Source organism: Tetrao urogallus (assembly GCF_951394365.1).
Source record: "Tetrao urogallus genome assembly, chromosome: 1".
NCBI lineage: Eukaryota > Metazoa > Chordata > Aves > Galliformes > Phasianidae > Tetrao > Tetrao urogallus.
The window spans coordinates 76,559,505-76,620,452 of record NC_136813.1 but is presented as its reverse complement, the minus strand read 5'-3'; the positions used below and the strand labels follow the sequence as shown (position 1 = coordinate 76,620,452).

Sequence of the window (60,948 nt, the reverse complement as noted above, 5' to 3'; positions counted from 1 at the left end):
CAAAGTTGGATGGGGCCCTGGGCAGCTGAGCTGGTGGGGGGGCAGCACTGCCCATGGCAGGGGTTAGAGCTTAATAATCCTTAAGGCCCCTTCCAACCCAAACCATTCTATCATTTATTAAAAAAAGATAGTAAAATGACCACACTGTCCCTTTATATTTGTTAGGTGACAAATGAAAAAGGTACAATGGTAAGCACCATACCCATTAATTCTGCCACTTTAGCCCTGAATCCACAATGCATTTAAAAATACACACACAAGCAGTAATAGCGTACCTTTATTTCAACACGTGCACTGCACTGATGCAGTAGATACAAAGCCAGAAGTCTGTTCTTTGCACAAATTATCATCAAGTTTTTAAGTATCTAAGTCACATTTCTAGGTGGAAGCAGCATTTTGTGCAAAGAATAATTCAGAAAGCCCTAATATTAACTGTATGTTGGGAAGTGTTTGCATACATAATGCAGCAATGATAGCTATTCCTAACTGGCCTTAAACATGGAAAACCAAACAGCTGTTGAAGTTTGCTTTTGAAAATTCTAACAAAAAGCAGTTTATTTTCCTTCTCTTAAAGAACAACACAAACAAACAAAAAAAAAAAACCAACCCTATACTACAGCAACAAATAAATAAAAACTGACAGTGTATATATACTTGCTCAGAATCAATTCAGCAACTTAAAAATAAAAGGTAATATTCAGTGTTCGCCGAATTGCTTCACACTACATCTACCACTTTAAAAATCCTACATTAGAAAGTTAAAAAAAAAATCCCCCAAATTTCTTTGCTGTTATCAGTTGAAAGCACTGCTGACTCTTACCTATGAACACCTAATTCAAGTCCCCTGGTCATGACAAGGGATTACAGAACACCCCTGCACACACAGCAGTTCTGTGTTCAGGAAACATCTCTGCTAGCCTTGATACAGCGAGCATACTAAGTCATCTTCCTGTTCGCAAGTGTCTTCACTAAAAAAACAAAAACAAAAACAACAACCCAGCCCTACTTGTTGTGACTGACTTCTAGATCTACCAAGCTCACTCTGGAAAACATGCTGTAATCCCTGTCTTAGTGTGCTTAATACCACCTACATCACTAAGGATCACTGGGAATATTCATGTGTGTCATGTTATGGGTACATGCGACTGCTTATAAGACATCTGCATTTGTATCTGCACAATAAACTGACTGTGGTCCTGTATCATAAATGAAGAGTTACTACTAGGTCATAGGCACTAACAGGGGATGGCTAAAATAGAGCTAAAACATTCAGCACTTTTCTCTCTTCCTGTTCCAAAGGAGGATCCACTCTCTTTGGGGGTCCTTTGGGATACACAGGTTGTAGGCCAGCTGTGACCCACATTTATCTAAGAATCAGCATCAGCTAGAATTGCTTGAAACAATAAGACTAGTAGAGCACTTCTCCTTGGCTCTCCAAACTGAAAGCAGTGTAACAGTACAACTGTACATATGAAATAAAAGGCAAATTTTTACCAGCTTTTCCAGTATTCCTCTGAAATTCCACATGGATCACCCCAATTTCATCAATTCAGTTTATGCATATGGAATGCAGCAAAACTCTTCCTTATTTATGGTTTATAAGTACAGATCCTAAGAGTGTATTTTTTTTTTCCATGAACAGTATCATTTTGGTTATGCGGGGGGGGGGAAAATCAACTCCCTCCAACAAAAATAAGAAAATATGAATACCAGGTGTTGAAGGAAAACATAATTATGTGTTTTGGGATAGTGTATTTTATATTCTGTCTTGGCAATGTACAGAAATGTACAGGATGTTTACGTCCTTCCTATCTCCTCTGATGTGGAATCTTTTAAACATTGAAAGCAAACTTTTAGTACATAAGAACATTCTTATAAAAATATAACTTTTATGACAACATGATAAACAATTCAAGAAAAATGTTTTCTCTTTCAGAACAAAACTACAATGCAACCTAACTTCCAGATTTTTAAATTGCAAGTGAATAATTCAGCAAGAGCCCCACACAGTGTGGTCAGGCTAGAGAAATACAAGCTGGACTTACCCTACTGAAGTATATCTATTTGCTCCAAAACTTTTAAGAAATACTGGTGCACATGAATCTAGATCACACCCCCATTTCTTTTTTAAGTGAGCTTTCCTTCTTCAAGAAGCTGGTGTTTCCCATAAGGCTGAGGAACGTACGATCACAAGAACCTTAATAACTTAATTTCTTGCACTGTAGTGAGATATCAGCCTTAATTTTCACGCTGACAGTGTACCTCTATAAACTACTTTCACATCCATATCAAAATCTAAATAATCAGTAGGGCAGCAGCTAAAGATGTCCATGAGGTGAAAGGTCAAGGACTCTTCTCCTGCAGAAGAGATGACAGCAATATGATGAATGAATGAAACTACAGGAAATAAAGTTTAAAATCAGCTTTCTAGCTTTATTCCCTTTCCAATGAAGAATGTGGGGGTATTCTTTCAGGAGGTCTCATTCCACTCTCCCACCCCTTTTTTTTGTTATGCCTGTCTTCTCTAAGCAGAAACACTGCAGTATCAAATTTGAACTACCAAAAAAAATCCCTCCGTCATCAAAAGCACTACAGATTAAAAAAATAATCTGGTCGAAAATAAACAAAAAAAAGCAAGCTCCATGGACCACCCTCAGGGATGAAATGCTCAAGATGTCTTTTTTAATCAATAAGTTTGTGAAGATCTACAAAAACTAAAGAGGATCACATTCTAAAGGTTCAGTGCATTCAGCAGCTACACAGTTTTGCTGCTTACTCATCTTTAAGTTGACTTTCAAAAATAACACCCTAGCTCATCAAAATATACATTTTTCATTTGCTTTTAAATTAAAATAACAATTAAAAAAAAAAAAAACATTTAAAAGAATTCACAATCAATAGCATGACTAAGTTTCAGGATCATCTACAGCATATAATTTAAAGGTTCCAGATGCCAATATGCACCATGTGGCAGGCCTATGCGCTTCATGTAGCATGTACATTTAGAATAATCTTGATGTTCAGATTTCAGTTTGTTTCTTCCAAATAGTGTAGAACACCCACCTGGAGAAAATAAGCAGTCAAGGAAAAAAGAAAAAAAACACAACAAAATGATGTAGTATAAAGTTAAAATGAAAGTAGCTCTTTTCACTTATCTTTCAATTATGAAAACTCACAGTTCACAGAAAGGAGGTAGATAACTCTGAAAGTGAAATCTCTCTGGATTCTCTCTCTCTTTTTTTTTTTTTTTTTTTTTTTTTTGGCTCAGCAGTTGATACCCCAGTCCCCCTGACAGTAAAATCCTCTGCAAACCATTTTCTAATCCTTGCTGCAGATTTTCAGGCTGTGCACTATGCACTGCAACTGCTGAACAAACTACAGAAGTACATCAGGAAGTGCAACTAAAGCTTCAGATCTCTGATCACCAAATTGGGATCCCTATCACTCACCTTGATAGCTAAGTAAGAAGCTCCAATAAGAAGGTAACATCCAGCTAACTAATTTGTGAATTCCTATCGCGGACATGACCAGACACAATAACAAAATGCTCAGGAGCTGAACACTAAGTGTCCAAATATCTTACTGGGCAAACATTTAACTGCAGCTTGAATGCCCCAACTAGGGCTCTGCTGAATGCTCACTTGAATAGATACATCTAGATTTTGCCTAGGCTTTTCTCTATAGACTTCTGTGATGTTGGCCTCATACTTTTTAAAAAGCAGAACTTTCTATCACCTAGACTGAGCTTGTAGCAACTACAATCTGTGTCAGTAATCTCTGCTGCTCCTCTGGTGGGAGAAGGACCCAGCTTCAACATAGACATTCAGTAGGTATGCTCAAGCCATGATTCTCTGAAGATGCTCCTGTCAACAAGGAAAACTGATCCTCAGGAACCTTCTTGCCATGCTAAGAACATGAGAAATCAGAGTTACGTAATTCCACCAGCTTCCAAATGAGCAGATGAAAGCATGAGACATGGACATCACCCTCTTTTAAAACTACAGCAACAGCAGCCGAGTTAAGTCACAGATTTGTAGAATTTAAAACAGCCAAAGTAAACTCATATGAAGACATATGTTCTCCTGTTCACACAGCGAGGTCACACACTCTCCAGATGGGAGCCTGCATGTTCATTACAGGGTCATGGTAGAGACCTCATGGACACATATGCTTTCCTTAAAATAAAACCTGTTTTTATGTCAATAGCTACTTCATTTTCAGATGAGCTGCACAGCAACAATGGTAAGTACCAGAATTTGAAGCAGCAATTACACACAACTATTCTGGAAGTAGACAAAGAAAATGTAACTGTAAAATGTGATAAACTTGCTCAGCATTTTGGCTGCATTCAGGTAATATTAGCATACAGCTAATTTTCGGTCAGATTACAAAAATAAGCATTTGTATTAAGTCAAAAGATTCATTCAATTGCTCAACAGGTTTCATGACTCTAAATGAACATCACGTGGTCATTTTCTGAAGAAAGATACAAAATCTGTATTTTTTAATTACTATCACAAGTGTAATGTAAATCTCTACATCTCAGTCATCTGTGAAAATGCACGTAAATATAATGTTCTATCTGGACAAATGCCACCTTCTGCACGGAAATTTAAGTTTCAAGAAAGGTGATAAAAGTACAGACAAAAGGATACCAAAGGTCCAAAATCAAATCAAAAGTCAGAATTGAAAATAATTATAATACATATCTTACTTTGGGCTAATCTGAAGTCATCAAGATAACTATTTTAGTATTCTTGTACCTATACTGCCATAAAATCAGGTTCTTAATTTAGTCAGAAAAAGTAAAAAAAAAACACCTTAAAGAAAAAAAGAAGCACCTTTCATACTTACATACTTTAGGTGTGACATTCTACACTGTATAAATAATACATCTGACAATACTTGAAAACATGAAGAAAAACATAGCCTGATATTGAAAGAAGCTGATCATTTCACTACCTGTGAATTTATAGCACATTAGAAAATAATTCCTACAATTATATTCAAAATAAAAATCGCAGGTTTTTTTCATAGTGAATGAATTATATTCGTATTTTTGAAGGTAGAAATGCCTTTTTGCATTCAAGTTCATTACCTCCAAGCCATCTAGGCTTGCTTGATTAATACACATTCTCTACACTTCCTCAGTCTTAAAGGATACAATTCCATGTAGGAGGGAACGCACACAATTTCTTTTGAAAACTCCACAGGACAGTAAAGCCTACTAAGTTGTTCTTCATACAGAGTCAAGGCATCGGTCAGATTGATACAGTTTCCCTGAAGAAGAAAAGAAAAAAGTCCTGGTTATAATCAAGCAAAGAAGCAAAACCGCAGATGAGTATACATACACTAATGAAAGGCTTCCATATACTTTAAAACCAGACAGAAGCAATCCTTAACATTTAATATTTACAAGGCAAATATTGAACAGCTTGCCTTCATCCTGCCTACAGCAAAAACAATTTGTGTATTTTCAAGAAAGAATAAGTACGGGGGAATTATCTATCTTCTCATTAACAGAAGTAACTATTACAGTACTGCTTCCAGTTAGAACAGATCACCGTGTGTTATTTATCTGTAACATTTACTCAATAACCATTTGCTTTATGATTGCTTGAACGTATCAGTAAACAGCATTACAATATCCAGATTTTCTCTATTATTTAACATTGCCTAGGTCTTCAAACATTAAAATGCGGTATAAAAAAAACCATAATCTGTTCATTTTAAATCAATTCTTCCATAAAACAATGTGATAAAACAAATCACACAAGTTCCATAGCTGTAGGCCACAGTCTTAAAGTGTTGTGCATTCTTCTGGAAAAGTAGTGATTCCTTTGATTTTAGTTTTTCTTGGTTCTATGTATTACCTAAGAATAGTAATCTATAATAACATATATAATCACACATATATATGATGTCTTTGTCTTCTCAGTTCAGTGAAGTGCTAGCTTTTTTCTTAACAAAACCACCACCTATGAAAAGTTAGCATATTAATTGACAAAGTGAGCTGGGCATCAATAACAAAAAGACCAAAGTCTACACTGACCACTTAGCCTAAGACAATGTTCTCCATGTACCAATAAAAAGCCTAGCAAGAAAATGTTTAACTCTGTCTTCCTCGTACTCGCACACATTGCTTTCTGTTTTTATTTTAAAAAGTAATAACAAAAACATGCACACAAAAATCCACGTAATAGTTGGCATACTGTACTAAAATGACATTTTGCATTTGTCATTTGGCTACGAACTCTCCCCTGATGAGGCACTTACTACAAGTTTCAAACTGAAACAAAGCACATATCTAAATCATTTGACTGGTTAAATGAATCTCCAGGAGGATCTAAATCATTCAGCAAGAAAGTCAACAATAAGATTTCACCGTAGGATTTTCTCTTCAGTTACAACACTTCAGCTGTGAATTTCTGCTATCCTCCTTCCTCCTCCTACCTTCATTCTTTTCTACACTTTCTAATTTTCCTTGTTCTAGGACTGAAGTTCGGCTCATACAGGAAGTATTTCTTCCTTCTCTTTAGAGGATCAAGGCACATTTTCCACCTGGCTCTGCACATCTATTCTTCTGGGCTTCTATCTCCTTTGCTGAATCTGCTACTTCAGTCACTCAGGCCCACTGAAAAGTAACAGAACTACCACCTGCCCCCAAAAACAGTGCAGTTACTTGCCTCTTTTTCTTCTATGCAAATGAGTGGACATGATATTTTAACCAGTGACTTTAGAGGTACATAGCAAACACAAGTTATTTGAACAATAATTCAAAAAGAAATTAAATATAGTCAGCACAGTCTACAGATGACTCAGTGTCTCAGGTATGAAGTGCTGAATACAGACCTGTCCAATGTGAACCTACTACTGCTGCAGCACAGCACAGAGATGAAAATCTCCAATTCTGGTCAAGGGGAAGAAAACGTCAGTGGTACTTAGCCTGCTGACAGTCAGCTTATTCGTGGTCTTCTCCCTCCAACCTCCTCATAAGGAATGTGCAGCTTAACAGCAGGCTCCTAATATGCAGTCTAACTGTGCTGCATGCTACAGACATACAGCCACACAAACCATGAAATCTACCCATATGTGAACACTTATATCGGTCAGAATGAGACACCTTCAGGAGACATGTATCCCCACCCTTCCCAAATGGTTGGGTTTACCAGCTTATGGTATGAATGCCTGTTACCTAGTTACAAAGTCTTTCTTCTTCAGATTTCTGATCAGTCAAAACAGAAGCACTAAGTAGGATTTCTTCAGGAGTACTTTCAGTGTAAAAAAACCCTCAGCTTTGCATACATTTTATCACTTCTACTGGAAGAAGTAGTCCTACTACTACAGAAGACACAAAAAGACAAAAAAAAAAAAAAACAAACAAACTTGCATATCATGTTAGCACATACATAGTTCCTAGTAACCTAGCATACGAGCCACAGTACCACAAAATGATGACAGGAGACCCATGGCACAGAAGACTACTGTTTATCTCAGGTCAGAATACTAATTTCAATGACAGAAATACGTAGCTTGCTCTGAAAATAACGCCTCCTCTAAATATTTCCATGGAAATTAATCAGATACAAAGAGCACAAGAAAGCTACTTGATAGAGCAAATTCTCAGTCACAAAACATTTTTTTCCAAACAATCACCACCATTAGCTATACATTTTCCACCAGCAATGAACAACAGCCTGCATGCTCATAACAATCTGCACCAGTCAAGTTGATCCAGTCACCACTGCTGAAATGTGCCACTTGCTGCCTCACTGTGCTTACATACACTGGTTGGATGTATCAGAAAATAACACTACAACACCTAGACAAATGCTCAGCAAGCATCAATGAATGTCAGTGGGTGCCATTTTTTCTGCATGAAGGAATTCAATTCCATACAGTGCTTCATCTGCACTTCCATGTGAAACGCCATTTTGTCAGACTGCCTCTTCACTGCCATTTGTTACATGGAAACAAAATTTGATGGAATATTGGTGGGAAGGTTCATCCTCTTCTGCCACACCACCACCATCTGCCTCTGTCCTTCTGAGCCAACATAATGAAACAGGAGGCATTTTTCCAGAGAAACCCTTGTACATGCATTAGAAAGAAAATCTTACAAAAAAAAAAAAAAAGAAAAGAAAATTACTAATACCAACATCTGCTTATTTCCAGAATGACCCTTCTTCTTCATGACTGGACAGGCCAAAAGGCTTCCAGCAAAAGCACTCTGTACAGAGTTCTGCTTTTGATTTCTTTTTCTTGTGAAGTTCAGAGCATGTACAGAACAAGAAGGCTCAAGGCAACAGATTCTGCCTATAGCATAGCACAACTGCTCTGAACAACTTCTGGTAACGTTTGCACATTTTTTTCCATTATAGAACAAGATATCTTGCCCCCTCCTGCCCTCAGATAACACAAGTAACTTGTATCTGACTGAGAGAATGCAGATAGTTCAACTAAGAAGGAACTAGATTTAATTCAATACTACAGGTCTCTCTTAGGCATATCAAATTCAATACTTCTAATTCAAAATTAGGAATTTTGAAAAAAAATTAGGAAGGACAAGTTCCATTAGAACTCCAGGAACAAAGGGCTCATTCTGAATACCCACTTTACCTGTACTTCTCATTTGTAAGTCCCTCTGCTAAAATGTTGCAAAACGTAACTCCCAGAGATCAGTTTTTATTCAACAAATGTGCACTTCACTGTTTAACTTGTTTCGTAGAGCTCCCAGATGCTTAAAAATGGCTTTAAAATAATTAAGTGCACACAAAAGCAACTGAAAGTTAATTCTCACACAGTGAGGAACTCATATGAGTTCAATGAATAGATGCACAGATGCTCTTACAAATAGGGCAGAGGCTGAAACAACCTGAGCTCTTATGAAAACCAATATGCCTACAGTGCATCTCCCATCAACATCATTTTTTACATATAGCATCAGGCAATAAACAGAAAGCTTTAATGCAAAGTAAAGATATGAGTACTAACTCAGCACAACTGCACAAAGCACAACAGACTACTGTAGCACTTGTTTAGTAACCTATTATTATCTAGGGCACTGCAGCAGTTACTTGGTTCAGCCGTCCTTTACCAAGCATATAATTTTGTTTCGACATCAGACTGAATGCAAAAGAAAGAAGCCACATACCTAAAAAACAACCTGTGTGTGTAATTTGAGTCATAAATAGAAAATACTGCTAGGTAATTTACAAAGTATGCCAGTACTATGGAGGAAATTTAATAGGATACACAATGAGATCTAAAGTTCTTATAGACAGTTTCCCAGCCTGCTGTTTCAGTATTTATACTTCCTCCCTTTTTCATCAACTGAAATCATTGCAAACAGCATGACAAACAAATTACTGGAACAATGAAATGTGGCAATACACAATTTTACTTTTCAAATCCATGGCTTTGCAGTCTACACACTGAGATCTTACTTAATGGCTATATACTTCAACCTCACCTTCAGGACACACGCGGCAGGTTTTATAGCACCACAGAATTACGATTTTTTTGGTAATTATTCCGCTTCACTCAAGAAACAGTTGAAAATTAAGCCGACAAAACTTGTATGGACTCATATCAGTAATAAGAAAAGGTATTAAAAAAAAAATCACTATTATTCACACCTTTCTTTAACATATGAATAGCTGTATTGACTAAGACTACTGTGCTAATAATAATCCCAACTGCACTTAGATGGCCTGGCATCATTAAAATATGATGAAGGGAACTATGCCCAGAATACAATACAGGGATCAATCAGATAACATGTAGTCTTCCACATAACGAAAATAGTTAAATGGTAGAGCAACACACTTGGTCTTCTAAATAGCCACTAATTACTCAGCTAGTACTGACCAGAGTGTTTAATAAAGTTTAAAATTATGACTTAGCATTTTTTATAAAGGAAATAGCAAAAGCAGCCATTTTCCCCTCATGTGGTTAATCGTCAGTATCTCACAGAAATCTCACCACATTCCTCTCCCTGAAGCCCTGATTCCAAACAATTTGACAACCAAGAAATGGAAGAATGCCAGTTTTTCACCCTTAACAAGCATCCCTTTGACACAGAAGGCAGTTTAAAACTTAGCGATTACTCAATCTCGTTACCTTGCTTATGACTGACAATTCCTGAATGGCTTCACTCTTTTTGCATTCAGAGCCTGCTTGGACACATCTTGACAGCCCATGCCCATCTCCAAACACCAATTATTCTTAGCATTCTGAAGACAAATTCTGTAGAAGAATCATAGAATATGCTGAGTTTGAAGGGACCCACATGGATCACTGAGTCCAGCTCTTAAAATTGCCCACCTGTTTTGCTGGCTTTGTTTATGCCATTTTTTCCACACAGTCCTGTGTTGAGCCTGGAACTGCACTCAATGATCCCATGGGTCCCTTCTGTCTCAGGATGAAAGTCTATGATTCTTGTGTATGATGCAAGTGACACCCCATGAGATGTGACAGGCAAAGAATGTCAGTTTCTAGGCTTTTACAAAGTATTGCACAATTATTTAAATAACAAATACAGTGCTGGGCAGACGATAAAAAAAAACAACCCCCTAAAATAAAGTTGCAAAAAAATATGAAAACTGTTTAAATTAGCACTGGTATTTCCAGTCAACTTTACCTCACCTATAAAGCAGATGAGTTCATCAACTAGTTTGGCTAAATTTAAGTCACTATGCTTCCTCTGACTTCAGAGAGTAAACTAATGGTTTGGAAGGATATGGAATACCTGCCCATTTCCTACATATCATTTTTACACAACTTACTCTAAATGTCATTGCTTCTGGATATCTTGTCTGTCACAATATACTAGAGAAGTTTAATTTCTGCTTTTAACAGTTTTCTATTTTATTTTGTAATAACAAAAGGAGAAGTTGAACGCAGCCTGGGTTTCCTTCCTTCCTCACTTCAGAGTGACTAACAAGCAAGGAGATACACAGAGCATCAAAGTCATCACACAGCATCAACCAAGGTTCGAGTCTTCAATGACATGGACAGCTTTTGAGAAACTAACAGAGGCAAATCCAACTGCAGGCATCTCCAATGTTCAAATGATCAATTAATTTAAAGCTAAACTCTTAGTAACTCAAGGAAATGCCTTCTCCTGAAAAACTTCCAAACAGCCTAGAAATCACAGAGATGCACAGACATTGTTCTAGCCTCCTTCTAGACAAGGAGAACACTGGTCCTTCTTTGGAAGTGATAATTAGAAAGCCCACTCAATGGCCAAAAAAAGGATTTCAACTTTGGAGCAACATCGTGATGGTCTGGACACTTAGAGGGTATGGCCACATTGTATGAGTAGGCGGCCAGGATGGGATGGCCTCATGAATGGCCACGTGTGTAGGAGAAATCTGATCTTCACACTGGTGGTTACTGCTGTTTACTGGAATGAAACCTGTGTGAGTGGTCTGAAAAAGTCTCCATCTCGCCTGGGTTAGGCTAGGAACTACATTCCTGCAGGGAGGTATTTTTAAAGGTTCCACTTCTTCAACAGGCTGAAAATTACGGCCTGTTCAACCTCAAAGGATTAAATCAGCAGAGCAAAAGCTTAGCGTTGAAAAAGGCATTTTCATGCCCCCTCAATGAGAAGAGAAAGAGAATTGGAAAAAAAAAAAAATAGGACTTGTGGGCTGAGATTAAAAAATATATATATTTACTAAGACAGAAAAGGAAAAAGAGAAACAAAACATGCAATGATAAAAATACTGAGCCCAAAACAAATGCCTCCTGTTTTATGTTGGCCCATGATGACAGAAGCAGACGTTGGTGGTATGGCAGTAGAGGTTGAACCTTCCCACCAATATTCCATTACATTTCGTTGCAATGCAACAGATGACAGCAAATGGACAGTCAGACAAAATGATGTCTGACATGGAAGCATGGATGAAGCAAAGGGGCATCACTAAATCCTCCATGCAGAAAAAATGGCACCTACTGACTTCACAGACATTTGCTTATGGAGACCAAACAGTGGATGTGAGCACAGTGAGGTGATGAGTGGTGTGTTTCAACAGAGGCAACAGCAAAGTGAAAGATAAGCCACGTTCTAGACAGTCATGGACAGCTGTCACACCATTAAATGAAAAGCATCTCAATCAGTCCATCTGCATAAATCAGTGGATTATGATCGGGGAAAGTCAGCTTCAGTGTGTTATAAATGATGTGGCAATATTAGAATATCATAAAGCTTACTCCAGGTGGGTCCAGCAAATACTCACATAGGAACACAGAGAACATCGTATACAATTTTATCAGGACCTACTCAACTAATATAAAGCTAAAGGTGATAGTCTATTGCAGCACAATAATGCCTGACTCCATACCTGTTTGAAAACTGTGGAGTGCACTGCCAGTCTTGGCTGGACTGCCCCACCACATCCACCATATAGTCTGGATTTAGCACCTTCTGATTTCCATCTGTCCAGGCCAATAAAAGATGGGGAACATTTTCCTAGCAACAGTGCCATCGTAGCAGTTGTGGAACAGTGGGTCACTCCCACTGGTACAGATTTTAACACAGATTTGTACGTGAGGCTTGTAGACTCTTGTTAATTGCTAGTGAAAATACACAGCTAATGGTAGTGACTGCTGAAAACTGGTGTTTTGTAGCTAAGAATTTGCTTTATCAAATAGTGTTATCGCACTCTTTGTACTGCTGTTACTTCCATGTAAATAAGAGGCATTACTTACAGAGCAACCTACATACACATCTGCAGTGCAATCACTCATCAACCTCTGACCAACACACAGCAAGGCAATGTCTCACCACCTGCCAACCAATACCCAGCAACCCCTGAGCAGTGGCCTTCCGTCAGACAACTCCCTGTAGCTTCATACAGTGCCGAATTCAGGCCAGCTGCCCTCTGCCCTCTGCTGCCTCCTCATGAAGGCTGTGGCTCTTCCCCACTGAGTGGCCCAGCCTGGCCCAAGGTACACTCCCATCACTCAGCAACAACCAAACATCCAGACTCTATTAACACTGTCTCAGCTGAAACCAGGACATGGGATTACGCTTGTATGCAGACACAAGGATGTGAAACCTGAAGGTAAAGGTCCTTGAAACTCACTTCTCTTCATACACTGGAAACCCAGGTCCTATGAAGGTTGCAAGACTCTGAAGATAAATGATGTGGTTAAAAATATCAAGGACATGAATTGCAAGGTTACTATTTGTGCAAATAAGTTTTTGCTCTTAACAATTATTAAGATTGGTGGATATATAGAGCGATTGCAGAGGCTTTATTTTTTTTTTCAACATACTTAAGTACAGACTTACAGCAACAGAGAATGAGATCCATAAATTGTCCTTTCTATCTCACCAGAGCTGAAAGAACCAAAAATGTCATTCCTTCATCCTAAAATTGGGCACATCTGTTCTTGCATCCCCTAGGAATACAAATAGTCTGAAAAGCCTTTCACCGACAGGCTCTCTAATGTTAATGAATGTTAATGCACAATTTTAGTTGCCAGTCTCCACCTTGTGGCGAAAAGATCATCTGCATAAGCATTTGGAGATAGCTTTGAGGATCACAGTGGTACCCCAAGGGAACAATCATGGTATGTGTTAGAACAGCACATGAAAGAAAGCTACAATTAAAGATTTTTAGTAACGTGTGCATATTATACTTCTACGGTTCACTGCCAATAATAAAAAAGCAACATCTCAACTTCCTCAACTCTCCCATTTCTCCTCCGTACAGTTGTTAAGATCAACTTTTGCCAGTTTAAAAAAAAAAGTGAAATCTCACATAATCCTGAAGCTATTAGAGCATCTCTCAGAATGTTTAGTGTCAGGGTCAGTGTTCCATTGTTATTGCAGTTAGATTTACTCAACTTTTGTTGATGGTGGTAATGCAAATAACCTAAAAGTACAGTATCTGCATTAAGACCTGCAAGGTTTAGTAAAAAAAAAAAAAAAAAAAAAAAATCAAATTGGCCTGCCAAATTTTTTATCAAATCAATTCTGCAGAAGCAGACAAACTCTCAGCCAGCTACAGCAATGGCTCCATCCATTTTGTCATCCACAGATGAAGAGGAGCCATCACATCACTTACACAATGCAATTATGTAAAAAACAGATATTTCTGTGCACTGAAACTTTGGGTTTTAAGTTAATCAAAAATACAATATGTAACTAGGTGGATACTAGGACTTTATCCTAGTTAATGCACATGAAATTATCAAACATCTAAAAAATTCTCAAAGTTCAGAGCTACATCACAGTGCTACAAGACACTTAATTCTCAGTTACACTGCAAACAGTATGCAGAACTCTACATGGAAGTATAACTGAATGGGAACAGGAGGTTATGCCTATTTTCTTTTAGTACTGCACTGACTGCCAGTATTAGCGGCATTGTTTCCATGTTTCCAAACTACTAGCAAATTGCTTTCATTTTCAGAACATCCTTAGCTTTTTCAAAGACTGTTTTTCACCAGTGTTTTTGGACTCTACAGCACTGCAGTGAGACAAAACCCGACTCTGCTTGCTGATGGTGCTCCTGAGCAATATCTGCAGTAGTTTGCTCCTTCTGATAGCATAATACACTTTTCTGTTAGAAGACAAGTTTCAAATGCCAGTACAACACAATGCCAACACAGAGAAAGCAACTACAGCTACTGGCCTGTAGCCAACAGGGTGACACTTCTGCAGCATCTTCCCTCTGATGCATTCCTTCATCATAGTGAGGCTCAGGCTATAGCAATTAAATGGAAATTCCCCCAGTCAGTTGTCTTGAGATTATTTAATATGTCTATATTTTAGAGAACAAAAAAAGCACCTCAAGAAAGTTGGAATGAAAGAGGCCAGGGGGAACAACACACAAAGTATTGCTTTTTTTGTTTAAAAAAAAAAAAACAAAAAACTTCCTTCAGCAGGTAAAATACAGCCTATTACCTAAGATTTGCATCTTAGAAGTTGACAGCTGGAACAAAAGTAATTTAAATAGACAACATTACTACACAGAGCTAAAATACTCTGTCATTTAACAATCAATATACATCAGAGCATTCAAAATCTTGCATGTCCTCAGTGTGTGACTAAGATCAGTTACTCAAGTCAGCAGTAGTTCACACCTGAATTTCAGTCCACAGTCTACCTGTAAAGCTGAACCAGGGCTGCACCAGCCCCAACATGCACTGACTGCAGCTTGATGTACAACCACTTCTCCATGCACACTGGCTGCAGCATGACCATCAAACCAGCTTTATGCTTGTCTTCTTCCCAGAGTCCTTCCAGAAAATCTGACAGATTGCACACACATTTACATATCCACTATTAAAGTCCACTAGACTCATTGTGTATGTTAACAGGTAGGAAAATTGCAACATGGATGCTTGCTCTGTCCAAGAGACATAGCCTCCCTTTCAATACCAAAACCTGTAAGGAATATTTCCACTGTTAACAAAATAAAAAGCCAGAAAGATTTAGTGCAGTGTGACTGCGTTAGTTGTATCCTGCATTTCAACCACAGGATAATGTATTTATCTTGTTCATACAACTGCTGCATTTCAAAGAAAAGCAGCACATTAAGGTTGTTACAAAAAAAAAAGTCATTCTGGGAATTTTGCTTTTCTTTAAAAGCTTGTCCAATTTAAGAGCAAATTCATTCCTTTGCGCACCTCAGAAAGCTAGTTCTGATGGGAATAGTGTTCAAATGCATAATTTTAGCAGAGTTACTAAGGAGTTCAGTGAAGTACTTCAAAATGCTGTACTTCGATGCTACACACATTAGAAAGCTAGTTGAAGTATGGGCACAGCACAAAATACAACTTCAGAGACACTTCACTCATCTGTCTGCTCGCTCTCATCAGGTTTTTTCTTGTTACAATTGCATAGAGCTTCGTGGTATTCTAAGTTCAGAATAAAGAAGTATCTTCAGATGAAAGCTTTACCACAGTTGCATTTTACCTGAAGTAGCCATACTGTAGCAAGCATATCAATTTTTAATTATTTTTAAATGGAATTGGATTAGAAACTTGATACAAGAACAAAGTCTTATATGAACTGTATAAGGCATTTCATAAAATGCCAAGCATTATAACAAATAGATTAAAATGTATAAAATCTGTTTTCCACAAAGCAAAACCAGTAATTTCCATTAGGAATTGATAAAAAAAAAAGCAAAAAGAATATTTACTTCCAACTGACTAATTTTCTTGTCACACTGTACCTATGTCAAATTCTTACATCTTTATGGATAACACAAATTTTCATGTCTTACACTGTATTACTGAAGACATTAGCTTAGAAACCATGTCCATCTTTGTAAAGTACACCTGTTCTGCTTTTCCAAGAACTGCTTGCAGCTGAAGTATTTTGCAGTATGCCTTCCTGATTATTAAAATTATGTTTTTAAGTTCAAAGGCACAAACAATTTCAGCTGAAAATGGAAGGAGACAAGTCAGTTTGGAAAGCCCAAATTTCATGCAAAAATCCAAACAAAGTACTATAAGGAAAGAAAACAGCCTGCTACTATATTTTGTTAGTTTTGCTGGGTTTTTTTGTTTGTCTGTTTTTGTTTGTGAGAAAGATGTATCTGAAAAATATAGATTACAATACTTGTAACAGCAGTACTTCTTTACATCTAGATACCATACCTGTGTGAAATACTTTCCATCTTGCTTCAGGACTTTCATTGAGAGGTCAAGAATCAATCGCAGAAATTCCCACGTAGAATCTACAGAGTATGATCAATAAACAAATATCATTGGCTTTATATAGTCATGACCTACAACACGCCTACCATCTAGAAAGCAGCTATCTTTCAGCTTGAAAGAAAACAACAAAGAAACAAACAAGAAAAATAAATCAAAGTGTCATGGTTTTGTGATTTTTGGTTTTCGGTATTTCACATCATAACATCATGTGGGGCACTAGGAGTTTAACTGTCAACGCTCAAGTCCTGGGTACCTGCCCAGAAGAAGAGAAGAACTACATTCCCCAGGGGACCTTGCGGTCAGGGAGAGGAGATTTAACTCCTGGCAAGGTCACCTGATGGGCTCTTTTTCGCCTGCCCTTCGTGGTGGGTGCTGCTCCCGCCTCCCTGCTGCCCAACTGGACTGCGCATCTCACCTCAGCGTTGTGGTGAAGCCTGTCCACCTTCAGACATTCTCTCTCTCATTATATTTGATTTATTAGCTTCAATTCTGATTATATTGTATTATAGTGTGTTATCTTGCATTCTGATAATGTATTTAGTAAATTAGTTTGTTTCTTCTCAGATCATTGCCACTGTTTTCAATTATTTTGGGGTCCCCTGTTTCCTTTTTTCCAGAGGCGCGGATCTGCTGATCCCTCTGCCCCACTCATCACGGAACCGGGCCGAACCAGCCCGTAAACCACTGCATTCTTGGTGGAGGGACCATTGACACAAAGCCTCTATAAAACCCTCACACAATAGCAACAAAGAAGTGAATATCTCTAGTTTTCTTTAATGTAATATTCTGTATGTTTTCTTTTGTTTGTTTTTAATAATGTTTTCATTACTTTGGGTAGGGAGAGGATATGGGGCAGCATGGGTGCAAGTGCATACAATACTGGAACGTGAACTCACTGAACACTTTTCTCAAGAGTTACTTGAGCTCACATTATTCTGGAGCACAGTTTTCAAAGAAGTTCAATGCACCTACTTTTATCTAATGCTTAAGAGAAATTTGAAAGATATGCTATCATTTTCTGCGCTTCAATAAAGCTCCCACTAAAAGAAAGGTAAGAATCAAAGTGTTTTTTATTCAAATTGCCAATTGTTATGCAGTAGGGACTGAGATTGAGAAGTTACACAGAAGTGGAGGAAAATAAATTAGAAGATTAACCTTCTTCTGGAGATGTGGAGATTGGAACAGCTGTCAGATCATTAATTACATAATCAAACATCCTTCCTTCTTTGGCATACCTCTTCAGTACAGGAATACAGTCTTCAATTAGAACCTAAAAGAATGAAATACTGTAATTAATCTTCAAAATACCCTAGAACTGACCTGGAAAAAGGAACAAACATGGATTCACAGGAACTAAGCAAGGAATGAAGAGCAAAATTAAAAATGGATTTAACTTCTAGTTATATTTTCATATTTTTATGTCATTATAAAGCAGGAATAATAAGAAGTGCAAGGCACCACAAGACTCAATTTCCTAGCTCGGACTTCTAGGTAGCCTCTGTTCTGTCAAATGGTAACACTTCCAGTCTCCTAACACAGTAGTAAAATAAGGTATTTGTACGAAGGGCCAATGACTCATGTAAAGTAGCATGCAACTTCTCAGTTAATTTTTAATGTGCATTTTTTTTTAAACACACACCTTCAAACTAGTATTTATGAGAACGTTAAGGAGCAGGAATGAAAACAGAACAAGATATCAGATCATATCAATAAAAAGATGTCAGATGAGGCACGGAAGACTGCATGCCTTTAAACACTAAGAGTGCAGTGGTAAGATTTTCTCTGAAAATTTTTTTAAAAAGTGCAGTTTTTTTTAAACAGATATTCTCAATAGTGAAGAACGACCTAACTTAAATACACATTTCTTTTCAGATCTTTATAGCAATTTAGGGAATTGTATTTAAGACTGCATCCCTATAACTATTTCCTCTTCATTTATAAGTTGTGGCAATAGGCAACTCTCGTATTTCACATTCCTTCTGGGTATACATAGTTATTTTTAAAATAATTCAAAAGTGAAGAATTAAAATAATGCATACTTTCAATACAAGTTCCACTGGCAGCTATTAGCATTTAGGAATTTCATAAGAAAAAGGAAAAAAAATTCTTCCCAAAATCTCCCAGCCTCAATATCACATTTGAAATGTTACTCTCAACAAAAGCAAAATAAAAAATACCTGATAGCACTCTCCTTTCAGATTGTCTAAGACATCTCCGCATGTTTTACGCATGTACTTTTTACACCCGTCGATCACCATTTGGTCAATGTTTGAAGACAGTTAAGGCATTCAGCATCCCAGAAATAATACAGGTTATGAGAATTTCATTTTCTTCAAGAAAAAAATTGTCAAAAAGGTGAAATTCACAAAGGAATAATAAGGTGTAGTTATGTATCACAATAGCCAAGCTTACATCTTTGACCCCAAATTCAGACAGAGGGTCAAAAAGCACTTATTTTTGTTTTCAACCACTGTTTATGGCACATTAGGTTACTATTAATGTTAAAGCTCCAGGCTCACAAGAAAGAAATTTCAATTCAGACTATCTCCTCATGCAAATTAGAGTCTGGTAGTTGTACTTAACGCTAAAACATGCAGACTGCACAACACTGAAATGACCAGTCATTTGTCAAAGGATATCTCTACCATAGTAACCATCTTTGGCTTCAGTTTGACTATCTCATACAGAATACCCCCATCACCACCTCCAAGGATCAGCACTTCTTTGCCAGTGTAGTCTTCCTTTCCGCTGCCCATTATGGCTCGAGTATATGCCAAGTCACTTTCTGCCAGATCTGAATGGAAGGAAGAGAAAGAGTTGGACAAAAACATCTTTAGTTCTTTTGATTAATCCCCAGGAGATACAGTACAGATCAATGTAAGAGTAGCTACAGAAAGAACCTAGCTGAGACACGTCAGGTAGAAGCAGACTGGTGATTTACCAGAACTAATGAAATCCTCCTCTGAATTTCATACAGGACTTCTGCATTCCTCAAAGCAAACTCAACAGTGGCTGCATCAACATTACCAAGTACTGTATGCCAAGACAAGCACATCTGCAGTGCAAAAGAGGCAGTACTTAGGACTTGACGTCCACACTTGACACACTTCAGTGGGTTTTTACCTCAAATTAATGCAGCAAAAGACAATCAGGAGACTTTAGGAAGCACTCTCAGAACCCCAACTAAAAAGATCAACCTAGATGCACCCTGCAGATCCCTGCACAGAAGAATAAGCATGACTATTAATATCTGGTACCTTCAAAACAGGCAATAACTTTCCTGGCTCTAATATCAGATCTAAGTTACAAGAGCAAACCAATGATGTGCTGCTATACCAAGCACATTCTAATATTGTGCCTGCCAATCAGCACTTAGTTTATAATGGCACAATGACAGAATTACAGACCATTGTTTTAAAATTCTGTGGAAGGTAAATAAGTAATGGCATACTTCTCTTTCTATGTGGCATGCTGTGACAACATTCAAAGAAAACCTCATTTCCATATGAAAAATCAAAATGAAAATTTCTGGCCAGAAGTGTGGAATACCTAATTTGGCAATTCAGATACAACTCTAACAGAATTAAAGAATACTCAGCTGATGAATTCAGTATTAACAACACTCACAGCTGCCATCTGCACAGAATTCTTTAAGTCCCCTTGACAGATGGTGATAGCTACATTGAATGGTTAGAGGTATCTCTGGTGATTTCAAAAGCTATATTCAAAAGTCTTAATTACTCAGCCTCAAATTAGCTATCCTAACCCTAGACAGGAACATCCCTCATTTACTTCAGTCAGTGCATTTAAATATAAATACAAAGGGACTTCACAAAGCATATTCCTTGATATGTCTAGTCTTCATTACAAACAGCATCCTTATGTGGATTAAAAGAACAGTAACCCATCTTCTCTCAGATTCACTTTCAAAAACACAGAGAACAACAGGCAGAGGTAGTCCATAGATAGAAACTCTCATAAAATCTGGGTCACTCTTCCTACTAACTTGAAGTTCAACTTAGCATTCTGGAGAAGAAAGAGGCAAAACAAGTTCAACAACACAGCAGCTAAATGGGATACAGCTGTTCTGGCTGATCTCACTGAGGAAATAATTTCAGCATCACAAAAAATAGGGCAGCAGATTACCACCCCCCACACACCACCGTTTCTTCTTCTGGATACTCCCTGATAATTCCAATCTTCTGTTTTGAAGATTAATAAAGTACTTTGTTTTACTGTCAAAGAGAAGCCCTCAAGAGGTTGCTATCACAACAAACAGTAAAAGATAAAACGAACAAAGTGATTCAATGAGCTGTGGTAGAGAACGCTAACTTCACTTCTCCTGTAGTATTTTCCACAGCAAGAAAAACACTTTTGAAAGAGCATATACCTTGCTCATACTCCAGCTTTTACATCTGGTCACCCTTTCTGATTTAAATATTTTATATATAGGAACAGATGTGTACGTACACACATACATATACAAGACTTAGCTTCCTGTATCAGAACCACAACCTTCAGTAACCATCAAAACTGACACAGTAAGAGAAAACACTTCCTACGATTTCACCCAGAAGATCCTCCACTGAGACAATACTTACTGACATCCCCACTGAGAATAAGAATATTCCCAAACTGTTTCGAATGCAGAATTTTAATGTTCTGAAAAGGTGAATCTTCATCATAAACAACTTCATCTATGTCGTACTCTACCAAGCGCCCATCGGCTGTGGGCCAGTATCTATCGATGACACCTCCTCTCAAAATGGCTGGCAATCTAGAAAGAGAGAAGAGAGAAAAAGATCACCAAACCTGTGAGAATGATTTTATATATTTCCTTTTAACAATCACTGGCTTCTGCATAATAAATATAATAAATAAATAGCACTTACAAGAGTAAACAAGAAAATTTGCAAGATTTAATGCTGAAGGCATTTAACAAACCCATGAGCCATATGTTAAATATACAAAATTTGCTAAGGTACCAATGGTGTAGCAGTGACTGCTTTTCATGTACAACTAAGTTCTACAAAGTGCATGAATACACCTCTAAGAGAAAAGACTTATGTAACACCGCCTCTGCAAAAGAATCAGTTTATGACCAGAAATTGCCACAATACAAAAATCAGAATGTGAACAAAAAAAAACCAAAAACCAAACAACAATAAAATCAAAAATGACAAAGCCTCTTCCCATCTTTAGCTCAGCTAAGAATGCAATTTCTTTGAGATTAGTGAGTCTCACCCTTCTAAAGTTGTACTGAGACATTTTAAACATATATGGAAACACAAAAGCGAGCTATGACAGCGCTTTAAGCTGAGCCAGGTCTGCAATGTTTAAGCACAATTCTTGATATCCACATATGTGACATCTCAGCTGCCAGCTTGTTTTATTTTTAAAATACATTTCAAAGCCACCTAGAAAAACAGGTTGCTTTGTGTTTGATCTTTTCCTTTTTCTTTTAATTCCAACACAAGTATGGTTGAAATCAGCGTTAGACCTGAAAAGACAAAATGTTTTTGAAATGGTAGTAAATAATTAAAATGATTGAATTCCATTTCATGCAAATTGCGCAGGCACAGAGTTCATCAAATTTCCGTACACTCTAGATAACTAAGTCTTTTTCAGGAGTAGGTGCAGGAGAAAAATCAGACAGACAAGCTTCTTGCAAATTCACTAGGGATTCTCAGCAAACACTGTACAAAGTATTTCTGCTCTCAGTAAACCACGCGATGGCAGCACATGCTGAAGAAGCAAGAGCATCTATTCACAAGATCAAGGAAAAAGGTAGAAAGAACAATTTCCAGCAGCACTAGTTTTGTTAGGAATCATGTGTGATTCAGAAGGATGCAAAACAAATTTTTAAAAGTTGAGGAGCATGTTACAAGATCCAATCCAGAACCACTGTCCAAAGAAATTCATCTTCCTATACTCAGGAAACAAAACTAATCTAGATCACTTCAGATAGACTTTTTCCTGACCTATGTTTAACAAGTTCACATAATAGGGATTCTACAGACACCCAGAATAGTATGTCAATATTAAAAAGTGTTCTACAAAAGACAGTACTTCCACCGCTTGCTGCCCATTCTCAAACCCAGCTCCATCAGATAAATCTGGATAATCCTGCTCTGGTTGCTGGGACCAAGCCACGTGAGACAGCAGTGGGAAAGGATGCCCACCTTGGCTCTGGCTTACGCTTTTGTCTGAGCTAAGCTACAGCTGTGCCTGCCCACATCTTTTGCCACTCCTGACACCCAGCCTGGAAGTATAAGGCCCTGTCTGGCACTATCAGCAACCCACTCCAGCCCTGCTTGCCCCATCAGGAGCCGGGGACTGGATTTTGCAGGTAAAGTTCATGCTCTGGACTGGCCTGCTGCCACCCTTGGCTCCCTAGTTCTTCCACAGCAGAACGCTCTTGCGTCCTGTTTGCATTTTCTCCCACCAATTCATGCAACTGTTGCAGAAAACAATAAAAGAAATAATTCTTGCCCAAGTAACAACACTGAAGGTCAAGCTTCACATGAGAAAAATCAGTGTCTTTAATTCTGCTATAAAACAGTTTCAAAATATTCGGGGAAAAACATACACAAGAATTCATACTCCAGACTACTTATTCACAGCAGCATAGCAAAGCATAATTTATTGTCTTTAGCAACCTAGACAAATGTGGAAGTCTATATATATGAACTTACCGCTTTACCCTTTTCAGATTGCCATGAAAAAATTCTTTCATTCTTTCTTCTACTTTGTTTAGAAGCTGAAAAAACAGCAAACAAAAGAGGTGGAAGTTATAGAAGTGATCACTTGATGTATAACATCTTTTAAATTAGACTAGTTAGAAGGCAATAATAAGAAGCATCAGTAGTGAAGGACTTGTAACATAACATTAGAAGTCCATGAATAATTATCTGCCCTGGCTTCATTAGTAGCAAGCAAACACATACTGCTAACAGTTGTCACTGCATTTAACTGTCTGGGTTAATGGCCACAACACTCAGACCCAACTTAAAGAGGGAGCAGAAGAATCCTGGAAAGTTTTAGTCCCCCCCAAAATCCCAACTGTGAATTTCACCTCAGAAAAGCAGCAATTATTCTTCTTCCTGGGAAAGAAAAGTTTTAGAACAAAGGTTCTCCGTCTCCCATATCAGAGAAGAAAATGATACTCTAGTACACCGTGTGGTGGGCTGAACATCCCTTCTCTCTCTGCCCTGTGTATAGGAAGGCTAAAACAAGGCTGCAACATTTTTGAAACTTGTATAGCAAAGAATGTGAAGCCCACTACATCCATGCAAGTATGTGTGTGCATTTGTACACAAATGTGATTACAACAGCCACTACTACTCCACATCTGTGAGCACTAAGATAGAATGAACACAGTTATTTAAAAATATTTTACCAAGTTATGCTTTAATAGATGTGAAGAAAAGAAGGGGTTCCCCATGCAGTTTGCTAAGCATAAGAAAAGCATCCCTACTACCTGATCAGTTTCCTCTCTTCCTTTTGTATGATCATTGTAGCTCTGCAGGTCCACCAACACTAATCCATGAGGGTGAATTCTCAAATTGGCAAAACTACAAAATAAAGAAAGACAGTGATGACGGCTTTGTTAAAAAAAAAAATGAATTTCAGGCTTTCTTTCCTCTCATAGGTAAATTCAGAGTGGCCAGTTCCCTTTTTTTTTTTTTTTTTTTTTTTTTTTTTTTTTTTGCTTTTTCCAGGATTCTGTCAGTTGCTGATAGTTCCAGATCCATTATTCCTCAACAAGTCACTCAGCAATAAATGGAAATCTGCAATGGCATGCCAAACACTGCATAACTAATAAAACCAGCCGGCAGCAAGTTAATGAAGATATTTAAGCCAGAGCCACCATTTTACTAGGGGGAAGTACACTGTCTACTCTCAGCTGTTCAGCCCTCAATAAGGCCTGCTTGGATAGGTGGGGTTTTCTTTATAATGAAATCAAGCCTGAAGAACACAATGAGATGTTTCTTCTCCTCCTACTTCTCACTTTTTGCCTTTTTCTTTTTCCTAAATGTATGGTAATTTCTCAAAGAGACAATGTTCAGATTCAAGCTTTATAAAAATTTACACATTGGAAAAAATAAACATTTACAAACAATGAACAAGAAATTGCAGCAGCAAAACCTCGGTGATGAATGCAAATGCAAGAGTATGCTGTACATTGGCTTATTACAGCAACCAAGAACAAGGCTTCATAAGAGCAGGGAGAACAAATGGAGGAGGACTTTCAGCTTGTAACAAACAGAAGATAAGCACTATGGAGAAGGACACACAAACAACACAAAAAAAAAAACACAAAAAAAATAACCACAAAGAGAGAAGCAAATGCTACACCCTTCCTGTGCTGGGGAGGGAAGAAGACAAAAAGAAGGGAACGGCTACAAGGAAATTATGTGCCACACACTTAGAAAAGATGACCCTAAGAAGCGTCTGATTTTCCTCAAGACTTCATGAATAGGTCTTGCCTAAAGAAAGATGTTTTTATACAGCACACCTGCCCAATTATCTGCACCTTTGCACCAAATTAATGATCTTCCCTACATTTCACCGATTGTCCACTAGATGTCTTCCTTACAAGTATTTTAGATTGGAGACTAGAAAACGCATACACTACAACGATCACTAAACTAAATCAGTGAAAAGCCATTAAGTATGTACTCTCCTGACACAGTCACCAGGAAATTATGCCTGCATAAATGATCCCAGTTGGTCCTGATGAAAGGATGTACAAAAAGTAACCAAGGAATAACACCTCATCTTGTTCTTCATGTTTTTTTCTACAGTTTGACAAAACTGCATCTAATTGAAACTGGATTTAAGAAAGGAGTGTCACATTCCTCTGTGTAGAAAAAATGGCACCCATTGACATTCATCAACACTTGCTGAGCACTGATGGAGATAAAACAGTGGATGCGAGCACAGTGAGGTGGTGGGTGGTGTGAGCAGAGTGAGGTAGTGATACTGCAAAGCCACCATTCACTGGGTCCAACAGTGAATTATTCTCACTAGGGCAACAGAGTACTGACAGCTCACGGGGACGCCTCTTCCAAGTTAGATGACAGATTGGAGTAGTGCAGTGGGCCAGTAATTCACGTACTGAGGGTCCAGCTGGTAATACCTGCTCTCAAACAGAAAACATATGTTGAAGTGAAAAAACTTTCAAAGAAATTGCTGAGAAGGGCATCAGGGTTCCAGCTGATGAAAAACTTAACATGATTAGCAGAGTGCACTTTCAGCCCAGAAGGCCAATGATATGTTGGGATATGTTGGGCTCCATCAGGCAAGGGGTGACCAGTAGGAGAAGGACTGAACTCGCAGACTAAGGTGAAACAAGGATATAGCAAGGGCTACTTTGCTTCTGCTTTCCTTCACTTGTCTAATGACCACAATGTGAACAAAGGTTTCCAGCAGCAGCTCTTATGATAACAGTAGAGGACAGGGTGTTATGGAACAACAATAATACAGTTTCAGTATCATATCTCTGAAATTACAGCAAAGATTACTTTACAATCTGACAAAATAGCTCCAAAAATTAAGGTTTTATCACAAGAATCCTCTTTCCTTCCTGTCTCAGAGAAAAAAAAAAAAATCCTAGTTTTCAAAGCTTGCTAGCACTTTCATAAAATGAACGAGGAAAAAACTCAAAAATAAGGAAGGATCCTCTCCTTTCCATTAGGGCACAAAACATACGAAATGCAGCCCTTGTTATAACAAGGTCCTAGCATCCCACCTGCACATATCTTGTACAGCAGTACCCAGGCTTTTTGTCCTTGCAAGGAAATGGATTATGATCACAGAAATACTTTTATTGAGCCTTCCAAATACTGCCTCTTGCCTGAGTTTTATTTTTCAGAACAGGGAACATCAGATGTTAAGAAATAATTGTTTGAAACCAGAAAAGGCTTTGGATGAACAACTGAACTTAAAAAGAACCAGCAGGAGAGATCAACATATTCTAAACCAATATGTTTACCCTGCCTTAGCTACATGATTGAAGAATAAGAAATACTGCAATCCTGCATATTCAACCTTACTTTTTTTTCCCTACAGATAAAAACTGGATAGACAGACAGGTCAGATAGGTACCTACAGCAGCCCTCTTCACTCCACCAAAGCTTTAATCTGCTGAATGACTAACCTTGAGCCTGGACATAATAGTAAAGTATATGAAGAATACCTTCCCAAAGAAATTGCCACCTGTCAAATTACCCATGAGGGGAGGAACAAGAACTTATTTATAATAGAAAATCCCAAAATATATCATCAACAGCAAAAATACTATCAAGACAACGACACACAGGAGAACACTTTTTTAAAATACTACTTATCTTAACTACAAATTACTTTAGAAACATTAACGAATTAAGCAACCACCGTCTTTTTCACTGTATGATTGTTTCTGTTCTCTTTTTTTCTTTTTTTAAACAAAGGAAGGAAATTAAAACAATGAAAACTATCATAGTTCTGAAGCGTTGCCGATTCCTAGCAGTTGCTTCCAACTGTTCTTCAGTCCATTTTCACACCCTAGGTAACTGAATAAAAAGCAACATTCTCATCTGGCACAGAGTTGAGAAATGCCCATCTTGCTCCTTTAAACGGTGCTGACTGCCACAGTAGTTAGCTAAACAATATGGTCAGGAAAAAGCATAGAAATACCTAACACTGAGAAGGGAGAGTTAACATATTCATCACAATCGTCTCAGTGACAAACAAAGCTTCAACTGGTTAAATCTTGCACTGTTGTGACAATGAACTCAAATACCCCGAGGATTACCTTTCTCCAAAAAAGAACTCAGAACAGAGAAGCTTAAGATGGATGCATGAATAGGGGAAAGTCACTGCCTTTGTAAAAGAGAGTCTTGTAGAAACACCGGCTCAGAATTACAGGTTTTGCGGGCTTTTAAAAGAGCTTTCAGGTGCAAAGGGACAAAAAGAGGGATCAGGGAAGTATTTGAGTAGATGATGTGGGTAAATTAGACTAAAGGACAAGAAACACTACAGCTGTGAGTACTATTCTGAGTGTGTGTACAAGTAGTGATGATATCAAAATACAGTATTGGCTCTTCAATGATCTTCTTACCCTGGTTTTATTTTATTATTATTTTTACATCTTAAGAAGTAACGGGCCGTATGAAGTACCATTTATATTCAGCAAGATAAAGACTTCACATTCATATCTTGAAAAAAACTTTCTAGTCTAAACCAGAGTGACACGGCGATGAAAGACACTTAAATGAAATCAAGCTACTTACAGGGCTCCCAAAAATATGCAGTTTCTACAAGCAATGCAAAAATATACCTCAGGAAAACAAAACTGCTGAGATCCCAAAACCTCCCAGAACTGTAGATGGCACATTACTATTTCCCAGTGCAGCATTTCCTTAAAGGGCTGGCCAAGAACAGAAAAACATTCACATCACTGTAAACACTGACCTGACTGGTTAAAGAGAGCGATTTCCTGAACAACTCCAGAGTGTGAATGTGTATTTCACTCAAGGTTTCATCTGACAAACCGATTAGTAAAATGCTTTCAAATGAGCTTCCCTCAATTAGTTTATTTTGAAGTTTGTTATGCCCTGCCCCTCTGGCTAAGAGTAACTCACAATGCTAACAGACCAGGTAGGGCCGACTCTGGCTTGCTAAACTTCAATGAAGGAGGTTCTGTTGCTTCAGTGATGCCAACAGGAAAGCAAGGCATAATCCTCAAATAAGCTCTCATTCATTTAACAGCAGTAGCCCTTCACAGAGCTGTTCACACAGTATTTTGTCAAAGACAAAAAGTTTTGCCAACAGCAGTGCCTGCATCTCAACAATCTGTAACAGGGCATGGTGCAGGCTATCAGCACAGGTATTGGACTGTAGGCATTCCTGAACAAAATAGTACTATCCAATATCAAACATACACTTTTCTTGGGGTTAATACCCAGCTTACATTGGTTGCACATTTGACTTGCTCAGTCATCTATGGATGATTAGAAAATGCATGTGCATGCACACCCTCGCATCACTTCCTCACAGTATGGTCATGCATCTTTCATGCTTGAGCAAACTAGTCAGCTCCCTGCCACTTGCCAGGGAAATTTTGTACCCTGCATCCTTACAGGAAGTCATATGCAAAAACCGCAGCTTCAGTCACATTATCTGCCCTTCATCAGCTTTTGTTCTGCTTTTCCACTATATACTACTTAATTTCAAGAAGGCCCTCACTTTGAAGGGAAAGAAGTCTGCATTCCCAGGCTACTTTCACACTAATTGTATCAGACAGCATTTTTCTATTTTAGTTCATTTTGAGTAGCATTAAAAACGTGCAATATTTTAAAGTCTTCAAAAAGCAGACAAAATTGCTAGCATTAAAATAGAGCCCATATTGATTTATAAATAGAATTGCACTAAGAATCACTTGAAATGTGAACAGTCTCTTCTTAATATTTAGCTCTTCCATCGTGGCGTTCTTCCTTCTTTCATTTCACTGTACTTACGATGACCTCCTGAACTGCTCCTCTTAGAAGAGCAGCATCCGTGCCATATTAGAATTTTCATTTGAGCATTTATTTAATAATTACAGGGTTGAGCAGCTCCACTTGCCAGTGTAACTCTGAGCTGACAACATTTGTATGCAGTTTAGCATTAACGTCGCTACAGTGGTTTACATACAGATCAAGATCGAAAACACTGACAGTTAACCACATTTCTGTTACGGAATAGGGAGAAGGGACAAATGCTACATTTACTGCTAAAACCAATATGCTGAATTAAGTGGTAGAGCAAGTCGGCCCATGCAAATCAAGAATGACAAAAAGTAATGCTGTAGGAGATAAACTTCTTACGTCTTACTTAAGGGTGCTCTAAATATCAAGATGTTCAGGTCCCCATTTGTCTTCCAAAACAGTGTTCTCTGGTATTTCTCATAGTGAGTTGAAAAGATTAATGCTGCTAGTCAAAGAGATGCCTGTTGTGTTACACTACTAAACAGAAGCAATAATCAACTAGTTGCATTCAGCCTGGAAGGCTCAAGGAGATGAACTCTTCTGAGAATAGGTACGCCCCATCCATGCTTACACTTAACTCCACTTGTCCTCTCCTTTTGAGTGAGGTTTCTCCTTCATCTCACCAACTGCCTCCTCAAAGCATCCAAAGCACCAGAGGCACTACAAGTCACTGGGGAAGAATTTTGTTATCATAAGGCTGACTGCATGTACTGCATACCCTGGAGCAAGGCATGAGGGAGAAGTAAGGCTACTTGATACAACTACATGACAGCAAAAGCAGCTCAAACCACAAAGCTTCAGTGATGCTGTCTTCTGGGAGTAGTCTCTGAAATAAGGAACCCTGCCAGCTCTTTCACAGACAAACTATTGGTCTAACCCAAGAGAATAAATTCAGGCACATGCAGCTCATGGACATGGATGTCTGAGACACTGCACTACCACCCAACTCTGTTACTTAACACAGTAAACAATACCAACAATACCAAGATATCTAGAACTAAGATACAGCATAACAGACCACTTTTTCCCCTGCTGGAAGGCCACTAGGCCCAGCACCCTATCCTTCATCTTATCACAGCAGTAGGAATACTGACAACTATCCTCCAGTGCAAAAATATTAGAAGATGTGTTTGGCAGCACAACTAAAAGCTGAATGACTGAACATGTACTGCTGCTGGCTGCACAGCTATCCATAGAGTGCTGAACAGGCTGGACATGTGGGCTTATAAAAATCTCAAAAATTCAACAAGGAGAAGTGTAAAGTCCTGACCTGAGTAGGAATAACCTCAGACACTAGCACATACTGGGAGACACCCAAGTGCTCCTCAGAAAAGGACTTAGGAGGCCTAATGGACAACCAATTTGAGTATACCCTTGCAGTCAGAAAGGGTAACAGTATCCTTGGCTGCAGTAGGGAAAACACCACCAGCAGTTCAAGAGCTTCAGTTCAAGTTCAAACTTCTCCCACTATTCCACTGTGACTGGTGAGGCAACACCTGCAGTGCAGGATCCAGCTCTTGGGCTCCTCAGTAGAAGACAATTACTGGAAAGAGCTTGACAGAGGGAACAAAGATGAAGAAATTGGAGTCTCTCTCCCATGAGAAGAAGTTGAGGGAGTTGGGACTGTTAATTCCAACAAAGAAGAGGCTTAGGGAGATCTCAATAACTATAAACACCTGAATGGAGGGTGCAGTGAAGATGAAGCCCTGACCTTTACAGCGGTGCTCAGTGCCAGGAGAGGAGGCAATTGGCACAAACTGGACTACAGGAGGTTCCCTCTGAACACTAGGGAGCACTTCTGTGTTGTACAGGCACCACAGAGCACTGGCACAGGCTGCCATGAGAGGCCGTGGAGTCTCCTGCTTGGAGATCAGCAGAAGCCACCTGGATGTGGTCCTGTGTACCCTGCACAAGCAGACAATGGACTAGTTCAACTGCTCTCATAACTATGTTAGAAGGTGGCACAATGTTCTCCACAGTATTCTGCATTGTTTTAGAGTAATTTCACACACAAAATGGGTGAAAGAAGTCTCCTCTACCTGCACCCTGTAACATCTAATAAAGGAAGAAAAATATTTCTAAGTGTAGACAGATGGGAAATAAAAAGGAAAATCCACTCACCTGCCATTTTTTTTGATGTAGGTTGCCAAATAGCCATGATCTTCCCAGTTATGAACTGTTTCTGTCATTCCCTGCTCTTGAAAAACAGGCTGTAGAGCTTTAAGAACGGCATTACAATCAGCTGCAAGGTAGAACAGACATGGAAATAATCATTGAGAATTTTCCAGTTAAATCAGGTTTTTTTGTTGTTGTTGTTTTGTTTCTTTTCTTTGTATTGACACTGAAAAGTTTTTGCTGGCAACACGGTACACAGCTATTCCCTTGAGTTCTGCTTGAGCAACTGCTTTCGAGTTCATAGTTGATCTCACAAAGACAGAGGAAAAACAGCACAAAACTACTATCATGCATTTCCCAATCCATACAGATATTTTCTAGTTCATGGAGATTCCACCAAAGTTTTTTTTTTTTTTTTTTAATCAGTCTTTATCCCTGCACAAAAAAAGTCTTAATCTACAATTCCCAGAATGAGTGGTTTTCCCTATGTCTATTATTACTGGTCAATTCCTGTATGCTAAGGCAATCCAAGTCTTATTCATGTAATTAGTTTTATTACTTAAAAAGCCCAACAACAACCACAACAACCTCCACAACCCACAATCCCACAAATAAACAGCAGCACTGAGAAGAAGCCTGGTAGTTAACTTACCCTGGCTTAAGGCAATAAAAGTAGATAGAGCAAGCTGTCCTACCTAAATAGTGATCATTTTCTCTTCCACTCCTTGAACCAACAGAAGCGAAGGAGAAAGATATTTTCAATGCACCACACAACTGACTCTCAGCACACAGTAATGTTAAATTAATGCTAATACAAATTAAAATAGAAGCAAAGATGCATTTACTCCCACCTTGACATGCGTCAAAACATACAATTTCCTTCCTGAAGAGTGATTGATAAAATTTCTGAACGCATGTTAGTCTGGGAACAGTAGGATGAGCAAGACAAATTTCAAAATTTACTTGATATTCAATGCTTGCTAAATTAAAGTATTTGAGATATGTCCTCTAAAGTGTACTTAGCTTACATCAGTGACTTAGAAGAGTTACTGAATGAAAAAAAATGATGAAAAACATAATTCGACAACTCACACCAGCCTTCCACTTAGTAAATGATTGACAGAATTGGTATTGTGAGGTGTTCTCACAGGAACGGTCAGGCTAATCTGATAGATTTGTCTCATCTAGCATAAGCAAGCAACCAGACAAATTGAAATCAGATTACTGCAACCAATGCATCTGTTATCCATGAAGACTACACTGTTCATTCCGTTTTTCATCAGACAGACAGAAACAGAGGCAAAAGCACCTTTAATTTTCCATCTGCATTCCATCCCACAAGCAGATTAAGAACCCAGGGAGAAATGTCATTTTCTCCAACACCTAGGGCAATACAGACTTACATGCACAATCTTCAAGACGCTATGAAAATAAATCCACTTGGAAGTAACTGAGGACTTTTTCAAAAGAAAGCCAATGCTTTATACATAAGTATTTCTTCAGTTAGAAGATGCTGATGTTAGAAGCAATGAGTTTGGTGCATGCATAAGATTTTTTTTTCTAAAGTCTTTTTTTTTTTTTTTTTTTTGGAAGTGCATAGGAATACTTGCTATAACTACTGTTTAAGCACTCAGTTCAAACAGATTTCCCAAAAACAAGCTGAGATCCACCAGCTGTTTGGAGTTGACTACAGAAGTTAATCAATGATCTGATAAAGCTACACCTATCAGAACTGAAATCAAGCTAGTGAGACTGTCACACCAGTAAGTGTGTCAGTGAGAAGCCACAGACAGCTGCAGTGAGGTGAGTATAATCATTTTGCTTCATATGTGCAAAAGACTCAGCCATTATAGCCATACAAAATGCAAATATCACAAAGATCAAAAATAACTGAGAAATAACTGGCTTAGCTACTTGCAGACTGTTTATAACTCAATGCTTCTAGCCCTGACATTGTCCCACCCAGCCCCAATTAAAGAACTATTCTAAGACAATTTGGTTTTATTCACAGCCCGCAACTGCATACATGCAGGCTGCTCAAGAACTAGTGCTTCCTATTTATTTCCATGAAAACTACAGATTCAAAGAGCACAACAGCACTGTTCAACAGATGGAATTCTCAGCTACAAAACACTGTTTTTCAACCTAGCCACCACCTTTTGCTATTCATTTTTGCTAGTGATGAACAAGAGCCTCCATGCTATGCTCGTAACAACCTGTAGCCACAGAGGTGACCTCCTGCCCCACCTCAGTGTGCTCACCTTCACTGAATGGTCTCCATAAACATTCAGCAAGCATCGGTGAGTATCAATGGGTGCCATTTTTTTTCTGCACAGAGAAATTCAAAGACACACCTTTGTCTCCATTACACTTCTGTGTGAGACGCCAATGTGTCAGATTGCTCCTCTGCTGCCTCACAGCCACAAAATGTAATGGGATATTGATGGGAAGGTTCAGTGCTTACAAGCCACAAACATTTGCTTCTGACATCATGGGCCAAGGCCACACAATGAGAGGAATTACTTTTGGATACCTTGGAAACAAGTATCACCTCCAAAAACCAACCAGCAATAGCTTCCAGCATGTTCCTGATGCATGCATGTTTCGAGCAAATGAAGAGAACTATACCAAATAAATTGCACAGTTTGTCTCATCTAGAATAAGCAAACAACCAGACAAATTGAAATCAGATTACTGCAACCTATGCATCTGTTATCCATGAAGACTACACTGTTAATTCCATTTTTCATCAGACAGACAGAAACAGAGGCAAAAGCACCTTTAATTTTCCATCTGCATTAAGTTCAGAGCAAGCCAATTCCCAATACCTTGCCAAGAACACTTATGAGAAGCAAAAAGGCCCAGCTTCTTACTGCTCATATTGCCTGACCTTTAATTTATATTCTGAGATATTTACCTCTTGTCTTTAATGTCTCACTCATTAACTCCCCATTAATTGTTAATTCTAATTAACAGAAAACAAGTATCATTAGAGAGCAATGAATAATTTAACTGCTAGCACAACTGTAACCCTCTGTCAGTCAGTAAGCAGACCCACTGATGATTTGTATCCTCACTGAGGGAGCATCTACAAGGTCTGCTATCATTATGAAGCTTTTTCTTCCCTACCCTACTGTGAAATGCACATGATTTGTACCATTACATTTTTGTACTTAATATTCAGCATCAGTCAGGTAAAAATCACAAGAACGCAACAAGCAAAGTGTCTGTTAAATAACTGTGGTTCCAGCAATAATAGATGAGACAGTCAAGCCAACATATTTTAGAACATAACCACAAAAGAAACAATCATAATTAGAGTTCCTAAATTGATCCTAGTTTTTGCAGCTTTGCATTGGGAAGGAGAGAGATGTTTCTCTCCCCTTGATCTCTTTTTTTTTTTTTTTTTCCTCCTTGTTCACCATTTGTTTTGCTTTCTGTTCTCCTTTATCATTTACAAAATCCATGTTCTTTAATGCTGTTCTGGTATGACACAGACAGTAACTTCAATATCATGCCATACCCTTCCAGGTCAGCAAATTAGCACAAAACCTCACACAGAACTAGTATGTGACTGACTCCTACACCACTTCACTTCTGCAACCCCTGCAAGACACTTAATACGCTGAAAAAGAGATCCTCTGGAAGAACTTGTGTTCAAACCCCATTCATCTTTCAGCAACCCCAAGGATTCCTGCAGGACATGCTTTGGCAGAGACCACAGGATAAGTCATCACATTTTTCTGCTCTATGAAGATACTAATCCCTCACAAGCTGCTCATCATTCTACAGCAGATTTCTTTGCTAAGCAGCCAGGCGTAACTTCTTCCTATTATGCGATTAACTTCATGAAGTTAGAATAACATGCTCTTTCATCGGGTCTCCTTTTGGTTGTACCACACAAGGTTTGCCTCGGAGGGCTAATTAATTAATCCACCAAAGTTGGGAGACTCCTTTTAAGGCATCAGCGGTTGTTTGAAGGCATCACAAAGCTTCAGGAATCTCAAGATCTCTCTCCCACTTGCCACCACCTCACTCCAAACTGAGATATGCTCTAACAAGTGTTAAATGAAAAAAGGACAATGGTAATAAAACCACTAGGAAGAGACTAAATTAACATCTCAATGCTGATTCCAAGTAGGTTGCCTTTTTTGCAAGTGTGCGTACTACTCAGCAACAAAGGAGGCAAATTCAGGTTACTAAGTACTGTTTTAAATAGTTGATATTTGCCAGAAGGAATGAAAAGACCCAGTATTTCAACTCTACAGAACAGAAACAAGAATACTGCATAGAAGATCTGGGAGATGCATAGTTCTCTAAAGAGTTAGTGACCAATCAGTTAAAGCCAGATGGTTTTGGCAACACAACACACTTCAAGAGATGTTGGAACAATCACAGACATTCCTCTGGAGTTTTATCAGACAGGAATTAACAGTCATCTGCAAACACGAGGGCAGCTCAAAGGCCCCACAAACTGTAAGCATCCAGGCTGTCCCTCATGTGTAATGCCAGCCAGTTTCAACCAGATACTCTAACACCAATCTCTGTGATCTGCTATAGGACAAGACTAGTTAAAAAAAAATATTATGTTTTAAGATCTCCTCATACCAGAGGACTTAAAGTCTTCGCAAGTTATGGGAACAGATTATATCTTGTTTAAGAATATTCACCTCATAATCCTGATTTTGAACCCTACAGGAAGTAGGGAACAAGAACATAACATCAGAGAAACAATAAATCATGTTAAAGCACTCTCACATGCTTCTGTATTTTTCCCTTGGTAGCTAAACTCTTAACAGAGAGGTGAAAAGAAATCAAATGAAATGAAATGCAATGCCTTAATTAAGAATGCATTGAGAATTAGCATACTATTAGCATATCCTGCATGTTCTACATAAGACTGCAGCCTCAATGGTTGGCACCTTGCTACTGTTCAGAGCCATGCAAACTCATCATTTGATATATTACATCATCGCACTGTGCAAGCCTGAAGTCCACATGTGGGCGCTCTACCTGAAAATTTCAGCTCTATAAAAAATTTCACTGGCCAAGCAAATGAACAGAGGCAAGGTAGGAGAATGACGAATACAGCACTGAGAGAAGCATGCAGCTTTTAGCCTGGTCAGGTCCCAACATCAGCTGAAGAGGACAGCAGACCAGCCAAGTGCACCACAGAGGAGCAAGGCCACCACCACTCACTGGAAGCCCAGGCACCAGGTTTAGAAGTTCTTCTCATTTCCATACAGGATCCAAGGCATTTTTTCAATGCCAATTGTTCCTCAGTTATGTTCCTTCACTCGAAGTTGAGTACAGAACTCAAAGAATTAAAGGGTAACTACAGCAAACAAAATACTCAGGTTTTAAAATCCAGAACTCACAAGGAACTTTAGGTTCCAGTGCTTGTATTTCAAAAGGCCATGGATTTGCTTTAGACCAAAACACAGAAATAAAACTTGTCAGTGACAACCCTTCCCTTATTTCTCATCTCACCCTCACACTACCAGGGCTCCTCCACCCTCAGCATGAGAATACAGAGCAGTGTGTTACTTGCAGACAGCTAGTTATTACTCACCATCCTTTGGTAGAGTATTTTTTCTTTAAATGTTTCACACTAATGAAACACACTATCCAGTGAAAGCTTTAGCTAGAGCTCAAATTAACAGCACTTGCCTAAAGTATTCCTTTATGACCTCATTCTTGAGATTAAAAACACTTTAACAGATACAAATGAAAAGCAATGTGCTTTACCAACAAGCATGTCTGGGAGTCCCCTGTCAGGAACACCTTCACAGGAAAAATCCTTCTGTTTCACATTTGCCAGCTTTGTGAGAGCAGAGCACACCAGGTAGCAGAAAGCTAGATTACAATCCCCCTCTTCAATTAATTTGCACCTGTGGGAATCAACCACACCATGAGAATTTATACACCGAAGTCAACAAAGTCATGCACAGCACTGGATGAGGTTTTAAAAAGGCAATTAGAGGTAAGCAGTCACCTGCTATTCACACTTCTACAAAAGAAAGATCAGTTTCAGCTTTCTCTATGCACTTGTTTGATTTCATTATTCTGCAGTACAGTAGGTTAAGAATAGAAGGTGGCTTTTTCCTAGCGAATTTTCATGGATCCTGTGCCCCACAACACAACCCCGAGTGCTTCATGCTATAAATAGTGACTACAGGCAAGTCAAGCTATACTGTGCTACAAAGCAATGCATGAACTTGCCAGTACCTCTACATAAGGACCAGAGTTGATATAAATCAAGTGCATCCAAGTGTCCTTTTGGGAATTGTTCATGAAGTCTACCAGAAATAAAGAGGAGCTCTTAAAGTACTGAAGGCTCCTAGCAAAATTCGCCCCTTACCCTTCCTCACAAGATACTATTCCATCAGTTCAGATTGCCAAGAGAAATACATGCAAAACACTTCCATGAGATTCTAAATCTCTCTCTAGATACCAGAAGCTTTTAATGCCATTTGTTGATTTTTCCTGGATCGCATTTTTCTCCCTCTTTACTTAGCTGAACATATTCCTCCTGCAATACTCAACTCTCCTATCTGCTAGATTTCTGTAGAAGTTAAAAGCAAGCTCTCTTCCTTTGCCACATACAATCCACAGTCACTTAACACCTTTTCCCTAAAGCATCCTATTGATTAGGGGCTCAACTCTAGATGTTCTCCTTCTGTTAACGAATGCCAACCTAGGACTGCAGTGCCAAACAGAGCACTCCTATTTTTCCTCATTTCTATATTCTTGCCTGTTCCATTACATTAGCAGTGTCATCTCATGCTCCAGAGACATATTTTAAGAGGTAACGTTAATGCAAAAAGGAGCAAGCAGGAAGGGTGAATTAGTACCTAACTAGTGATGTAACCACAAACCCTCGGGGCAAGACTGTATGTCACTTGAGGTCTGACTCTTCCCCCAAAAACCAAATCCACAGTTGTGCATGCACCCCTCCGTGGCACAGCCAGTCCAGCTAGCTACCTGAGAACTGAATATAAGAATCTCAATTAAATGAATCCAAAGCTCTCAGATGTGGAATAACTTAATTCAATTACACTAAAGAGTAGCAGTAATTCCAGAGAACACTCACATCCACATTATAGCATCTTAATGCTATTCAAGTAAGTCTATGCAACGTTTTAGCTTGTAACAAAGTCAGATTTAACATATCCTTACATTCTTCTGTCAGCAGCTGCTTATGGAGCAACTGTTTGTACAAAACTACCTGCCGGTGACCTACCTAGCTATAAACAAATCTGAGACAGTCAAAGGTCAGAACTCCACTAGAAGCTCTTGCCAGTGCCATAGTGACACAAGAGGGAGACGAGGAAAGAGTTCTACATACATACTATCAGTTCTTCTGTAATAATCTGATCACAGCAATGACAGAACACTTTAATGCAAAGCTAGCCACTAAACCAGTATGCTAACTGAATTCATTTTCGTGTTTGAATAAGCAAGCACCTGGATACATGAGGTTGCTAGCTGTACAGGCAAATCTCTTCAAGCACAAAGAGTCAGTTGCTGCAAGATGCATACTGAAACAACCAAAATAAAATACTTGCTATCAACTTAGAGCTGGCTCACACTTGATGACTAATTTAAAATTAGCTGTAGACATGAGCGCTTTTTTTTTTTAATTTTTTTTTTTTTTTTTTTTTTAACTGGGCTGCATATTAATTCCTACTGAGTCAACCCACAGGAGTACTTCCCCAAGTGACATAACTGTGACATTCAGAAGATCAGAGCCTCACTGAAGGCATTCTGCTTTTTAGAGCCACTCAGTGGTAAGGAAGGATAACTCCTATCAACCAGCTGAGGATGCAGCTATCTCAGGGATTGCTACAAGTACAGCCACACACTTGAGTAGAGGCTGTCTTATTAAACCATGGAGAACCACTGAAAGAAGGCTTAAAACATATCACTTATATGAAGCAATTGAGCCTTGCCACCTATCCCTACCCACTCACTTACATGATGTAAATCTGATAAAGTTGGAAGTAACACCATGTACACACATCTTCCTCTCCAGGAGAAGGTAATCATCCTCCACAAAAGCATCCCAGAAAATGCACACCCATGCAAAAAGAAAAGCACTCAAGCACAGCAGACACTGGTCTATAGCAGAACTTATTTATTATGGCCATCGTAAATAAAATAGAAGGCAAAAGTAAAGCTTTGCTGTAACAATGGCTGAGTACAGCAGAGCCAGCAAAGTCAAGGTTAAAATATTTGTAGCATGTCTGAATCTGAAACAACCTGAGGGGGAAAGAAGGAAGACAAAGAATAACCACTTTCCAGAACCTCCCTTGATCATCTTTGCATAAGCATTTGATTATCATCTCCGATGACAGAAAGGAGTTACTCAGCAAGTCAGGCATTGCAAACAAACCCCTCCTGGCTTATTCGCTACACCAGCTCGGGATTCCCACTTGCAGATTCACCAATGTCTAATAACTCACCACTGATGATACCTAACTACAATGCACTAAGGAAGTTTAAAGAGAATGCACAAGAAAACACACAGATGGCTTTCCCCTTGTTATATATCAGCAAAGCTGCCAGTAGCCTTCATTGCTGGGTACATTTTGAGGGGAATGTTTTCAACTAGCTACTGACTACCGTTTTTCAGCTAAGCAATGTGAGGCCTATAAGAGCAGTCCACTAGAAAGAAAGTAAATCTTAAGACACCAAATTCCCATAGCCCAGACAACCCTGCACCAAAAGTTACATCAGCACTGCTCCTATAGAAACAGGCAAAAGCAGGAAAGAACTTCTAGGTCACTACATCTTCCACAGACACACAGAGAGAACATGCAGATTTAAATAACATTACCAAACTCTCTTTCCAATTCACTTTGATATTGATAATTTCTTCCTGTATTTTCTCAAATTATAGACTTCAAAAGTTGTTTTGCTAAACCCGGAATCTAATTACAGCTAAGTGATGGTAAACAACTTCTTAATTGCAGATTTTCTGGAATGCTAAGCAACAGTTCATCAGAGGCCCTGCTGCTCTGTGGTGGCCATGGAAGAAATGTTTACAGGCCTTAAAAGCAGCATCTGACATTAGGAAAGTCACACTGCTCTTTTAATTATTAAACTAGCAAAAAAGCTTACGAAATAAAATCTTATCTTCCCTCTCATTACTTCATTTTGTAAGATTATGTTTTTTCCATTCTGTAGAAATTCACTGTTGTTCAATAGCAGAAACAATTATGCATGAGACACGAAACAGATTGTTTAGCCTCAGAGCCTAGACTCTTCCAAGACTTGCTTCTTGGTCAAACTGAATTCCGCATGAGAAGGCTGTTATTCGTTAAACTTTCTGTAACTCTGTATCCCAATAGATCTGGTCCTGGGGCATTTGCAAACCATTTTTCATACCTTAAGTCTGAGCACAGAGGTGCCATACTTCAGTACATACATGCTCTAAGACTTCCTTCATCTGACACAAAGCTCAAACCTTAATATCCACATGGGTGGTTTCAACAGGCTCCACTAGCTACATTTGTCTCTTCCAGTATCATGTAAACTAAAGTCCATCAACTGGTATACAAAGTCTGTTTGCATTTTAAACAATATTATCACTTGTTGAAACATCTGTAGCCCTTCCATCTAAAAAAATAAGAAAAAAAAAAAAGTAAGTGTACTTCATAATGGGAATTCTACACGCTCAAGCTCTCCAGCTTATTATCTACCACCTGGAACCCGACCATTTTCCAGAAATACATGAAGCAAGGTGACAGTAACTACTTGTCCTAAGTATTTTCCTATTCCAAGAATGAGAATTACAAGAAGGGAAAAAAACTTCACCGCATGGCTGCTATGCATAATGCATTTGTTATTTAAAAGGCACAGAAGCTTACCTCAAATAGAAATATTCATGTCAAAAGCAGCCCTCATTTCCTGTGTGAATTTGTACTGTGGCCTCAAACCAAGCCCTCAGGAGAACATCTCTCATGCTGTATCTTTCACCTTCACATGGGAGAGATGCTTCGTGCCCCAACAAGCAGCCATTAAATTCTTTACATCACGTGGGAGATTCAGATAACTATTTTCAGAATTCCTCTCAGAGAGCATTTTACTCTTTAGCACTGGAAACCAACAAATGTAGGGAATGGGTTTACAGCAACCCATGCTGCTAAAAATAGGAAGCTTCCATTCTTATGAAAAGGCCTCCTGATAGGGCAGCCTCACACTGCTAGGCAGGGCAGGCCCGTCCCTGGCTCCAGCCTGTAAGAACAAGAGGCTGCAGGCCTGCGGGGCACTGCTTGGAGCAGCACAACACACATGGGCTCATTCCTGACCTGGAGCTGTAAGCTGGCTGCAAATACACCTTCAACCAAGGTCAATAACGTAGTTGCAAGCCCCAGAAGGCATTTACTTGGGTCTTGTTTAACCTTGATCTGTGTGATCTTCATTCACACATGCACCATCAGCTAGGAGTCAGCAAGTTCTGATAACATAACATAAACCAACAAAGTAAAGAGATAAGCGTATCACTTGCATGTTATCACAGCAGTCAAATGCTTTGGCACTTCAGACAACCCTGTTCTTGCCAGAACTGGTCAAGATGAGCTACAGAGCCAAGAGATGCTGCTTCCCCCACAGTATGCTCAAACATTTCCTTCTAGCTAACTGCAGCCAGTCCCGGATCATAGAAGCAGGCACCTGCCTCATTAATGAAACAGAGCCCTAGCATCCCTAGTATATCAAACAACATCAACATTAGAAATAATATTAAAGTAACTATATATAGCCAAGCATTCACAAAAGATTCGCTGATGAGATTTTCACATATAAGCTTAGAAACTGTAAGCAAACATTTAGCATTAGTTTAACCCTTCCTTCTTCATACACAAGGCTCTGAAGCACCGTGGAAGAAACAACAACAACCCTGCAAGAGTTTCCAAGCTACCATCTCTTCCTGCTTTCTTCTATTTCAATACATCTTTGTGGGATCAGCCATGAATAAGCACTGGAATTGTTTGGTTCAGCAGGCAATCAACCAGCAGCTATATCAAGGTATCTTCCTATAGCAGACACCACACAATTCAGCACAGGCAGAGGAGCTTGCTACTCCTTTTTGAAGGGGGGTTGGGGGGGAAGGGGGTCTTGCCTCCCCAAAATACACTTTCTTTTTTTAATAAATTCAAGTCAGTCTTCGGTGATTCTATGATTCTATATCCCAGCTGTAAATACATTGTGAGGACATTTTAAATCTTTATACCCCTAAGCATATACTGAAGCATCACCTGAAAGCATTTCTTAATTGTTAAGAAGCACATCACAAGTCTGTAAGTTGTAGCACAGCCAGCAGTTAACAGCACCTTCTTACATTTTAAGGGATGCTTCAGCCAGGACAAGTTCACTTATTTCATGTAACTTGTAAAGCAGTTAGTGCCCTCACCACATCCTGTTTAAAAAAAATCCCTCAGAACTAAAACACATACACAGCTCCTCTTTTTGTTTGTGCTTTATCTGCACGCGGTACAATTCCCCAGCAAAACACAGATCAAAGAATACAGAGAAATTTCATAAGTCAAATCCAATACACACAGCACCAGTTAAGGTATGTGGAAAAAGAAAAGATAAGCAAAGAACTTACTTTTCAGTATATTGGCCACATCTATTAACATTTCAGACATGAAATGCTGCAGCTGTTATTTTTATGTGCCTTCCTATTGCTGACAGATTTCTCACATTTTTCCCCCCACATGCAATTACAGAATTGAACTGCAGACTCCGTGGACAGGAAAAAAGCCACTGCCAGAGAGCCTAAAAAAGGAAGCTCAGCCTACAAGAGGTCATACTCTCCTCTTTCCATCTCCATGAAAACACTTGTTCTGTTTTCCTCCACATGCACACACATTCACTTCCCCTTTTCCTTAGAAACACAAGTTCTGCCTTACCTGCACTACAGCCCTGGAATTCCCAGAGTGAATTCACGCAACAGTTTTATAAGAACTTTTTTCATTAAATGCATGAGCTCAAATAATCTCTGCTTCCCCCTCACACCAGCACACACCTATGTCCCACGCTGAATTTTACCAGCACATCTGTGCAGCTGCAAACTGTGCAGTTCCCCCAACAACCCTAAACAGTAACACATTTCAAGTTACTTTTCCAATGAGCTTTTACCTTTTCAAAGCAACTTTCTGAAGGGATAGCCAAGAACAAGTCTGAATGGAGTCTCAAATCTGAAATTCCTTGCTTCTGATGAACTAACCAGTCAATGGGATAGGAATGCTAACAGCCCAAAAGTCAGAAGCATGACTAAAGCCTCCACCACCCTAATTATAAAAGGAAAACGAACCGCTCCTTTTTCACAAACAAGGGTTTCATTAAAACACTACTCTTATATTTTAGGGTAAGGAACACCACACTGCCTGCCTGCAGAAGTCGTCCACTTATCAGCTCAAGGAGCCACAGGTAGGCAAGATACTTCTGCTCTACAGTTGCTACTTTAAACACCTCTTGAGGAGACCACCTCAAAGCCAGGTTGCCTTACTCAAAAGTTCAGACCTGCTTCTATCAAACAGCCTATTAAAATCTCATGAAGATTCATTATTAGAAATATTTTTATTAAGACAGAATAAAAGAGGCCCTTTTCTTCTGACTCTTTTACTAGTTCTGTACTACATTAACAGGCATTTGTAGTTTTCTTTCAACTTTACAGGAAATTGGCATGCTTAAGTTCATGTGACCCAAGCAACCCCATTCCCAAGGCAGTGCTCTTTCTTCTCCTGCACTTCCCCCACTCCCATCTGAAACCAACAAGAGAAATACCACGTTCTCCTTTTTAAACTTCCCTACCACCATGTTTTCATTCTGGTGTCACTCAATATCCCCAACAACTATCAATCTTACACTTAAAAAAAAAAAAAAGTGCCTACTACACAAATTATTCACTCAAGATACAGCATTCATTCTTCAGAACAAAAGCATACGTTCAGTATGAGCTACTGCCCAATACCTGGAGAGACTAAGCTACCTGAGGAAGATTTTGTAAAGAGTTTTAGCATACAACAACAACCAAAAAAAGCCAGCAGAAATCACCATCGGAACCTATACCATTTTGCAGCAAATAACTGAGTAAGTGAACAGGGACACTACAGCTAGATGAGGACGCTGGTCCATGTCTCTCCTGTACTGAGGATTCCACATTTGGAAACATTCCTCCAGCTGAGGCATCAGCAGAGAGTTAAGAGGCAGGATTATCTCCCTCACCCCCTTGGCCACACTTCCTTTGATGCAGCCCAGGATACTGCTGGTTTCTGGGTGCAAGGGCACATTGCTAGTTCGTGTCCAGCAGGACCACCAGGTCCTTCTTGGCATGGCTGTGTAAGCATTCACATATCAAAATCCTACCCAAAATCCATACAGAGCCACATACTGCAGACCCTCTCATTGACATCCAACCATACACTCCCTCCTTTATTCCCTCAGGGCCCTCATAAGACTGAGGATTAAAACAAGTTACGCTGAAAAGCATATTCAAATGGCTTCAATCATCATATATAACAATTCCAACACACCCTGAAGAAATAGACACCATGACCACGTACACTCACTGCAAGATTCATTATAATATAATACAAACTTACTACTGAAGAATACTTACTCTCATAGCCCAAAATCTTTGTGTTTCTGTGAGTTATAAAATCAAAAGCTGTAAGATCCACTAAAAGTAACCTGTCAAACTGAGGACAGGTAACATTTTGAGGTTTAAAGAGTGTGCACTTACCAAGAAGGTCAGACTCTGCTGAGATAATTCAGCTGAAATGTAATGATAACATATAAGCCTCAGAGGAGCAAGAAAAAAAAATGAGTGGATTTTCTAAATAATAACAGAACACTTCCAAGTTTTATTGTCCATGTAACTTACACAGAAAAAAAGTAATCAGTTGGCGATCTATGATTGGGCTTTGAACTTTAACTCCTTCAGCACCACTAAGTTTACCTTCATCACTTTTTCTTTATGGACAATTCTTTATGCTCTGGGCCACAAGCAATAGATGAGAGGAAAATGTCACATGAGCACAGGACAATAAGCTTCAGAGCAGTTATGGGTGAAGCTCTTCACTTCTTACTTAAGGTGTCTACCATGCTTAAACAAGCACAAGAGAGGGAAAAAAACGATTCTCCCCTCCTCTGGACCATACAGCAGTTCTTCTGCAGTTGGTCCGTCCTCCACTCCCATTCAGATACATTTAGGAACATTTGGATGTTGTGGAGAGGAATATGGTTGAGTGAGAACTATTGATGATAGGTGGATGGTTGGACTTGATGATCTTGTGGGTCTTTTACAACTTTGGTTGTTTCCGTGATCCATCTTAACTGGAGAGAGATGCAAATATTGTCTTCAAAGATAAATGGAAATGAAGGAGAAAGCATTGTCTGTTTTCAGATAAGTTTAAGAAGACACTATGATAGTGGTTTTAACTAATATTGCAGCTTCCATACCACAGAGCAGGGAAATTTACCTCTAGCTTATTTTCCACACACCTAGTCCTGCTCCTCCCCCCACCACTCCTGACTGTTATGCAGACACCAGCACTGATACTATGCATTGAAGTTCAGGAAACCATAAAGGCAAAGAGGTCACTGAGTCAAGAGCAGGAGAAAAAGGGAGCAGGAGGGTCCACAAAAGCAGGTTTTAGAGCTACTTAGTTTCTTGGTTTTGTCAAAATCAAGCAAGGGCAAGATGCAAGGACAACAGCAGGACTATATACTGTATCTTTTTCAGTGTCAGGTCACTATCAGTGCTGAAACCACGCTATAAAACCTCACTATGAAACAGACTGAAAGACTTCTGCCACGAAATACATCAGAGCATTCTAATGAATCAGAGCCATTAGAATCTCATCCCCTCCCTGCTCTTGGCTCTCAGTATCTCACCGAAGCACAAATGCTGCAAAGCCACCAAGGGCACAGCATGCAACAAAGCCCTTGGGATGAGAGGAAACCTCCCTCCTCCCCCAAGATACTGATACATCCCTCGTGTAGATGCGGATAACTGCCCTCGTTCCCGCCTCCCTGCGGGAGTTACGAGGAAGGGCCACGCGCAGTGCGGCAGGCCCGGCTCGGCACCCGGTGCTCGGTCACCCATCTCAGCTCTCCCCCACATTTTACCCATTTTGGCCATAGAGAAACGCGGTGGCTCCCCTCCGTTTGTCGGCTCGAACGTGCCCTCTACAGATAGCTCCGGAGCAGGGCTTCGTAGAACCCGAGAGCTCACCTCAAGCCGCGTTTTATTATCAATTCCTTCACCCTACGGCTTCGCAGCGGCTCCAGAGGGGCCCGCTTCGCCTCGCCACCTCCGCCTCCCTCCAGCGGGCCCTACGCGCAGCGAGCAGGCGGCCCGAGGGCACCTGCACCGCACGCGGCCCTACCGCAGGCCCGCTGGGGCAGGAAGAGGCCGCGCTGAGCCCACTGCGAGATAAGGCCGCAGAGTGCTTGCACAGGGCCGAGCGCCAAGGAGGGGACCCGACCCCCAGGGGCGAAGGGCGGGGGGAAAGGCTGAAGCTCGGGGAGAGGCCTCGCCGCGCCGTTACCTGTGGTGCCGAGCATGAAGTCCAGGGTGCTGTGCCGCGCTGCTGCCATAGTGAGGTAGAGCCCTGTGCCATGCCTGGAGAAGGCGGCGGCGGCGCGCAGAGTGCGGCGGGCAGCCTATATGTGCGCGGGGCTGCGGCGGCGCCGCGGGGGTGGGAGCGAGCCGGGCCGGGCGGGGCTGTAATGGCGGCGGGGCGGGGCCGCGATGGCGGAGCGGCGGTTGGCGACCCCTCGGCTCAGGGACGGGGCGGGGGGTTGGTCGAGGGGGAGGGTGGCGTGGGGGCGGCGAGATGGCGGCCGCCGCTGGGGAGCCGGGGGGGGGGGGGGAAGGAGAAGAAAAAGGCGGGAGATGGCGGCGGAGGGTGCTCCCTCAGGCGGCTCCTGCCCGCACCGTGCGGCTAAAATAAAGAAATACAACCCGTTTCTTTTAAGATTCAGTCCCCCGTAACGAAATTCCTGGACGGTCTCCTAGCGCCGGGGCCACGGAGCAGCCTCCAGCAGCAAGGGCAGCCCCAGCGTTGGGGCCACCGATCCGCTCCTCACCCCTGCCCTCACCGAACAGAGAGGTTGCTACCTTCCCATAGCTTCGCTAGCGCTGGAGAATCTCACAAACCTTTTATTTAAAGTCTTTAACGAAGGATAACTAGAATTGCTTGCGGAAACCACAAATGATAGGAGCCATATGTAATTACAAACCCAGCAACGTCCCACCCAGAAGCGGTTAGTAATAGGATCAATGATTAATGTTGTCAGGCACTGCGAATGTTACAGCTTTGGACTCCTTTCTTGCAGAAATCTGCAAAAACGAGATCTAAATGTGAACAGTACGACAGTATCAGTGATTTCCTGGCATTCTGCAGCTTAAAGAATAAAAAGTTTTACAAGAAATAAAAAGGATTTACAAGAAATCACTTTTACATAAGCTAATGTATCACAGTCATTATTTCTATAAGTTGCGGTAACATTTTTTTTTGTTGCAAGCTTTCATTGCCTGCGTTTTAAGCTCTGCAATTCCACAGATCTGGAGTAAAGCAAAAACGTTCCCTGGAGACATGTATCAAAAAAGCCAGAGATGTCTGCAGGTTTGCAGCAATTTCATTTTTGTCAGCTGGTGTTGATTTGACTCTGCCAATCCATGAGAGACCTGTTAAAAAAAACTAGTTAGCCAAAGTATGGGGTTCTGCAAATTCCTGTTAAACGTATTTGATCCAGTCCTGCATGTTATACAGGGGACTGCACCAGTCCTGATTCCCCATATGCAAGGAATTGGGTGTGCACATTGCTGTTTCACCAAGAGTTTTGCTTTTTCTTAGTGCTGTGCCCTCAGAGAAAAAATAAATAAATAAATAACCGAATAAATAAATAAATAAATAAATAAATAAATAAATGAAAGAAAGAATGAATGAATGAATAAAAAATTCATTGCTTCCTTGCCACTATCTCTGGTCTCTCTACTTTTTTTTTTTTTTTTTTTTTTTTTTTTTTTTTTTTCAGGTATAAAGCTGCCACAGGACAGCCAGGAAAATTCCCGTATTTCATGATCTCTGATGTCTCTCACCTTTGCAACAGTAGCAGTCATTTCAGTTATTACATACAGGAGCTTACTGTCTTAGACTTCAGTGCAACAAGGAAATAACCAATGCCTTTTGTTTAGCTGAAGCAATTACATTATCTTTCCATTGAGGAATAGTCAGAAGAAAGTAATGGTGATGTTGTCACCTAAATATACCTTCAAGTATTTGTTCATACGTGCCAGGAGCCTAGCTCAATTATGCCCTTATATACACATGAACAACTTCACCAATTTACAGGGGAAAAAGTAGAGCAGATCTTTTCCTGGCATTAATTTTGCTACTTAAGGCCGACCATTCTAGACGAGTACTGGAAGATGGGTGGAGCATTATCTTTTTAATTAAACTTGCTATGGAAAGAAAGAAACAGAACAATCATCTTACCCTATCCTTTTTTATATGCTTGGGAATTTTATGGATCATCACTGGACTTCATCTGAAGGGCTGGAAAGCCTAAATTAATTATTTCTGAGAACAATATCAAATCTTTCTTAGATTTCAATGTAAAGGACAATAATTAGATAAAAATGGTTTTCACAGCTGCTCATTAAGTTAGGTGGAGATGGGAAAGCTGGCGAAACAGCGTGAACAAATTCAAAAAAGGAATATGGGTGGGAAAATAAAAGGTTCACAGTGGAAATGTTGATATAGCTGCAGGAAAGTATCCAACAAGAGGAAGAAATCTGCAGTATTGACCTGTAGGAGTGAAAGCAGACAGTAAATTATATGTAGTCTTACAGAGCAGAAACATCAGAAAGCCCACAGATGCCTTCAAGTGATGGATCCCATCACTGAGGGAGAAACTAACAGATTTTTCTCTTCCGTTCCTTTGGCATGACTACTCTTTGCCTACTACTTAACTAGGTCATGCCTGGGATATTTTGGGGAATCTTCCTATTAGAAAATTACATGCAAGGGAAATTTAAAGAAGAGCAATTAAAATAATTAAAGAGATTGAGGGATTGATTTACGAGGCATGATCAAAAGAGCTTGAATATTAAAACATGTTTCACCAATACTGTGGATTTCAGATGACATCATAGTGTTAAGATTAGCACAGGCTATATGAAAAGAGTTTATTCAGTATAGGATTACATGCATATTTTGAAGCCAGTAGAGATTGCTAAAGTGGATGCAACAGGTAAAAAAAGCAAAAAACACATTTGTGCACCAGTGTTTGCCCAGTTATGGAATGCTTTATTCTGAAACGCAGTGACAGAGGCCCTACTCTCTATGGGGAGATTTGACAGATTAGATAAGATACACAGGCTGAAGGGAACGACTTCACAGAGGGTGGTGACACAGTGGAACAGGTTGCCCAAGGAAGTTGTGAATGCCCATCCCTGGAGGCATTCAAGGCCAGGCTGGATGTGGCTCTGGGCAGCCTGGTCTGGTAGTTGGTGACCCTGCACATAGCAGGGGGGTTGAAACTGGATGATCACTGTGGTCCTTTTCAACCCAGGCCATTCTATGATTCTATGATTCTATGTAAAAGTCAGGATAAAGGCCTCTAATTGTATGCAACAACTTGCACTAGAGGCCCATTTTAGCCTGCATCCCCTGTTTTTCCATACACACCCATAGCCAGCTGAAATACCAAACATAACAGTATTTTTAATCACGATCTCACAGTTCATCTTCTCTGACTGCATCCATCTATGTTAACTGATCTGTAAATATTTCACCTACAGGTGCCACAGCCTGAAATTCGCCTCAGGAATTAAAGTTGAAAACAACATATTCCTCACAGGCAGCAAAGAAATATCTTACAGGAATGCCATTATCCTTGTGTTATTTTAGATAGTTCACAGAAGATTCGTTAGCACTCTTTTAGGACCACCCGTGTACCTCACAGCTTTGTCACCTTTGAATAAGGTGGTCATCTTGTAATGCTAAATGAAGCCTTGAAGTCAAACATGCGTGTTTAACAGGTGTGCATACACACAAAATCTTTCACATCTGATTCTTTATATAATTAATTAATAATTTCTCCTAAACAGAAGCATTTGTACAGTACAATTAAGTAAACAGCACAACGTGGTAACAGCCTATGCTGAAGTTAGAAGATAGTAACAAAATGGGAAAAGCAGGTGCTAGAAACAAAAGAGGCTTAGAGTTTGATGCAAAGACCTGGAAGTTGTTTCATCACCTTCAGTGTTTATGTATCATATTGGGTCAGTTTTTACCCTAGAATGTTAACAATGACAAAAACACACTGAGAAACAAACCAACAAAAAACCCTACCCCCAAAGATCTACTTCTTTAGTATTTGCTTGTAATTGATAGAGGTTGTAGTATATTTGTAGGAGAGGGAAAGTAGTAACTAGACAGATACATCCTTTCAGAAAGGTGTAATAAGGAAAAAAGAGCACTGTAAGCTTCTGACTTAGAAGAAAATAACCTGAGATAAGGATGTGGTACTATAATTTCGACCAATGATGAAGTTCACATCTTAGCAAAATAGCGTATCATATAAAGACATGTTGATGACTAAGAAAACTAGAACGTAGTAGTCTAATGAATTCACTTCTTTAATTCCTACTTCTGCTTCTGTGTCTGAGCACGTTACTGTTTACTAAAACAAAATTTATCTCCCTTTTCTTGGATGCTCACAATCAAATACATAGACTTCCTTGGGCACTGCTCTAATCTTTAAAGGAAAAAAGAGGCAGGAAACTGTCTCAAATTAAATACTAGCTACTGCAGAGTCTACATCTTATTGGAAACCATTAAAAAAAATCTAACTTGAAAAACAAGTGTGTTGAGTTAAGCAAGGCAACAGATTCAAACTGATTACAGGGATGAGTGAAGATTTAATTTTTTTTTTTTTTAAGGTCTGCAAACAAGGACCTTAGAGAGTCAAATTATATCACAGGATGTAAGGCACCTCACAGAACAGGAGAACAATTTCAGGAAGTTTTAGGAAACTCAGATAAGAGATAATTGCTTAAGTAAATGCTACTATAAATTATAGCAGCTATTATACTCTGCTTTTTGAAAGCCCTCTCCTGGATAAAGGCCAGAGTGCTGTATTTGAACCCTTATGATGGGATTTCCTTTGATCCAAACAGGTAAGCAGTCTTCTAGAGAAATTGTTCCCCTGTTTACTGTGAAAGGGAGACCTGATGCCCAATGGCCCAAAAATCTTGATTGTCCTGTACACCTCCTCCTTCTGGAACACACTGCTTTTGGTTGAATTTCAAGCCTGACATACTCACAGATTCTTTTGATAACACCGAGAAACACCCATGGAAACCACGGAGAGACCATTCCTTTCCTTCACCTCTTCACCAATATCCTTGCTGATGTGTCCTACCTTAGCCCAGGGTCCTGCCTCTGACCCACACATCCTGGTTTTGTGGTTTTGGTGTTTTTTTTTCTTAACTTCCAAAATGTAAAGTCCTGACACTGCTCCTTTCCGTGTTTTTCTACAGATAATTGACCATGGAACAAAATTCCCTCAAATCCCAACTAGTATCTCCTCCCTCCGCAAACCAAATGCAGAAAAAGATTAGATAAACATTGATTTGTGAATCCCAGCACCATTTTGTCCCTGAACCCATCACGTGGCAAGCAAAAATGGGGCTAAGCTTTTCCTTAACATCTTGATCATCTCTTAAACTACTATATGCTGTAAGCAGTGCTTTTTGTTATTTGAAAACAGCCTCTGAGAGAAACCTTTTTATAACTTCCATCAGATGATATCCACCACTCCCTCTGAGTCCACAGTCATCATCTGATCCCATGGTCTGCTCATCATCATCAAGTGATCCCAATCCCACATCATTTGATCGTTATCTGGAACAGCAAAAAAAGGGCTTTCTTGGCTTGTCTACTTTCTTTCTCCTTCCCGTCACATAGTTCAGACACAGCTCTTCAGATATCAGGAGGGCTTGCCAGTGCTAATCTTCCTTTATGACATAAATCATAACATTTAATAGCTGCACCAGCTAGTTAAAATATCTTAACCTCTCCCAGTTGGTGACTTGCATACACAGCTACAGGACAGGACCTGTGGTCCACAGGCAAAAAGAACATAACAGAAAATATATATGTATTCCTTGTATGTGAAGCATAGCCCTGGTAAGCCCACAGGAGCTCAGGTAACCAGTGCTACGGGTGGCTCGGGGTTCTGTGGCTGCAGCTTCAGGATAGCCCTCTCAAAGTTTTTATCAGTGATTAATTTTTCTACAGTTCTTTCTGTTCTGTTCTTCTGTTCCAGTTTGTATTTCCTAATAATTACAAAACGAGTAATGCTGTTTTCCCAACCCAGCCAAGTCACATCTTGTCTACCATCTATGATTTTATCATTTCCCATGTTATGCAGGTGATTTCAGTGACAGACTAGCCCCCGGACAGCAAAGAACCCCTCTGAGTAGGCAGATTTGCTATCTTTCATCACTGACACAGTATCCAGTAGACAGCAGTCTCTATTATTTTGATTTAGATTAACAGTTACAGCTGAAATAAAGTAAAAGTGAAATCAGATCAATGAAATCTTAAAAAAATAAGAAGAAAAAAAAGAAGGAAAATAAAGGTCAGAGAGAGCAAGTTTTTTGACAGCTTTTATTCCATTGAAAACTATGTAAATAAGGGGCAAACATGCACAGGTTGGTAATTTGTAACCCAAGCTTTGCATAATATGAAGGAAATACTATTCTTTCTGATCAAAATGTTTACAAGGAAGGAAGTCCTGCATGGAGAAGAATGGATGACAAATTGGTGAAAATAGAAATTATTAGTTCATTGACAGTTAGCATAAAAAGGTGGTAGAACGTATGAAAAAAATAGTGTAAAAAAACAGACAGTGGAAAAGATGTTTCACCTGCAGCAGAGACCAGTAACACTTAGTTTACTTTATATATGTGTTGTGAAATAGTGTTTCTTATAAAGATGTTCTCTTTTCTGAGTGATGATGCCTCAACATTCAGTCTGAGAAGTCCTGGTAAATAATAACGTGATGGCTTTTTTTTTAATCTTATGTGTATTATGTTCTGGACTCCTTGTTTTAAAGGCTGTTGCCATCAAGGCCAAAGACAGATTTACTGCTGACTTTAAAGGAGACAGAATTTTAGTCTTTGCCTGCTGTCCTACAGGCAGGGCTAGATTTAGTTCTGTTACTTGGCCATTTGACACTCTAGGCAGAAGTATATGTAACTCCATTTAAAACAAAAAAAAATCCAAAAAGCTCAAGTACATGTTGATAAATCATACTGACTGCACTTACATCACACACACGCTGTTGTAGCTTTGTGAGGGATTGTATGTTCACTTGATGAAGTTTCCGTTGTTAGCAGAAGCTTTACCATCTTGCCTCTTACATTTCTGGTTGCAAGTGCAAAGCTAATTCCAAGTAAAAAGATGGTCTCTTCCTTAAAAGGATCTCCAGAATAAATAAAGCTGCCAGTCTAAAAGGCTGAAGTGGTGGTGTAGAAAGGCTGTTCCACATTGGGCTCTCCTGTGAGCCCAGTCAATTAGCTCATCATTGCAGAGATTTTCGGATGTCTACAGTGCAGATACCTGTATTGGACCTGGTTGTCTCAGTGGCCTTACCATTCAACAGAGCCATTTTTAAGGCGCAATTCATCTCACCCTACTGAAGATGCCTAAAACAGATCAAATTGTTCTTTGTTTCTCTCCATTGACTCTGAACAGTTCAGGTGAATGCCTGTCTGGCATTCCACATCCTGACAGTGCTCTGCACAGATTGATTTCCTTCTACTCAGAGCTGCTCTTAACATGAAGTCAGCATTGCCGTGTGAGAGGCTACAGCAATGACTTTTCTCCTTAGCAGAAAGTTTTGCACAAACTTCTTCATTCATTTTATAAGAAACAGCTTATGCTTAGGAAAAAGAGATGACTTTTCCAAGGGAAAAACAATACGGCAAGATAATACTGATCCACTCAGCAGGCTGTGATCTGTCTGTTGGCTGCTAGACCACATTTGAGTTTATGAAAGGCAACACAGAAAGAAGTTGGAAGGACTTTGTGGTTATTCACAGGCAGGTCCTCTAAGATGTTGCCAGGTAGCATCTAATTATAAATGGGTTTTTAAATGCAATGTAATTAAATCAAAAGATAGAGTCAGCAATATGATCGAAAGTGAATGATCTGTATCTCACCTAAATAGTTTCACAATCGGAGTTACAATGAATAGACCAGGTTTGGAGAAACAGAAATGTACTTAATCTTCCAAAATGTACATTACACGATACTAAACCTAATGACAGTAAAAGATTAATGTAGAAGGTCTTTTTTAGTCTGATATCAAAACTTCATCAGAACCCCATAAAGCAATATTTTCCACTAACCACAGGAAAACGACTTTTGGAATTAACATAAAAATACTCAACCTAAAGCAGCCTGTTGCCTTCAACAGCAGAAAGCTTACATGGCCTTGCAACCTGAAAGCTGACAAATAACATGTATTTGATTGTGGAGTTTGGACCCCATTGTTGCTAGCTCAGACATCTAATAAAATGTCTCAGTTGACAGTTTCAAAGAATGATTCTGTCTTCTGATTAGAGCAGTAGGCTGAGTCAGGAGATCAATGCTTAATTTTTAAACTGCTACAGATTATTCTACCTTGGATAAGTTAGAGTCTGTCTGAAATGTGGTAGAAACTACTTTCTTCCTCTATCAGTTTGTAAACCCGTGAGGACACAAACTGTTTCAGCTGTGGATTTTTAAAAATACTAATTCAACAGCTAACTATAAATTTCACTTGGGATGATTGTATTTGATAGTCCCCCTGAATTTTCCTTAATGCTTCTTTATTACTTGCTTTACATTATCTGAACCATTCCTCAGACTTTATTATATTCTCCTGTCAGCCACTATCTTAAAAAATCCTTTTATTATTATTATTTTTTTTTTAAGCTCTTCGTCATTACTCTGATGGTTGATTTTGAACTGACAGAGCTTCTGATGAATACAGAATGGTATGTGTAGCTGTTGTTAAGGATTAACAAGTTTGCTTTGAGGTTTTTACTGCAACGCTTATATAACAAATACTGTGCCAGTGATGGAAAACAAGAAAATCAGAAAATTAACCAGATTGGAATACTTACCATATGCAGAGTTTGCATGCAACATATTTCATCTATTTTTTTTCTCCATGACCAGGTGATCTCCTTAGAATTTCTGGTGTGGAAACATCTTAATTTGACAATGGGTTTGCCTTTATGCCCTAAAGAATATGGTGGGTATCAGAAATAAGTGAGTGGTGTGGCTCCTGTGCTTTCCCTGTTTTGCTGGAATTGTTACTGTGCCGGGTTTCAGGCGTAAGACAAAAAGAATGTTCTTGGTTCACACCTGTGGGGTATTAGAAACTGTGGTTCCTTTTGTCTTCTGATGGAAGCAGCAATACGGCGGCACTGAGTTTGCACTCAGATGAATTCAAGCAGCAAGCTGCTCTGTTCTGCATGCTCACTTTTTCCTTACTTTGTTTTCTGTTTTTCCCAGTTTTCAGAAACTGTGTCTGTCATGGTCTACAATACTGAGTCCCACTGTGCTCAGATTGGTGTCTTGCCAAGTCCACACTGTGCCAGAAGACACTGATTCAAAAAGACATCCAAGAAGGCTGAAATGAAACTTCTGAATTATATTTCCTTCTCAATTCCTTTTTTAAAGCGTATGCTTTTGTGTTTCTCTTCATCGCATACTCAGATTAACATAGCCCCATGCAACAATAAACAGTCTTGAATTGCCAGCCTTTAACTTTTACTATTTGCTTAGGAAGTGTTTGAGAGCAAATCTGAAAAAGCATTATTTCATTTTTTGACCAAATGTACGATGAATAACAGATTTTGCAATAAAACTAGTTCAGGAAAAGACAAGATGCATTCTCTTTGTAATAGCCATGCTTGACTATGTCAAGCAAAGCCATAACTCTGGCCAATATATTATACAGGCTCATTGTAACAAAATTGTGCAGTTGCCTGACTCCATTCTTTCAGAAATCTTTTCCACAGATTTCAGCACTCTCTGACATCATTATGCCATGTCACTGAGAGCTGCTGACAGGAGGAGCCTGGGGCTTTCCTGGCTGATGTTCCCAATTGTTGATGTGCTGTGGGCAGCTGAGTGTCGCCAGACCTCCCCTGGCCCAGCCGTGCTGGAGGGCAGCAGCAGATCAGTGCAATGCCTTCCCGCATTTTGCCCAGCATTGGCTGCATTGAAAAACCTGGGCCTAAGTGGGAAGAGCTTTTCTTATCATAAAGAAACTGGGAATTATTGGGTCAGAACACCTTGTGCCTGTACGATCTGCAGAAGCATTCTCTGCAGCAGCATGTGGCAGCGGTGTTGAAACAAGCCTGTAGAAACACACTGGGAGGAGGTGCAGTAGGATTGCAGCAGGAACCAAGGTGGCAGGAGGAAATACTGGCAGGAAGCTTACTCCTTAAGACTGATTTTAAGTGTCTTGCACCTCCAAAAATGCAGTGTGGTGAACCCTCCTACTCCCGGGTTCCTCCTGCCAGTTATGAGACCACACAATTACAGTTTTGCAGGGTTAACTTATGGGACTATCTTCACTTGTTAAATCTCTTGACAACTCTATTACTAAGCATGTAGGACTGTTTAAACTACTGACCTCTTGGCAACAAAGTGGCTTTACTACAGAATGAGTTTTATCCTTCTTTCTCATTCATGGATAATGCCACACCAACATTACATTTAAAAAAGTTTATATGTGTTTTCATCAAAACAAAAGTGGTACTTTTTGATGACAAAGGGACCCTCATTTTCTCCTTGTAGGCAATATTTCTAGTCAATTTATACCTTGTCAGTAGCATTAGCTTTAGGCATACTTCTAGTAGTGAACCTCCTTTCTGCCTTTGTAATACTTAATGGAGCCTGACTTTACAGGACTGGTTTCTGGAAATAAATGTTGTTGCTTGCATTGTTTGCAGACTCTTTCTATTCATACAAAATACTTCAAATATGCCATATTTCATTGCTTGGATTATATGCAGCTTGTTTTAATGGTGACCCCAACACCATTTACTTCTGTAGAGTGAATCTGCTCCATACTCCATTTACAAGTTATTTAGGAGTTAAATGGCTTGTAAATGCTCCTGTCCATAAAAGAAAGAGTTCCCTTTTCAAAAGGTAATATAGAGATGTGCACATTTATTTGAAAACCAGTGTCTGGACTGTTTTATCTGTCCTAAAAACCAGCTGATTCAATGAAATCTTCTCTCTTCAGCTGGCTTACAGTCAAGCCTGCAGTCAAGCCCACAGTCACGTTCCCTGTGTGCCTTGAATGTTTAATCAGTAAACACTGCAGGGAAATATTTAACTGCAAACACAAATCTATCATCATGAGCATGCCATAAACACACAGGGAAATTCCTATTTAATTTTCTAAAATTGCTTGCTTACAGGACTAAGTATGTGGGATTAAACTGACTTTAAAAAATGTAAACTGAGAAGCAATAAGATGCAGAGATTCTGTTTTGGCCCCTTGCTGCTCTTGTGGGGTTTGCAAAGATGCTATCATGCAGCATTTCAGTTGTGGCAGGAATGAACTGGAAATGGCTTGAGAAGAGGTGGTGGGTAGGGAAAAGGTTGCCATAAAACCTGAGGTCGCATTTCAAACTGCTTGAAATAGCATCTGCTAGAAACAAGTCACACAACTGTGGTGCAAATCGAAGCTAGGAAGACAGGGAGGTAGAAAGACAAAACAAGATGAGGTGCCACTGCATGGAGGAAAAGCGATGGAAATCTGTCTGACCTTTCTTTAACCCTTATCAAGCCTCAGTAATCTTTCCCATTTCTGCTCTGAACATTTTGTGTTCTCAGGTCCATTCTCACTTCTTTCTTTTGCATGATCATCATTTAATATCTTCGCTCACTGGAGATCTTCTTTAATGCTCTGACAGTTATTTCCCCTCTGCCAGGCTATCTTTTCATTTGCCATCCTTCTGTCTATATCTCTGATACCTAATTCACCCTAATATTTTCATTCGTCTTAACATCTTGAACTGCTATTTAGAAATCAATGGAACTTTCTTGGTCTATCATTCAAACTCTGCAGTCATTTGCTAGACTTTTCTGTTTGTCTTCAGATCTTTCTGCTTTCCATCTTCTTTTCCCAGGCCATAATTCATGCAGTTTGATGCCAGCCATTTACATCCTCTCCTGCTGCTAGTCCTTTTTCACTCCAGTGATTTCTGATTTCTCTGCTGTTTGCAACCTCCTTTTCTTGCTTGCCTGTTCTCTTGCTGACTTCTTGTCAGAATAGTTTTTGAAACGCTTACTGCTATTTGGCTTTGGGCTGTGTGACAGAGATCATGTTTAAGGGCGAATGTCTCTATTCCGGAAGCCAATCTTTCCAGTGCACACCACTCTGGAACCATCCTCATTTCAGTACCTGGAGGCCATATTCTCCAAACTGAGTTACAACCTCACAGTGGAAGAGAGAATTTCCTCCTAGAGAATTTACAGTTCAAATAAAGGCAATAAGAGGCGTTGGCAAAATATTAAAAAATCTTTATATGGTGCATATTCACTGCAAAAAAAAAAAAAAAAACCAACCTCTTTCCTTTTAAAGCAAACTGCTTTTCACCAAGTGTTTTGCCCTAACTTCCCTAATGCCCTTGAGGGAGATAAAGCATTAAGCAAGGTATTGTATGAAGGCATATATACTGGTATATATAAGCAGCTTATAAACTCGAGCTAGGAGTGCAGCTGTTCAAATAGATGCCACAGCTGGCCAACTGAATGCAATTAGGCCTTGACTCGTAGTTCTATGAACAGTCCTTCTTAGTCATCCCTTCACAGTCACAGTTTTTAAAAAGATATAAAGAACAGAAAGGTTGACAAATATTATTCCTAAAATCAGGAATAAAACACACAGATGCCTTTCTCCTTCTTTCTTTCCTCCCAGACTGTGTAGAAATAGGTTGTTGAGAAATTCTTACTTTTTCATATAAAAAATGAATTTTTACTGACTAAAGAAGGCAGATACAAGTAACTCTGTGAAGTGGTTCAGGATTTGTTAGTGAGTTGATGAAATCAAGATGGAGACATTGCTGGGAAAGGCAGAAGGCAGGAAGTTGTAAATTCAGTGTTACACTTGCAGTGAATGTGGCAGTGGTAACCTGCTCTAGCAAGGATGTTGGCTTTTCAACCCTCAGCTACGATTTTTATAGAAAGATGGAGAAAAGGGTCTTTTGTGGCAGGACAAGGGGCAATGGTTTCAAGCTAAAAGAGGGGAGATTTAGACTGGATGTAAGAAAGAGGTTTTTTAGAATGGTTGTGGTGAGGCATTGGCACTGGTTGCCCAGAGAGGTAATGGATGCCCTATCCCTGGAGACTCTCAAGGTCAGGCTGAGTGGTGCTCTGAGCACTTTGATGCAGCTGTAGGAGTCCCTGTTCATTGCAGGGGAGTTGGACCAGGCGGTCCAATTTTAAGGGTCTCTTCTAACTTGAACAATTCTATGGTTCCATTTTTCAGTGGTTTTAATGATACATGCATATGTAGGAAGTGCAATTTTACTGCTAGACTATAGTATTTGGGCTGTGTCTAATAGTACACTGGGAGGGAAGCACTTACATGTGAGTACTCATCAGATGACATCTCTTTACTGGCTATAGAGGGAGGAGATGGTTATCCAGATGACTAAAGTGAGTGACTCTGGCCAGGTGTGAATAAGTCCCTGAATTCCTCTTTGAGCACCACGTCCAGAAAACCTAGAGCCCTGAAAACTTGTTAAAGTCCAAAGCAGGGAAAATTGTGATTCAATTTGACTGCCATGTCCTCATGCTTCATGACCTTGTAACTTTTACAAGATGTGCTTTGAAGAACAGGCCACTGTCTTACAGCACACAGATGAGGGTCATTACAAAACTAATTAACCGTAGCAAGAGAAGATCATTGCTTCAGTCTGTAAATTAAACAAATTGGAAGCAAACTATTTTTCTTCTGTGGCAGATCCCATTCTTCAGTTGGCGGGTCATATTATTCCCTTTTCACTGTAAAACTCGATATTGTTCTCCACGCAGGAACTAGATCTTTCCCACTGACCTCAGTGTAGCCAGATTGCGTATATGGTGAACATGGATAATGGAGTCTTTTTTATTTTGCATTTGATAACAGCCTTACTACTCATGAGTGATTTGGCTGTATATTCATGTGAGCATCATAGTAAGGGCTTATTACACAGGTTTGGTTTTAATTCAGACCTGTGAGCCAGGTGTATCAGTCTGATTGCAGTGTCAGACTTCACAGCATGACATTCCAAAATCTGGGATGCACGAGCACAAATTTCTAGCTTTGTATGTCTGACTGCCTGGTTATTTAGGCTGCTCTTAAGAGAGATGACTTTCTTTTCAACTGGAGAACAGCAAACTTTTATCAGGACTGAGCTTGCTACAGTTTCTCCTCACATCAAGGTCTAAGCTGGTAAGGGAATTACAGTTTTTTAGATAGAGAAAAGGTATTTCATAAATATTGGAGAAAAGCAGAATGGTTGCTCAAATATTAAAACATTTTTGCTCTT

At 39.5% G+C, this 60,948-nt stretch overlaps 1 protein-coding gene across 2 annotated transcripts; it reads right to left on the bottom strand.

Annotated features, from left to right (window-relative positions):
- Positions 1 to 2,912: 2,912 nt before the first annotated feature.
- SMS (spermine synthase) lies at positions 2,913 to 46,946 on the bottom strand (the record flags this gene model as incomplete). 2 transcript variants are annotated; one of them, XM_079546008.1, is made up of 11 exons in its annotated part: positions 2,913 to 3,063; positions 5,165 to 5,280; positions 16,624 to 16,703; positions 17,839 to 17,953; positions 18,861 to 18,956; positions 19,329 to 19,477; positions 21,285 to 21,460; positions 23,379 to 23,443; positions 24,164 to 24,257; positions 31,317 to 31,437; positions 46,874 to 46,946. In XM_079546008.1, the coding sequence occupies 11 exons, from the start codon at positions 46,920 to 46,922 to the stop codon at positions 3,021 to 3,023; spliced, it is 1,104 nt and encodes a 367-aa protein (XP_079402134.1). In that variant the 3' UTR covers positions 2,913 to 3,020. The 2 variants fall into 2 exon arrangements, with proteins under 2 accessions (XP_079402134.1, XP_079402133.1); XM_079546007.1 differs by lacking the exons at positions 23,379 to 23,443; positions 24,164 to 24,257 and having other exon boundaries at positions 46,874 to 46,922.
- Positions 46,947 to 60,948: the final 14,002 nt, after the last annotated feature.